Source organism: Protomyctophum bolini (genome assembly GCF_963924005.1).
Source record: "Protomyctophum bolini genome assembly, chromosome: 12".
NCBI classification, from domain to species: Eukaryota; Metazoa; Chordata; class Actinopteri; order Myctophiformes; family Myctophidae; genus Protomyctophum; species Protomyctophum bolini.
In genome coordinates this window covers 8,476,567-8,548,655 of record NC_137873.1, presented here as the reverse complement: position 1 = coordinate 8,548,655, position 72,089 = coordinate 8,476,567, and the positions used below count along the sequence as shown (strand labels likewise).

The 72,089-nt window shown below is 44.4% G+C and overlaps 2 protein-coding genes across 3 annotated transcripts; one reads left to right on the top strand and one right to left on the bottom strand.

The window, feature by feature from the left end:
• Window positions 1–13,957: 13,957 nt before the first annotated feature.
• On the top strand, window positions 13,958–20,892 carry LOC308325798 (uncharacterized protein). Of its 2 annotated transcripts, XM_080778493.1 has the most exons (8): window positions 13,958–14,250; window positions 15,317–15,533; window positions 15,874–16,114; window positions 16,665–16,799; window positions 17,308–17,414; window positions 17,820–17,963; window positions 18,675–18,767; window positions 20,111–20,892. In XM_080778493.1, exons 1-8 carry the CDS (start codon window positions 14,138–14,140, stop codon window positions 20,279–20,281), a joined length of 1,221 nt encoding a protein of 406 aa, XP_080634619.1. In that variant the 5' UTR covers window positions 13,958–14,137; the 3' UTR covers window positions 20,282–20,892. The 2 variants fall into 2 exon arrangements, with proteins under 2 accessions (XP_080634619.1, XP_080634620.1); XM_080778494.1 differs by lacking the exon at window positions 18,675–18,767.
• Window positions 20,893–24,889: 3,997 nt separating this feature from the next.
• cop1 (COP1 E3 ubiquitin ligase) lies at window positions 24,890–58,032 on the bottom strand. Its single transcript, XM_080778549.1, has 21 exons — window positions 57,509–58,032; window positions 55,496–55,876; window positions 54,624–54,683; window positions 52,276–52,373; window positions 50,365–50,429; window positions 48,702–48,818; window positions 46,860–46,928; window positions 45,021–45,080; window positions 43,986–44,065; window positions 42,702–42,774; window positions 41,268–41,385; window positions 40,022–40,157; window positions 36,953–37,096; window positions 35,217–35,325; window positions 34,712–34,793; window positions 28,199–28,315; window positions 27,972–28,089; window positions 27,480–27,604; window positions 26,580–26,740; window positions 25,834–25,878; window positions 24,890–25,506 (listed from the first exon to the last, which is right to left on the bottom strand). The coding sequence occupies exons 1-21, from the start codon at window positions 57,568–57,570 to the stop codon at window positions 25,489–25,491; spliced, it is 2,238 nt and encodes a 745-aa protein (XP_080634675.1). The 5' UTR covers window positions 57,571–58,032; the 3' UTR covers window positions 24,890–25,488.
• Window positions 58,033–72,089: the final 14,057 nt, after the last annotated feature.

The following is a 72,089-nucleotide window of genomic DNA, read 5'->3' as shown; positions in this document are numbered from 1 at the left end:
TGTGTGTGTGTGTGTGTGTGTGTGCGTGTGCGTGCATGTACACGTGTGTCATTTTCTCCATCCCATTATCAGTGGAAACTGGAAAATCAAATAACACTGAATCAATGTTGTGTATGTATATACGTGCGCCGCGTGTGTGCCTATATATATACACACATGCCTGCATACGTGCACGCGTGAATGTATCTGTGTGTGTGTGCGTGCATCGCCAGGACAAGCAACAATAAACAGTAGGATTCCAGACCACTGTACGTATATTGCCGTGACAGCAAAGCACAAAGGGGGAGGGGCCGAGCGAAACCAGAGAGGAGTAACAACATCTGGGCCACATTATATAGTCGACCGGGCCAATGACAGATGAGCTCTGTTCTGTGACCGGCCAATGACAGATGAGCTCTGTTCCGCCCGGCGACGCGATCATAGCGCAAGGCGGAATAATGGCGGAGGAGGATATGACATCACTTGGCTGTGGGAAACTGATGTTTCCTGCATGGGCCTCGGGCGGGCCGGGTGGCGTTCCTCCTCCTTAAGCCATTCTGACCTGAGATCAGATCCATACGAGGTTTCCACTGGACACACACACTGGTCTGATTAACCCATTCTGACCTGAGATCAGATTCTAAAAATGTCAGTCGCTCTTCGATTTTTCAAAAATAGCAGACCTACAAGCTCGTAGCGCGCCACTCGGCGGCGCGCTACGAGCTTGTAGATCTGCTATTTTTCAATAGCTAAAGCATAACATGATGCTAACACCAAAAGGGGTTCCCGTTCAGAATGGGTTAAGGCACACGGGGGGGAAAGGTTTAGTTCACACTATAGGGACCGAATACCGAATATCCGAATATGATTAATATTATACATCTTTTTTCCTATACCATTGCTGTCGTGGCCGTACCTTAAAGCTATTCGGTGCATCACTATAGTTCAAACCTTTTCATGTCAAGGACCCCCAAATTATAGATATGGCCAAACGACCCAAATGGACCGTTTGGGTCCATTTGGTTCCATTTCTACACTCTCAGAGTTACAGACCTATAGCTGGGGACCAGGAGACAGGAGAGGACACAGGAGAGGACACAGGAGAGGACACAGGAGAGGAGCCACGGAGGGAAAGAGTGACAGAACGAGGGTGAAGAAGAAGAGAGAGAGAGGGGCCTTGACCCTTGACCCTGCCCTCTTCAGACACGAGGAAGTAATTAACTAAGAAGCCAGAGAGTATAAACCAATCAATAGCAGGCATGGCTGGCCGGCTGGTTATCAGCCTATCAGCATCCCCCTGCCCTTTCCAATCAGGTTAGAGGAAGAAGCAGATGGGGGGTGACGTCCAGGGGTCAACAGGGTCAAGGTATAGGGATTTGCTGGGTTGTAATGTTTACAGCGATTAACAGATCAAGAGTTAGCCGCGGCTTCACCTGGCTAGCATGTGGCGTGTGGCGGCCACGCGTCTCTGTGTCACTACGGCTTAACATCAGTGGTACCCCGATGGAGATCAGGTATGGGAAGTGGCTGGATTTCTAAGGGCCGATTCATACTCCTATATTTTAGAGCCGAATAAAAGTCGGTTCGGCTCTGTAGAGCCTACAATGTGACGTCATTTGAGGTTCGGGGGGGGGTGGGTACCGTCCTAAAGTCGCCTCTTCGGTGCTACTGAAATTTTCTGACGAGCCGAAATCATTTCGGCACTACAGCGCCGAAACAGCGGTAAAATAGGAGTATGAAGAAGACATTTTTAGAATCTGATCTCATGGTCAAAATGGGTTAATTACTCCTCATGTCGTCTGTGGGCTTTGAGAAGTTGAACTTATACTGAAGTCGCAGCTTCAAACACCGTGTCTGTTAGTACAGTACAGTACAGTACAGTACAGTACAGTACAGTACAGTACAGTACAGTACGTGTCTGTCAGTACAGTACAGTACAGTACAGTACGTGTCAGTACAGTACAGTACAGTACAGTACGTGTCTGTCAGTACAGGCCGACCGGCCGAGCCTCCGAGTCACGATTGTTTTTCTGGGAGACTTTCAACACTCACGTCTGGCTGCGTAGCGCGCAGAGCGCGGCTCAGCGAGCTACCGTGCACTTTATCAAGTCAGAAACAAAACAAACCATTTCTTTTGTCGGTATGTCGGGCGGAAACCTTTGTAAGTCATTCCTTTTTTTTTATTATTGTTTTAAAAAACATTTTAAAATGTTGAAAATAGCCGATTCTATACATGGCTCATCACGACATTCTTTTCACTATACTTTTGTGTGACACTCATAAATTATGATGAAGTCGTGGGGCATTCGTTTAGGAAAAGAAAAAACATACAAATTGAAATATGCGGAGACAAACAAAAGTCGAGCTCGCAATAAGAATAAGTGTCAATGTTTAAGTGTCACTAATTACAGTCTTTCTTTCTTACTTCGTCATGTCTTTCTGCCTCAATCTTCATATCTCCTCTTTTCCTCTCTTCTTGATGTCTCTCTCTCTCTCTCTCTCTCTCTCCCTCCCTATTCTTTCTTTGTTTCAGTCACTTTATGACATGTGGTTCCCAAACTTTTTCGTGTCAAGGACCCCCAAATCAACATTTATTAGGCCACAGCACAGACCCCCCCATTTGAAAACATATGCCAGCAGTGACCCCCGATATAAGGGAGGATTCCCCGAAACATATTCATTTCTGGACCCCCCAGTTTCACATGCATTATGCTACGGACCCCCAGATTTAATGGCATTTCTATCTCTGGTACCCCCATTTATATTTAATTTAACTCAGAGAGTGTACAAATGGAACCATTTCCATTTGTGTACACTCTCTGAGTTACAGACCCAAAAGGGTTCATTCGGTTCCTAACTATCTCTAATTGAGCTATAGGTACCCCCTGGATCGAACTCCCTCAGGTACCCCTAGGGGTCCCCGGACCCCACTTTGGGAACCCATGCTTTATGAAGCATCTCACTTTACCTCTCCCTCTCCCTCTCCCTCTCCGTCTCTCTCTCCCTCTCTGCCTCCTCCTCCTCGCCTGCTCCCATAGTATCTCCTTCCTCCATCTCTGCCTCTCTTTGACGTGTCTCTGCGTTTCCCGTCCTTTGTGAAACAAACCCTTTCTGTCACATCTTGTTTTCCTCATTCTATCCTGTTTTAACCCATTCAGACCTGAGCTTGATTCTATATACAAATGTCTTCTAAATCATGACAGTTTTCTGAAAAACCCTATATGTGTCTGTCAGTGGTGCTCACAACCTTTTTCATGTCAAAGTCAATGAGCGCGCTATGAGCTTGTATAGGTCTGCTATTTTTCAATAGCTAAAGCATAACATAATGCTTATAGTTAAAACACCAAAAGGGGTTCCCCCCCGCCCAGAATGGGTTAAACCCTGCAGCGGCCCGCCTCCTGGTGCCCGTAGTAGTCACGCTATTGGAGGAAACGGCTCAATAGCACGTGCTGAGTGACAGGTTATTCTGGGCTGACTTGTCCAGATAAACAAAGCGAGGTAATGGAGAATAACGTCCGGTGGGTGGTTTGGGGGGGTTGGTGGGTGAGTGGTTTGGGGGGGTTCGTGGGTGGGTGGGGGGGTGGTGGGTGGTTCGGGCGCTACACAAACAATTGGTCAGTGTGGGTTTAGCTGACCGGCAGCAACAGGGTGGGCAGCAGGCCCATGACCATGACACACATTGGTCCGTCCAGATTTGGCCATCCTTATACTTGGGATACATATGCACGCACCCACGCACCCATGCACGCACACAGGGACGTGCACACATCTAGATATCAAAAGGGGGCTTCTTCAGCCCCTGCCCTTTTACCCGTCTGTAAAACAACTGCCCTGTCCAGACAAAGAAAATGGCTTCTAAATCCTAATTGTAATCCAGTCTGGCAGTGTGCCGCGGGTTCGACTCCCGATCCCGACGGCCTTTACTGCATGTCTTCCCCCCATCTCTCTCCCAGCCTACTGTCAGCCTACTGTCTGTCCCCCCATAAAATATATAAAATAAAGGCAAAAAGCCACAAAAAAACATTTAAAAAAGTTCACTCTGAAATATATATTCAATGATTTGGGCCACATTTTAACGATTTTTCAAAAATAGCAGACCTACAAGCTCGTAGCGTGCCACTCGGTGGCACGCTATGAGCTTGTAGATCTGCTATTTTTCAATAGCCACGAAGCCACAAATGCAGAATTATCTAATGGTGAAAGAAATGCACATGCCCTCCTCTTCCTTCCCATATGACATTTTAGATTCAGAGAAATGGAGTATCTCAATTATCTAAATGACGGAGCGGTTGCGCTCATTTTCAGTGTAGCCCGAGGTTACAGTACACAAAATACAGTCAAAACAATACATCAACACAACGTTATAAATCAGGATAAATTACAAAGGAACTTAAATGCAAATGCGAATACATTGTGTTCTCCAAGGTCCCCCCCCCCCCCCCTCCTCTCTGACGAAAGGCACACTGAGATACACAATGTGGGTATACGTTATAAGTGCGTGTGTGAGTGTGTGAGATCTGAGAGTGCATGTGAGGCTACACATGGGCCTCGACACGCACACGGCCCACATGCACGGATGCGTGCTATCATAATGTGCGTATACACATCAGTGGTTCCCAAACTTTTTCACGCCAAGGACCCCCATAATTGACACTAATTAGCCCTGCGGACCCACATTTGAAAAGACATGCCAGGGTCCCCCCTTAAGGGTAAATGGTACATTTATATAGGCAGCGCTTTATATATTATAGATTGTGCATTAATTCTCTCACACACACACACACACACACACACGCCGATGGTAGAGGAAACCAAGGCACCAACCTGCACATCGGGAGCAATTAGAGGTTCAGACATGTGTTGCTCAAGGACACTATAGGACACTAACTCTGGGGTTCGAACTGGCAACCTCAAGGTTCATCCAACTCATGGCCACTCTACCCCTGAGCCACCCCCGTGTTTAAGCCCAACGAATCACATGTGGAGCCCCCTTATTGACTCAATTAAAACAGCCAACTCGAGCCACAAGGGGTTTCCATTCCATTCCAATACGTTTTAAACGCTTATATAGCCCCAGATATATATATATATAGAAAAAACAAAGACAAAATGTCACGGACCGGGTATATATTATACCCACCTAAGAATGAAGCAGACATCAGCATCCTGTCTGGAGGTGTCAGGCCAACGGGGACACACAACTGGCACGCACGCACGCATGCACGCTCGCACACGCACAGTCACACACACACACACACACACACACACACACACACACACACACACACACACACACACACACACACACAGTCACAGAGGAAGTGTGTGAGGCCCTGTCCGTCTGGCCCAGTGGAAGATGATTCCCGGGCAGGAATGAATGGAGCCTCTTGGTAATTTATGCGCAGCTATACAGCCAACACAAACACACGGTTGGTTGTAAAACCTCACCGAGTGACCGAGACCACGACGACTACACACACATTTTATTGATATTATTATTGCACTTTATATACATTTGAAAACAATTAATTAACCTCAAAGTGCTACAGCACAGCTAATACAATTAAATATTTGCAGAAAACTAATCTAAAAACAAACAGACAAAGAAGCAAGGGGGGCAATGTTAAAAAAGCTAACCAAATGCTTTGTTAAAAAAGGAAAGACTTTAGTGGTGTGTGCGTGTGTGTGTGTGTGTGTGTGTGTGTGTGTGTGTGTGTGTGTGTGTGTGTGTGTGTGTGTGTGTGTGTGTGTGTGTGTGTGTGTGTGTGTGAGAATGCGTGAAAAAAGAAACATACACTATAACTCTGTTCCTCACAAAGATTAGAGAGAGAGAGAGAGAGAGAGGGGGGAGAGGAGAGGGGGTAGAGAGGGGGGGAGGGGGGAGAGGAGAGGGGGTAGAGGGGGGGGAGGGGGAGAGGAGAGGGGGGGGGAGGGGGGGACTTCACAGCATCTCATCGACTCATGGAAGAAAAACAAAGACAAAGGAAATGATGCTTGTGGTTTCTGTATGTGACGATGGACAATGAACATGCTTGCGATATTTTTTTTTTTTTTTTTTTTTACAAACAATAACATCCACATGAGTGCAAAAGTCTTATAACAGGGTGGTGTGTGTGTGTGTGTGTGTGTGTGTGTGTGTGTGTGTGTGTGTGTGTGTGTGTGTGTGTGTGTGCGTGTGTGTGTGTGTGTACCCTGTACTGTACATGAATAGAAGTAAATGAAACAAACTTCATGGAACATTAATGATTTTGTCAGGATGAGATAAGATCAGATACAACTTATGTTGTTTTGTCCTGTCCTTTACATGTATGTTGTATCGAAGTAATAATACTATTTTTTTGAGGGGCGCTAGCCCCTCCTATACATTCAGATATTAGTGTACATTTTCGTCTCGCACAAACATTACATTCCAAAATTAATGGAGAATTTACTTTACTGCCTACCTGGGAACTTTGGCTTTTTGGATCAAATGGTAATCTCAGCAAGGAAGAAGGCTTCTTGGTTAGAGTGGGTGACACTATTATCACACGAAAAGATGAAATGACCATCCTGGAGGCAAATCTTTCCGGTGATGAAATGGCCACCAACGTAATCAAAAAAGTCAACCAAAGAACCAAAGATTCCTTTACAGGATCTCCTCAGTGGTCAACAAAAACACCTTGAAAAGGAAAGGAAAGGTACTATGTTTACCCAGGGTAACTGGACTAAGCTCAATAACTTGTTTACAGCCAGGCCCTGCTCATAGAACATTTCATGGTAGGGGTTCAATGCCTTGCTCAAGGGCACTTCATCAGCGGTGGTAATTTTAACGTGCCGATCCGGGGATATGAACTATAGCGACCTTCCGATATCAAGACCGCTCCGCAAACCGTTCGGCCACCGCTGCCCAGACCCACCGCTGAAGACCCTAACAGCAGCCCTCGTACAAGGTTTCTTCGACTATGCATGGACCTCCTGGTACCACAGAACCTCAAAGGCCCTTATAACTAGGCTCCAGACTTCCCTAAACAAACTGGGCCTCACCCCCTGAACCCACCTCACCCCTGCCCACTTTGACAGGCTGGAATGGCTTAGGGGTTGACTAAAGAGTACACTCAGTACAGCATCTTGCAATGGGTCTGGTCCACAAGATTCGATACACCACCAAGATACCCATGTACCAGTCTAGATACTTCCTTAATGTCAATGAAGTCCACACCCACAACACCAGAGGGAGTTCAACAAACCATGTACAACCCAGATTCGGCACAAACAACGGACTAAATAAATTTTGCTCCTATGCCACAAAAATGTGAAACTCCGTACCAACAGTCATTAAGACATGTGAATCCCTTGACTCCTTCAAAACCGCGCCCAAAGGGCACCTACGGACGGCTGCAATTCGAAACTGGCCCCCGTAAAATCTGAATCCCCAGCCCATCCCTTTCCCCCCTCAATATGTTTATTTTCGCTTTTTACCTATGATGATTTCCTATTTTGACTATATAGTTGTGTATATTCTTACGTTTCTAAATGTTTTGATGAATTGAAAATGGTGGGCCCTATTGTAAACAAGTGTAATGCTTGAAAGTTGTACTTGAAATGTAGGCTACTGTAATTCTGCAAACTGTTAATGAATCAATCAATCAATCAATGATACACTTATCCACCCGGCTTCCATTGTCTCTTAAATGCATTCCATCATCATTCATCAAATCTTTGGCTCCAGTTTGCCACCCAGTGCACTGCGGAGGGACCATAGACCATAAAAAATACCAATAAGGACCCAGGCCAAATGCCATTGCGCAGTAGCTATACAGCCCTACACCAACAAGTCTATGCGTGGCAACACTGGCATGTGAAACTATATCGTGCAGCTCGTGCTGTATTTTGCTTTCCATTTCATGGTCAAGCCGTGGATCTACAAGCTCCAAGTGTTGCGTCCACATCATAGATTGTAAAAAATAGGGACAAGCGGACAGAGAGATGCGGATCGGTTGGTGGGGAGGGACCGTTGTCATAGGAACCGTTGCAAGTCGGACTGGATACCATACAACACTTTTTCCTAGCGTATTTTTCCGGAGACGTCACTTTTTCTTATCACGCCCCCAGAGTTATATAGTAAGAGAGTGGCGACACAAGCGTTGACTGACTCTCATTGTAACAATGGAATGCGGAAGAGCTCGTGCTATCTCAATGGGATAGTTCCAGCCATAGGAGCAATGTTTGGAACTATAGAGTCTCTACTCTCCTACTCTACACTCTGCACGCCCCCCGCAGTCGAAAACTTTTTAATTTCTGCCCAAGTTTCCCGGGATACAACTTAAGCACTGTTTTTTCCCCACACTGTAAGTGTAAGTAAAACAATCGCCTATTTGAATGTTTTCTGTTTGCACGGCTGTATTTATTTGCTGGCGATTGTTAATGGGGCGAAGATGCAAAAAAAATATTTTTAATAGGCTTAATCTAGACGCTAGAGTTGCAATTCCCTCCATTGACATCCCATTGATCCAAATGCATTGTATTAAACTTAAACTCACCAACATTGCAGCTCTGTAGGGCAAGCTTCAATTATCCTCTTTCAAACTGCAAAGTGTTTGTTTGTTTGTTTCATAAAAATTCCACCGTAGACATGTTATTATTATGAGTTACTTTCTGTCATACAAATTCCCTGCCGTGATATTTTTGTGTTATAGTGTTGGAGTTTGGAAGCACTCGTCGTAAGTCACTGAACGGCCCTGCGTAGCACCTGTTTCGAATTTTCACATAATGGAGGAGGCAGCGCAGCGCGACCCATTCATAGAAACGAGTGCTTCCAATTTCCAACACTTAGAAATAATTTCTTGACAGAAAGTAATATGTCTACGGTGGACTTTTATGAAACAAACGCTTTTAATACAAAAGCAGATTGGAAATACAATTTGGATCAATGGGCAATGGAGGGTACTGCAACTCTACATTCAACTTGAACGTATTATTATAAAAAAAATCACACCCGTGTGAAGTGAGTTGCCGCTAATATAATAAAGTAGGTGATGTGATGTAAAACAAACGGTGACAAAACAAACATTAAATTATCTTTATTGTTAATGGCATTTAATGTTTGTGTTGGGGACAAGATGACGTACATTTCCCCTTCATGGTCAATGGCATTTTTAAAACAAACATTAAACCTGTATATAGGAGGGGATAGCGCCCCTCAAAAATCTAGTGTTGCAAATTGCGGCCAGGCGATGCCTATGTACTGTATACGTGTGTGTGCGTGTGTGTGTGTATGACATATAATAGTGTGTATAAATGTGTTCTGTGTTGCCATTTTTTCCATACAGGGGATGCCCCGAATTAGAGTGAGGAATACCTCCAGAGGTCTCTACCCACCGGATGCCTTCCCCCTGGCATACCAGGCCGTGAAACACGGCCAGTCTATCCGTGGGGCAGCCTGTGTCCACGGGGTGTCCGAGACGACACTGAGGCGTTACATGAAGAGGAAAGCCAAGGACCCTGACGCCCCGCTGCCCGGCTACAAGCCCCACAACAAGGTGTTCTCCGCAGAGGAGGAAGCCGCCCTCGGAGATTACCTCCTCAAGGCATCTGCTGTTTATTATGGCCTCAGCGGTAGGGAGGTAAGAGATTAAACCCCATTTTGACCTGAGATCAGATTCTAAAAAATGTCTTGAACAGTTTTCTGAAAAAGCTATGTTTCTATGTCAGTCGTTCTTCGATTTTTCTGCCGAATATTCGGTGCATCACTAATAACATATATGACTTTGATATTATGGACAATGAACCTACTTTTAATAATTCACCTGTGATGTCATCAGGCTCGTAGGCTTGCCTTTCAGCTGGCCAGGGAGCGTGGCTGCAAATACCCGCCGTCCTGGGCTTCCCGAGAGATGGCCGGGAAGGGCTGGCTAACGACGTTCCTGGAGAGGAACCCCGTCCTGTCGCTCCGCCCTCCGAAGGCCACCGGGCCTTCAGGAGCGAAGAGCTTCAACCCTGTCAACGTCGGGAAGTTCTTTCAGAACCTGTCCACGGTCCTCACCCTTCACCGCTTCCAAGCAAAGGACATCTGGAACGTGGACGAGACGAGCACCGTCACTGTCCAGGTTCCAGATGAGGTCGTCGTCGCCTGCCAGGGGAGGAAGCAACTTGGCGCCTTGACGTCCGCCAAAAGGGGGACCTTGGTCACCGTGGCGTTGGCCGTTAATGCACAAGGCGACAGCGTTCCACCACAGTTTGTCTTTCCCAGTACGAACTTCAAGGACCACTTTGTGCGGGACGGGCCCCCGGGCTGCATTGGAACAGCAAGTGGTTCTGGATGGATGCAGGAGAAAGACTTTGTAGTTTTCTTGAAGCACTTTGTGCATCACAGCAGAGCTACCGAGGAAGCTAAAGTCCTTCTGCTGCTTGACAACCATGCGTCTCACCTCTCCCTGGAGGGCATCGATTACTGCAGGGAGAATGGAGTGGTGCTGCTGTCCTTCCCTCCCCACTGCTCCCACCAGCTCCAGCCTTTGGACCGCGGTGTGTTCGGCCCGTTGAAGACCTACATCAACTCTGCCATGGACCAGTGGATGATGCGAAACCCTGGGAAAACAATGTGCATCTACGATTTACCAGGTGTAGTGGCACTCCGTCTATAGATCTTCTTAACCCATTTTGACCTGAGATCAGATTGTAAAAATGTCTTCTACATCCCGACAGTTTTCTGAAAAAGCTATGTTTCTATGTCAGTCGTTCTTCGACTTTTCAAAAATAGCAGACCTACAAGCTCGTAGCGCGCCACTCGGTGGCGCGCTATGAGCTTGTAGATCTGCTATTTTTCAATAGCTAAAGCATAACATGATGCTAACACCAAAAGGGGTTAAAACAAAATTCTAATTAGAAAACACAAAAGGTTACATAGTCTAGTGTACGGTCAAACCACTGTGTTGCTTCCATCAACGTCTGACTCCAACTGAACTAAAAGACTGACATCAGCATAATTATACATCAAACTGGATTAAACATGCTCCAATTACACATCAAAAGGTTATCAGGTCAGACTCGGATCAGGTCCGGTCAGCTAGACACCTGGCACTAATGAAAGGCAATCAAATTACCAGCATAACCTTTTAACCATTGTCTTTTTAGCCAAGCTTATTCTTACTCTTAAAAATGACTCAAACATTGACAAATTGGCTCCTACACCAGGTATGATTTGAAATAAAAGTACACTATAGGCTAAATTTCTGCCCTTTTCTTCTGCTTTGTTGTCCCAGGGATCGTCAGAACGGCACTTCCATCAGCCGCGACGTCATCCAACATAACGGCTGGCTTCCGGTGCACTGGCATTTGGCCTTTCAACCGGGACGTTTTTGATGAGAGGGATTTCGCGCCCTCGTCACCACCCGCCCTGGAGGAGTCGGCACCCGCCAGTCCTTCCTACTCCACGCCCGAGGCCACCGCTCCAGCCCACGCTACGGCTCCAGTTTCCACCGCTCCGGTCCACGCCACTCCTCTGGTTGCTCAGGTCCAGGCCGTGCTTCAGGCTGCCATCGCTCAGCTCCAAGCTACTCTGCAGAGCATCACCACTCAACCCCATGACGCCACACAGGAGGAAGCCACGGCACAACTCTGTGAAGTTCGTGCTGCACTGCTGCTGGCCATCACGGCTCTGCATGAAGGCACCCCTCAGGTCCATGCTGCCACCCCTCAGGTCCATGCTGCCACCCCTCAGCTCCATGCTGCCACCCCTCAGCTCCATGCTGCCACCCCTCAGCTCCATGCTGCCACCCCTCAGCTCCATGCTGCCACCCCTCAGCTCCATGCTGCCACCCCTCAGCTCCATGCTGCCACCCCTCAGCTCCATGCTGCCCATCAGATTGCCACCCCTCAGGTTGACGGCGCTGCTCCCCAGGAGCACGCCACTGAAGACGGGGATGAATGCGTCGTGTGCCGGGGGGGGAAGGACTTGAACAGTAGGCCTGGGCCGTGGGTAGAGTGCACGGTCTGTGGCATCTGGGCACACGAGGGGTGCACAGAGACGGAGCAGACGTATGTCTGCCACATCTGTGAGGACTTCGATTAAGCTGTTCTATTTGTTCAATCAATCAATCTATCTGTCTGTCTAAGGGGGCTTGGTGTAGGTTTCTCCTATGTTTCTGTTTAATAGGCTACTTGAAACTTTCGAGTTAGTATTTTTTGCAAGTTTTACATGTTGATGTTTCCAGTTAATGTTTGCATTTGCACTTTAATAACCTATTTATTTTTTATATATGAAAATGTTTATGTTTACAATGTGTAGCCTACTGCGTGTGTAATGTTTCCTAGGCTACTTGAAACGGTGTGGTTGAATGTATAGGCTGAATGTCGGCCAATGCAAAGTCATTCCAGTGTTCGGATATATTTTTAGTAGGCCTATGTTTTTGTTTACGCCTGCAAAAAGCTTCCAGGTTATAAGCTATTCGATAGCACTTTTGTTGGCTCGCCCAGAGTCTGTGTCGAAGTGTCCTTTGATGTGCAGGTTGGTGTCTTGCATGGTTTCCTCCGCCATCGGTGTATGAATGGGTGAATGTAATGTGTAGGCTATGAATGGGTCAATGTAATTCAATCTATGTCAAGCACCTTGAATGTAAGTGCAATATCCATCTACCATTTATTAAATGTTTGCAGTTGTACCATTGAGCCTATTCAGTAGCCTTGTTTAATGATGTTCTAAACAGGTGACCGAAGGGAATAAAATAAGTGAACATGTTCATTCTATTTAATTAATTCAACGCCTATTGTTGGTATAGAGTTATGCGGGAACGCCCACTGAGTGGCAAAAAACTACTTTCTGGCCTTGACAGCCCCATTCATCCAAACAGAAAAGTCCTGTCTGATTGCATTAAAGAATGTTAAACTCACCAACATTGCTAGCTGTACGAAAAGCTTTCCTTAAATCTTCAAAGTTTCATAAAAAATCCACCATAGAAACGTTATGAGCTGTCAGAGTTTGGAAGTGCTTGTTTTCAATAACACAAGATTTTGCTGCCTCCTGCATTATCTGACATTTAGAAACAGGTGGTACGGCAGGACGGTTGAGTGATTTCCAACGAGCGCTTACAAACTCCAACACTCCATCCATGCTGCTCAATGTTTTGCCACTCAGTCTAGATGAGGGGGCCGTGTCCTGATGGGAAAATCATGCATGTGCATACTCTCTTGGGACATGGATGTGAAACCCTACAGCAGGGGTGGGCAATTGGAGGCCTGGGGGCCACATGCGGCCCCCACCTTCACCTAATGCGGCCCGCATGTTAATATCACTGATCAGAATACTGATATAGTATTTATTTCAGCTGTCACAATTCCAAACCCGCTTGAATTACTTCATGACTAGTATTAAATGACTAGTATTAAAATGTTATTGTCTTTTTGTGTGTCCAACATAGTTATGTTAACAGTTCATAAAGTTAACATAACTATAACTAGGCCTATATGCATTTGAAATTCAATAAAAAGGTTATTTTTCAGGATTCCAATTCAAAAATAGCAAAAATTATTCAGGTTTTCAATTCAAATATAGCAAAAATAGCTGATCTACAAGCTCAAAACGTGTCGCATCAGCAATCTTTGCTACGACAGTAATATGCACTGTGGCCCTCTGGAGTGAGTGTGGAAATATATTGGCCCTCTCCATCGTCAAAGTCTCCCACTCCTGCCCTACACAAAGGTGAGAATTAGAATGGACGATAGCACGATTGACAAAAGTTTTGTGAAGCCGGACGGCAGTGGGACGTGTCAGAGGGGAAGGGAGTAGCAGTAATGTTGAGGAAGGCACTGCATGTTTTTGTGTACATAACCAAACCTGAGACAGTTGATAATATAAGGAAACATCAGCACTGGGGAAATTGACATGATGTTGCACACTCTTCTCTTGTACAGTAGATGGCGGTATGCACCTTTAAGGATGGTTGCGATCCGCCAATAAACCGACTTGAGAAGAAGATGCTTCCGTTCCTAAACATATAGCATCATTTTAGACTAGAGTGCTTCTTGAATGAATGTATTATTAGTATTTTTAATATAGTGGTATTGCTGTTAGTGTGAGCGGGTCGTAACCACAGAGTTGCTCGTTAAACCTGTTGTTGTGATTGTAGTTTGTGTGATGTGTTGAGTGTTGATGTATTATTACAGTGTAAATGATAGTTGAGTCATGACGGCGTGCTTCGTTCCTGACTGCAACCACCGTCCTGGTGTCAATAAATGCTCTTTCCACACTTTCCCCAAGACTACATCTGTGAGGAGACGCTGGATTCAGAATATAAGGTTAGATATATAATGATATATAATGAAGTTGCTTGTGTGTAGGTACTGTAGCCTCTGGTCCATAGCCCTAATGATAATTCTGCCCTGCATAGAGCGTACTGTAGTAGCTCTGATCCATAGCTCTAATTTGCATTTCGCATTAGAGCTATGGACCAGAGCTATACTGTAGAGCTAGTACAATATGATTGATTGATTTATTAACAGTTTGCATAATTACAGTACATTTCAAGTAGCCTACAACAACTCAATAAAAACGGTTAACTGTGAGTGGACGACACCATAAATAAAGCATTTACAGTGCTTGTTTACAAGAGGGCCCACCATTTTCAATTCATCATCAAAACATTTAGAGACGCACGAATTCATACATGACATGATATAACGTTGCTTGTGTTGTGGCTCTGCTGCAGGAGAATAGTCTATTTTATGGAGGTTCTCTAACACTTTCCATTACAACGCCTACATCAATCATAACAAGCTTTATTTATAACGCAACAATTCGGATAACAAGTAGGGGGGGGGGGGGTGTCGAGTTGTCCAGCAGACATGCATTAATAAATAGCCCTAGAATGGCTGATATTTACATGCATTAAATGCATGTAAATATCCAGTGATTGGAAAACAAGTACTTGCATGTTGAAATTAACATTCCATGCATGCATAATGTGTAAAAGCAATTCTCTGTTCTCCTGTGTGTGTGTCTGGCCTGATTACTGGTGCCAGCCTGGTGACGTGCACCAGGTTTGAGGGCCACAACCAATGTTTGTGTCTACACAATGTTTGTGCTTACACAAACCCTCAAAGCTGGACATAGGAGGGGCTAACGCTGGTCAACCATACTGTCAAACTAACACATAAATAATATACCAACATCATATTGGCTCCGCCTCCTATACACGACTCATATGGAAAATGTCCCCATTCCACAAGTTTTAAAAATGTATGAAAATCCAGAGGATGACGTTGACAATTAATGAACGAAGGCTACTACTCCGTGTACTGTATATATATACGCAGTACTACTACTTATTGGGGACGTATCGTATGCATTATGAATTCCTTTCAGGCGTGGAGACAGGAGACCCAATCAGAACTCCAGAGTGTGCAGCTGCCACTTCACCAAGGGACTACAGAAGGGTCCAATATGGTTCCCGTCACGCGTGAAGGGCATTCCGCCCGTGGAGGAGGATATGGTGGAGGAGGAGGAGGAGGAGGAGGAGGAGGAGGAGGACCGTCCACGTGTAGCCTCGCAAACCCAGACGTTTTATAGTCCACGTGTGGAGGTGGGTAGTGCTTTAGGTTGGTTTAATCTCCGACATCATCAGCCTTTCCTTATCAAGACCGTGCAGTGGAGCCAGTATGGACATTTCCTACATGTATATTGACGTTGTTGTCAGCCATTGCTAACCCTACTGTATTACTAACCCTAACTCTAACCTCAGTCTTAACCGGCCACGTAACTAATCATAACGCAAAGTTGTTGTATAGACTTTATACTATAGAGGGTATGCATGTGACATCATCATAATACTCTGAAGTTATGCCTACTGAGTGGCAACCAAAACCCTTACTCTCCCCTTCCCCCTGCCCTCCTCTCTCTCTGCCCTCCTCTCTCTGCCCCAGCATCAAGCTGCGTCAGGAGGAGTGGACCGTCCGGCCAGCGCTGCCCAGCAGCAGCAGCAGGACCAGCGCATGGTGATAGTCCACCAGGACCAGGGCCCGGCCACGGGCCAGCTGCAGGTCATCCCCCAGGGGGTGACGGTGATCCCCAGCCCTGGTCAGCAGATCATGGAGGTCACGTTGCCCGACGGCCAGACCCAGAGCTGCCTCTTCAGCCCCACCGCCATACCCGCCTCAAGCACAGGTATGACCGCGGTCATACTGTACGTGTGTGTGTGTGTGTGTGTGTGTGTGTGTGTGTGTGTGTGTGTGTGTTTTAACTGTGTGTGCCTGTGTAGCAACCTGGCCACGCTGAATCACACGCGGTGAACCGTTGGTTCAGTGCGGTCGGGGCACGACTCCTTTTCCATAAACTTCACTTGAAAGTTACGTTTGGCAAACGTATACAATTTACACCTTGTTAAAAAAAAAATCAGGCCCAGGCGGTGGCGTATAACCGTCTGGGCACCCGACTGGTAATCCAGTCGCAGTGTGCCGCGGGTTCGACTCCCGAGCCCCGACACGGCCTTTACTGCATGTCTTCCCCCATCTCTCTCCCGTTTCCTGTCAGCCTACTGTCTGTCCCTTAAAAAAAAACAAAAAACAATAAAAGGCGTAAGCCGCAAAAAAAAAAAAAAGAAAATCTGAGAATCCCATTGGCCTTATTCGCATAAATCTTTTTTTATGTGGATAAAAACATCAAATGCAGTTTCACTATATAGTGTGATGTCCTTCTCTCTCTTCTCCCCTCACAGCTACAACTATCGACGATGCCGGTCGGCCCCACTCCGCCGCCCGGACCCCGCTCCAGGGAGACCCCGATCCCACCGTAGATGATGCCGGTCGGAACTGGACCCTGACCCCGATCGAGAAAGACCCCGATCCCACCGGTACGTACGCCCACCTTTGATCATCTCTCCGTCTCCTCTGAAACCAGTGTTTATTTCGTCGACTAGAAAATGTTCGTCGACTACCATTTTTTTCCACTGACGACGACTACATAAACTAAATGAAAACTAAGCTACGGATGACTAAAACTAAGACTAAATATATTGACAATTTCGTCAACAAATAAAAACTAGACTGAAATGTTAGGAAGGTACTAGTGGACAAGAGATCCAGTATGTAAGTGATTCATTTTTGCACTTGGTTGCACGCTGAATCAGCCATTACGACGGCATCAAGGCCTGCTAAAATAAATTTTAGTCGACTAAATCAACTGTAGATTTAGTCGACTAAAATGGCATGACATTTAGTCGACTAAGACTAGGCTAAAACATTCCAGGTGACTAAAATGTGACTAAAACTAAATTGAGTTTCATTCCAAAGACTATGACTAGAACTAAAATAGAAATTTGCTGCCAAAAAAACAGGTGTTTTTGTTGTGTTTCTCCGCAGACCCCCTGCAGTGCGTTCAATGTTGCATCACGTTCTCTGACGCCAAAGGCAAGATGAGGCACATCAGGAAGAGCCACAGGGAGGAATACATCCAGCAGATTGAACAGGTAAGGAAGACCCACCGGGAGGTCAGGAGTACAACCAGCAGCTTCAACCGGGAGCTCGTTTAAAAAAAAAACGAAATCTGGGAAATGGATTCCGAAATTAATGGGGTTTAAAAATCAAGGTATGTCCATCTTGTTTTGTTGATAGCTAGCTATAGCAACCTGGAGCTAACCAGATGATAATGAAGACGGCGGTCTTTCTTTAATTCAATATGAAATGAAATAAAGATAACTTGTTTTAACTCGTTCTTGGCAGGCAGTAAAAGTCAACAACAGATCCTGTCTTCTTCCCTCAGGCGGACACCATCTTCTCCTGCTACGTGTGATAACAGATCCTGTCTCCTTCCCTCAGGCGGACACCATCTTCTCCTGCTACGTGTGATAACGGATCCTGTCTTCTTCCCTCAGGCGGACACCATCTTCTCCTGCTACGTGTGCGAGCGGAGCTTCCAGTCGTCCTCGGCGCTCTGCGCCCACCAGTACACGCACAGCAGCGAGGACAAGCGCTACAAATGTGACGGCTGCAACGAAGTCTTCTACTTCTTCTCTGAGGTCGGTTGGCCTCGTTGCCGTCAAAGAAATATGTCTCGTTGTGCTGTCGGTGGAAGCCTGGCCCAGCCGGCGTGCTTTCTGGTCTAGAGCAGGGCTTCTCAACCTGGGGGGGGTCGCAATTATTATTATTTTTTGGGCGAAAGCATTTCCAGGGGGTCCCCAGCCAAAAAACGTTGAGAACCTCTGGTCTAGAGGGGCGGGGTAGCGCTTTTTGCTCAAGTGCTGGATAATATTGGTTCACCTGATCTGAGCGCCTTCTGCCCCGCCTCCCTTCTGCCCCTCCCCTCCCTGGTATAGAAAACAGCAGAGAAAACCGACGTCACTATATTTATAGCGACGCTCCTCTCTGCGCCGTAGTTCACTCCCACTCCTCTAGCCCCGCCCCCTAGCCCCGCCCCTCTGCACCCTAGTACACACATACTCGCGTCTCTCATTTAACCCATTCTGACCTGAGATCAGATTCAAAAAATGTTGTCTACATCCTGAAAGTTTTCTGAAAAAGCTATGTTTCTATGTCAGTCGTTCTTTTCGATTTTTCTAAAATAGCAGACCTACAAGCTCGTAGCAGCGCCACTCGGTGGCGCGCTATGAGCTTGTAGATCTGCTATTTTTCAATAACTAAAGCATAACAACATGCTAACACCAAAAGTGGTTCCCGCACAAAATGGGTTAAACTAACTAACCACGTTACGTCTTGACTCTCGTTCTCAGCTGACGACCCACCGGAGACGGGCGTGCCACAGCAGGGAGGAAAAGCTCCACAAATGTGACAGCTGCAACGAAGGCTTCTACTCCCTCGCTGAGGTCGGTCGCTGTCGCAGTATTATCGTAGCTGTCAAAGACATACGTAGTATTATCGTAGCTGTCAAAGACATACGTAGTATTATTATCGTAGCTGTCAAAGACATACGTAGTATTATCGTAGCTGTCAAAGACATACGTAGTAGTATTATCGTAGCTGTCAAAGACATACGTAGTATTATTATCGTAGCTGTCAAAGACATACGTAGTATTATCGTAGCTGTCAAAGACATACGTAGTATTATCGTAGCTGTCAAAGACATACGTAGTATTATCGTAGCTGTCAAAGACATACGTAGTAGTATTATCGTAGCTGTCAAAGACATACGTAGTATTATCGTAGCTGTCAAAGACATACGTAGTATTATCGTAGCTGTCAAAGACATACGTAGTATTATCGTAGCTGTCAAAGACATACGTAGTAGTATTATCGTAGCTGTCAAAGACATACGTAGTATTATCGTAGCTGTCAAAGACATACGTAGTATTATCGTAGCTGTCAAAGACATACGTAGTAGTATTATCGTAGCTGTCAAAGACATACGTAGTATTATCGTAGCTGTCAAAGACATACGTAGTAGTATTATCGTAGCTGTCAAAGACATACGTAGTATTATCGTAGCTGTCAAAGACATACGTAGTAGTATTATCGTAGCTGTCAAAGACATACGTAGTATTATCGTAGCTGTCAAAGACATACGTAGTATTATCGTATCTGTCAAAGACATACGTAGTAGTATTATCGTAGCTGTCAAAGACATACGTAGTAGTATTATCGTAGCTGTCTGTCGGCAGACATTATTATGGCCTTAAAGCATTTCCCGGGGGGGGTGTCCCCACAGCCAATAAACGTTGAGAATCTATATTGCTATATTGAGAGTGACGCCCCCCTCTGCACCGTAGTTCACTCCCACTCCTCTAGCCCCTCCCCCTCTGCGCCGTAGTTCACTCCCACTCCTCTAGCCCCGCCCCCTCTGCGCCGTAGTTCACTCCCACTCCTCTAGCCCCGCCCCCTCTGCACCGTAGTTCACTCCCACTCCTCTAGACCAATAGAAATGTGTCTCGTTCTCCCAGGCTTTCATTTTTGAGCCGAATGCGAAGGAAAATAAACAGCCTGGCAGAAACCTCGTCTCCCGTAAATTCTTACGTTTTGTGTTTATTCCCCCGTGAATGTAACGCCCTGCTGCTCGCGTGTCCCATAAAAATAAACGCACACGTCTCTCATTTAAAATGAATTACTAGGCGGTAAGTAGGCGGCGCGTCGGCGTCAGTCACTTGCCCGTCCGAAAAGGCCACTATGCTGTAATTAAACTATTACGTCTTGACTCTTCTTGTCCTCATCTCAGCTGACGACCCACCGGAGGCAGGTGTGTCCGTCCATCAAACGCCGCCCCAAGAAGACCCCTCCCTCAGCCCTCCCCCAGGGCCAGTCGGAACCCTCTGCCCTCCCCCACGGCCAGGAACCCTCTGCCCTCCCCGAGGGCCAGTCGGCCCCCACAGACTCTGTCCTGACCTGAACGTGGAACCTCTCTGCCCTCCCCGAGGGCCCGTCGCCTCCACAAACTCTGTCCTGAATGTTGGAACGTTGTTTTTCTACAGTAAGAAGACTTCACATAGTGGGCACAAAAAGCCCTACTAATATTGTGTGTGTGTGAGAATAGATATTTTTTCTCAGAACGTTTTAAGCTAAGAGCTCACGACAAGATCCACGAGGAAATGGTATATGTCTGCAAGAAGCACCGCTTCTCCATCTACAGAGCGAGGCCGGACGGAGTCACCCCTCTCCCCGAGAAGCCCTATCAATGTCCTGACTGTCCACGGGTGTTCGCTGAGATGCCAGAGCGCCACATAAGAGGCCCCGCCCCCAACACACACATTTATCTCACACGCAACACAGAGGCCCCTTTTCTACCTGGGTTGAACCGGCCCGGGGCTTTTTTTCCCAGCCTAACATTGAACTGGTTCAGAGGTTCGGTTTCCTAAAATGAACCAAAGAAAATGGCCGCCGGTTCTGTGAAAAGCACCGAAGGTTCCAAGAATCTAGAACGGAAGCAGTTCAAGAACCAAAAGTTGTTGTTGTCACAAAAACAGTACGCTGGAGACAAGAACAACGCAGATTGAAAATGAAATGTGAGGCAGAAGAAGATGAAATGGACCTGCTGTCCCATTTAATCTTCTTCTGCCTCACATTTCATTTTCAACGGTGTTGATGCCGAGGAGAAACCAGAGCAATGCATGGACACCTCTATGTTCGTCCTTCTCTCTAATTACTGTGGCTTTTTTTTTTTTAGTTTTTTGAATTTTTGAATAGTTCAAATAGCCAATCTACAAGCTCACTTGTCGATGTAGAATGGCTATTTTAACCCATTTAGGCCTGACGTCAATGTTTAAAATGTCTTCAAAAAATCTTCTGAAAAACCTTATGTTTCTGTATCAGTGGTGCTCAGTGTTTCATGTCAAGGACCCCAGAAATTATATGTAATAATTATATGCCTCCTCTGAAAATATGTTGTTCTTCCAGGGACCTCCCCCCAGAAGCAAAGATTTGAGTTAAAATGTCCATTCTGTAATAATATATATATATTCAAAAGATTTGAGGCCCATTTTCACGATTTGTCTGTACGATAAACTGTACAGTATGTGTGTGTGTGTCTGTGTGTGGGGCATCACAACTGACCAAGAGAAACACTTCTAATTTTGTTGTTGCATACAATGACAATAAAATCTTTCTGTTTTGTACCACATAATTTCTGCTCCTTGGATTTGAATGTCATTTTGGACCAGTGGTGAATATAATGGTGATAGTACTAGTCAAACAACCACTATAGTTCCACACTCACTCCAGAGGGCCGCTATATTTCCACACTCACTCCAGAGGGCCACTATTATTTCCACACTCACTCCAGAGGGCCACTATACTTCCACACTCACTCCAGAGGGCCACTATACTTCCACACTCACTCCAGAGGGCCACTATAGTTCCACACTCTCTCCAGAGGGCCACTATAGTTCCACGCTCACTCCAGAGGGCCACTATAGTTCCACGCTCTCTCCAGAGGGCCACTATAGTTCCACGCTCACTCCAGAGGGCCACTATAGTTCCACGCTCACTCCAGAGGGCCACTATAGTTCCACACTCACTCCAGAGGGCCACTATAATTTAGACTGAAGTAAAGCGGGTTATGTTTGCAAGCTTCAAATTGTATTAACAGCTAAAATCAATAATATATCAGTATTCCAATATTAACTTGAGGGCCATATTAAGGGAAGGTGGGGGCCACACATGTGGCCCCCGGGCCGCCAGTTGCCCATGTATGGCCTAGCAGCAGCAGCAGCAGCAGCACCAACGTCAGTGACACCCAAAGCCAAGTTGTGTTTTTCCCAAGTAGGCCTACATTAATCTCAGCAGCTGTTTGTTAACTTTGGATGTCCATCATTCTAATACAAAATGCTCAGACATGTTTCCAAATAATTTATTATTAATGTATACAAATACAAAAACACCTCTCTTGGTCTCGGTCTATCATAAAATATGTAGGTCTTGTCTTGGCGGTTTCTATAGCGACTCCTCGTTGACCAGTTTGAAACGCGTGTCATCGTTCCCTTCGCCAGTGGTTCCCACAGTGGGGTCCGGGGACCCCCCCAGGAGTCCCTGATGAAGTTCCAGGGGGTCCCAGGGGTCCCGGGGACCCCCAGGAGCCCCTGAGGCAGTTCCAGGGGGTCCCCCAGCTAAATGTGACCCCAACGGGTCCACTTGTACACTCGGAGTTAAATTGACATTGATTTTACAATATATATGGGGGGTCCGTATGGTATAGACTATAATAATGCATGTCAATTGATAATTAAACAGATTGAGAATCACTGCTAGAGCTGTGAAAATCTTCTCTTATGGGGGTCCCCTGGCATATTATTTTCAAATGGGGGTCCGCAGGCTAATTAGTGTCAATTTGGGGGTGCTTGGGAACCACTGGTCTATATGCACCCAACAGTGGTGGAAAGTAAGTAATGGACAATTCTGAGGTATATACATTTTTTTTTTTTTACTTTGAGTATTTCCAATTTGCAATAATTTTATTTCTACAGTCTACTCCACTACATCTCAGAGGCAAATATTGTACCTTTTAATTGACTTTTTAAAATTATTTGAAAACTTCAGATTTTGATTACAACAAAACACACATTAACCACTTCAGGCCTATAGCTTTACTTTGGCTACAAGCTTTGTCGTCTAATTTATTTATTTATTTTAACTTCTTGTTAAATGGGATATTGTGCATATTGCATAATGAGTGCTTTTTTTACTGTTGGTACTTTTACTCAAGTAAATGATGAATACCAGACTTTTACCTGTAACAGAGTATCTCTACATTGCAGAATCAATAATTTTACGTAAGTAAATAATTCGAGTACTTCTTCCACCACTGCTGAACAGCAAGTCATCGTCCGGTTGAAACCTCATTCCATACTGAACAACTTTTATTTTTTTCCTACTTCATCATATAACAATAATGTCGCGCAAAAGGGCAGATCTACAAGCTCACACGCATCACGGTGCGATGTGTTGGGGAGCTTGTAGAGCGGCTACTTTCACGGTTTCCTTTTTTTCTGTTAAAATAATCGAAAAATGAAGGGTTTTGGACATATGAGGTTTCCAACCAACAATGACAAAGTTCAGTTCTTCGCTGCTGACTGAACAACTGATTCATGAACACGGTTTCAACCGATTCACGAACACGGTTTCAACAGATTCACGAACACGGTTTCAACAGATTCACGAACACGGTTTCAACAGATTCACGAACACGGTTTCAACCGATTCACGAACACGGTTTCAACCGATTCACGAACACGGTTTCAACCGATTAACGAACACGGTTTCAACCGATTCACGAACACGGTTTCAACCGATTCACGAACACGGTTTCAACCGATTCACGAACACGGTTTCAACCGATTCACGAACACGGTTTCAACCGATTCACGAACACGATTCACGAACACGGTTTCAACCGATTCACGAACACGGTTTCAACCGATTCACGAACACGGTTTCAACCGATTCACGGACACGGTTTCAACTGATTCACGAACACGGTTTCAACCGATTCACGAACACGGTTTCAACCGATTCACGAACACGGTTTCAACCGATTCACGAACACGGTTTCAACCGATTCACGGACACGGTTTCAACCGATTCACGGACACGGTTTCAACCGATTCACGAACACGGTTTCAACCGATTCACGAACACGGTTTCAACCGATTCACGGACACGGTTTCAACTGATTCACGAACACTGTTTCAACTGATTCCACATAATTTCCGCTCGTTGAAAAATCACACTCCTCCTCGCATACAGTAAGTGAGAGGAAGAAAAGTCGTCCAATTTGATCTTGCCGGTTCATGTACATCATGTACACAAGATGATGAGACACATTAGAAATAGTTATAACAACAGCACAGAACAAGGTACGGTACGGTACGGGCACACGGATGGAGATGTATCTAGCCGTTTCGACCGAAAATCAACCGATAATTCCCAGTAGGTTTACTTATTACGCCGATCTCATCTAGCCGATCGGCTCACCTGGAGCCTATACTGGCTGCGATTGGCGTTGATGACACGTTAACCGATCTTATCGGGTCTAGTCGGGTTTACTGAGCCTACTGAAAACGACAAGCCTCCTCATAGCCTCCCCCCTGAACATAACCACAAGGCATGTCGCAGCGCGGTCCTAATATTAATGCATGTTCGCCAAAAACCTTAATCGCCAGAGCGAGCCCATACTCGTCGAAAACAAATCGTACTGATCACTGCGGTCTTGTCGATTGATATCAGTCGAAACGGGTGATATGTATCAGTAGGTTTCATGAGTCGTTGCGGGTCTTTCTCTTGCATTGATCTCCTTAATATTAATACAGTACAAATGGTAGGACAACATTATTGGAAAACAAAACTTGTAGAGAGATATTCGAGTCCTTGAAATTGGTTTCTTTAAACACAGGGGAGTAACAACACAAATTAACAAACAGCAGAAGAGGGGGAGGGGGGGGGGGGACTGACTGGGGTCATTGGGGGGGGGGGGGGGTGTGTGGGGGTCAAGAAACTTTAGGTAAAAGACAGTCATTTTGCATTTTATTTTGTCTTGTGCTTTGGCCTTTTTAAGAACAGATAATGCAACAATACAGGAAGTATCTTTTGGCTAGATGTAGCCAGTGATAGCCACAGGTTGATTATTGTCGTCTGATCTGACCTAAAAAAATGATATCATCATTTTTCTCTATTTCAGTCGATAACTTTATTGAAAAACAACAAAAAAGAAAGAAAGAAAATAAAATCAGTCTTTCGAAGGACTGGTTTTGTGCAGACTATACGTTCTGGGTTCTTGTCCTCTGAAGTGGCCCTGAAGTACATACCGACCATCCGACTGTTTAGTGATGTACTGCTCTTAAAAGTCTTGTTTTTTTTAGGACCACAGTTTTAGCACATTTCATTTTGTAGCTCGTTAAAAAATCAAGGAAGGGCTTCCGTTTTCTTCTTAGACATCCCAGAGTGTTCCGAATGCTTCCTTTAAAAGCAGCGTCGTCCGCCCCGCCACCCCGGGGAAACCCTCCTCCTCCTCCTCCCAGCAACGGGCCGACCCGTCAGTCCTCTGAACCAGAACCACAGAGCCTGGAGGACCAGACCTCCTCCACAGACACACACACGCTGGAGTCTTCAGACCAGCTCCAGTACCTGCGGAGGAAAGGATACAAAACATATTCTTGACCCATTCTGACCTGAGATCAGATTCTATAAAAATGTCTTCTACATCCTGACAGTTTTCTGAGAAAGCTATGTTTCCATGTCAGTCGTTCTTAGATTTTTCAAATTTTTTTTAAGGTCACATCCAGACTGCATCCATGTTGTCAAATCCAACAATACCAAACTGTACATCCTCAATATACTGTACATATGTGTGTGAACAGGTACATTTGGAAGTGTCAAGTCCAAAGTGTTCAAAAAGAAGGCTACAATAAGAACGAAAATGCAGAGCCTAAAAGAAAAACAATAAACACATACCTTGATTGTTCCTTGGCTGTTTGCTGCAATGAGCACATTTGACTCCTAAAAGATATGGCGACACAAAAATATCAGAACATTTCATTTACAGGCTGTTATGACTCCTGGAAAATCTATCGACTTATGTAGGTGTGCAGTAAAAAATAATGCTTTGATTGTGATATAACAATCGTGCCTTGCACTTGAGATTTGAAACCTTAGCTTCCACTAAGAACCTGAGCATTGCACTGCATGTAAAGAAATGCATTTGACCAATTAGAAGGAAAAAAACACAGACGCATTTGACCAGTGATTCTCAAACAATATTTGAAGATTCTGAATCAGTTTATTGAATTATTTTTAACAGATTTCTGATCTCTCCTGAAAATGGGTGGCTCCTCCATAGTATATCAGTTATTGTACTGGGGTCACATTTGCCTTTGTAATCATATAACACTAAAGCATTTAATAATAATAATAATAATAATAATAAAAAATTATGATTCTGATAATTTGATTTTGAGTATCTGCCGAAACCGATTTCTATAAACACTTATAGAGCCATATCACACTGGTACAATATCCAAAAATCACAGACAATTCTAATATCATGATATGGATATCATATTGAAACTAGGGATGTTGTCCTGATCAATTTCTTTTGCTCCCGATCCGATTCTGATCGTTTGAAAATGACGTGATCGGCCCCCGATTTCCTAGGGCCCCTCCAGCCACTACAGTAAGAATAATAGTAATACTAATCTCACCCCGTCAGGCAGGGCCCTCCAACACACAGCGCTGACGAACTCATTGGTGTCGTCCTCCTTCTTGTCCTTGTCCAGGACGCTCTTCACCGTGTCGAACTTAAAGGTCAGCAACGTCTTGGACAGACCCTTGTAGTAGAGATACAGGGAGTTGTTCTCACTGCCTGTTAGACCACACACACACACACACACACACACACACACACACACACACACACACACACAGAGACACACACAAACACACCACACACACCCACACTTAGATAATTGATTTAATTGCAAAATGTAATAATTATATACAAAAAAAATTAAGATATCACCGGTTCCCTTTTCGAACCGGGTCCAGTTTTATGAACCCCTGGCTATCCTCCACTTCATTCATAGTATACACCCAATATGAAAACAGAAGAATACTACACATAGTCTCTGTTGGAGGCCAGGCCCACACAGTGTATTTATATTTACCACAGGCCACATAGTCTCTGTTGGAGGCCAGGCCCAAAAAATGTATTGATATTTACCACAGGCCACATAGTCTCTGTTGGAGGCCAGGCCCACACAGTGTATTGATATTTACCACAGGCCACATAGTCTCTGTTGGAGGCCAGGCCCACACAGTGTATTGATATTTACCACAGGCCACATAGTCTCTGTTGGAGGCCAGGCCCACACAGTGTATTTATATTTACCACAGGCCACATAGTCTCTGTTGGAGGCCAGGCCCACACAGTGTATTTATATTTACCACAGGCCACATAGTCTCTGTTGGAGGCCAGGCCCACACAGTGTATTGATATTTACCACATAGTCTCCCTGTTGGAGGCCAGGCCCACACAGTGTATTGATATTTACCACATAGTCTCCCTGTTGGAGGCCAGGCCCACACAGTGTATTGATATTTACCACAGGCCACATAGTCTCCGTTGGAGGCCAGGCCCACAAAGTTCTTCTCGTTGATGTGACCCTTGAAGGAGCGGAGACAGTGAGGCTTGTTGACGTTCCACAGCTTCAGCTGGCTGTCCGTGGAGCTGGAGGGACAATACACACCGTTATTTATGCAAACATTTACAGTATACAGTTTACAGCATGATACAGGAGTCAAATAAGTAAAAACTGACATGAGAGTGCAAAACAGCATAAGCATCTCTTGTTATATTCTTTTTTTACAATTGTATAAAACATTGAGAAAAGAGCTAAGACTGCATTACATATATTTAGCCCTCTCTAATATTGGCTAGAATGGGTTCCAGCCCGATTGGCTGCAGCTGGCTGCTTCAGTGAATCAAACTAGCAGCCTGATTGGCTGCAGCTGGCTGCTGCAGTGAAAACACACCAAACCGTAACATAACGGAACGGAATCCCTAAACGCAGGATTAGGAGGAAGAGCCGACTTACGCGGAGACGATTTCCTCTCCGTTGACAAACTTGGCGTAGGAGACGGCCTTCCTGTGGCCTTTGAACACCATGATTGGCTGCTTAGTGTGGCGGAGGTCGTAATAGTGCACACAGTGGTCTGTGGAGACAATAAACACGGTCGTAATACAGTGTAAAGTGATGGAGGAGGACATGAGAAGCTCTGGGTTTACAGTGTACAGTGAAGGAGGAGGAGTGTTGTATATTACCTGCACAGCCAAAGGCCAGGTGGTACCTCGATGTGGGGCTGAACTTCACACAGCACACGTTGGCTTTGGCCTCGATGCTGGCCACGGAGTTGTCCAGGTTAGTGGACCACAGCTTCACTGGAAGACAAAGCACAACGAGCAGTCAGACACAGGTTAGTGGACCACAGCTTCACTGGAAAACAAAGCACAACGAGCAGTCAGACACAGGTTAGTGGACCACAGCTTCACTGGAAGACAAAGCACAACAAGCAGTCAGACATAGGTTAGTGGACCACAGCTTCACTGGAAGACAAAGCACAACAAGCAGTCAGACACAGGTTAGTGGACCACAGCTTCACTGGAAGACAAAGCACAACGAGCAGTCAGACACAGGTTAGTGGACCACAGCTTCACTGGAAGACAAAGCACAACGAGCAGTCAGACACAGGTTAGTGGACCACAGCTTCACTGGAAGACAAAGCACAACGAGCAGTCAGACACAGGTTAGTGGACCACAGCTTCAATGGAAAAACAAGCAGTCAGACACAGGTTAGTGGACCACAGCTTCACTGGTAAAACAAAGCAAAACAAGCAGTTAAGACACAGGTTAGTGGACCACAGCTTCACTGGAAAACAAAGCAAAACAAGCAGTCAGACACAGGTTAGTGGACCACAGGTTAGTGGACCACAAAGCACAACAAGCAGTCAGACATAGGTTAGTGGACCACAGCTTCACTGGAAGACAAAGCACAACGAGCAGTCAGACACAGGTTAGTGGACCACAGCTTCACTGGAAGACAAAGCACAACGAGCAGTCAGACACAGGTTAGTGGACCACAGCTTCACTGGAGAAACAAAGCACAACGAGCAGTCAGACATGTTCGTCAGGGTAAATGGTGCATTCAAAAAGTCAAAAGTCAAAGTCGTAGCGATTTGTGAAATCTGTTCTCCCCATTTGACCCATCTCTTGGAGCGGTGAGCCGCAGCATTGGGTCCAATTTTTACAGTCTTTGGAATATATGACCCGGCCGGGGATCGAACACCGACCTCCCAGTTTCAGGGCGGACACTCTAACCACAAGGCACTTTACATATATTGTGCATTACATTCACCCATTCACACACATTCATACACCGATGGCGGCGGAAACCATGCAAGGCACCATCCAGCACATCAGGAGCAATTAGGGGTTCAGAGTCTTGCTCAAGGACACTTGGACACTGACTCCGGGGGAGCCCACAGGGTTCGAACCAAACGATGGGAGGGCTGTCCACCTGATGGAAGGAATGTGTACTGAAATGTTGTCTAATAAAACCTTTGTTTGTCTATGCAAGTGAGACATACATTTCTATGTCTAGGAGGTTATTTAACAAGGTCCCTATACTATATCCAGCCCAGGTCTTATTGACTGGCAGAGTAAAGGCAAACAGTGGTTTATTAACTCTGTTCCTGAGGACAGCTGGTCTGTATGCTGTGCTGTCTGTATGTTGTCTGTATGTCTGTATTAGGGCTGTGAATCTGTGGCTGTCCCACCATTTGATTTGATTCCGATTCTTGGGGGGTCACGATTCGATTCAACTCTATTCTCAATCCAAAAACGACTCTGCTGAATCTATACTCTATATTCTACTGAATCTACTCGGCCAACTGAAGTGACTATACTAAATAATTATACAAGACATGTTTACTGTGATTAGGGTAAGCTTACATTTCATATCACAAACACCATGTAGTGAAAACTCCTGTAAATGTAACCAGAACAAAAAAAATGAAATTATGAATAGATTTTGAATCGTTCATAATGGGTTAGGGTTTTTTTTGACACCCCTAGTCTGTAATGCTGTCTGTAATGCTGTGCCGTGCTCCGTTTAAGACAGTTTAATATTTTGCCTTATTTCATGAATGCTGAAGTGATGGACAACAACTACAGAGAATAAATATTAGTTTGGACTTTGGTTTTATTGGGCTCCTACACTTGATGTCTTAACCCATTCCGACCTGAAATCAGATTCTAAAAAAGTCTTCTACATCCTGACAGTTTTCATTCTGACCTGAGATCAGATTCTAAAAATGTCTGTTTGAAAATGACAGTTTTCTGAAAAAGCTGTGTTTCTAAGTCAGTCGTTCTTCGATTAAAAAAATAAAAAGCAGACGAGTGGCGCGCTATGAGCTTGTAGATCTGCTATTTTTCAATAGCTAAAGCACGACATGATGCCAACACCAAAAGGGGTTCCCGCCCCGAAATGGGTTAACATCAAGTGTAGGACTTTGGGCACTACGATATGGTCGCGGTGGTACGGTGAGACGAGTGGAGGCTGTGAAGGGTTAACAGCATACTGCACAAGGAGCACGTTCCTCCATAAGTCTAAAGGTGAAGTACAGTAAAAGGAGAAGTACAGTTCCAGCTCTCGTTCTCTCTCTACAACACCTCCAACAGAAGAGAAATACTGACTATACTTAAAGACAGGTGAATACAAGATAATGATTTACTATTCACTAAGTAAGGGATCATATCTGGCTAGGTGGTCGTTGTCACCATAATTCACCGACAGGGAGTTTAACCCATTCTGAACGGGAACCCATTTTGGTGGTGGCATTATGTTATGCTTTAGCTATTGAAAAATAGCAGATCTACAAGCTCATAGCGCGCCACCGAGTGGCGCGCTATGAGCTTGTAGATCTGCTATTTTTGAAAGAATCGAAGAACGACTGACATTTTTAGAATCTGATCTCAGGTCAGAATGGGTTAATCAGACCAGTGTGTGTCCAGTGGAAACCTCGTATGAATCTGATCTCAGGTCAGAAGGGGTTAACCACCGAGCTGAAGCCGAGGTGGTTAAAATTCCCTGAAGGTGAATTATCTCCCAACAACGACCACCTAGCCAGATATGATCCCGCTTATTACATGGCTACCTAACTTATAAAAATTGTATTAATGTAAAAATGTATAAATTAATACATTGACCCAAAACACAATAAACAAAGTATTCCATAAGTTGGCGCTGGCTGCGTCTGGCCAGCTGCAGGCACTGTCGGAAAACAAGGAAGTGAGTTGATCAAAATAGAATCAATTTTCGGGTTTCACTGCTTCGTCTATTTCTCGCTCAAATGTTTTCAAAAACATTCTTGAGAGCAACGTTTAGCTGTAAATGACATTGTGTGTCACTAGTGTGTGTGTGTGTGTGTGTGTGTGTGTGTGTGTGTGTGTGTGCGTGTTTACATGGCTGTCATGTTGGAAACAGCAGTAAATCAGCTGGTGCTCAGAGGGTTTGATTAGGCAGAGGTCTGTTATACAGCGGAGCGGTCTGTTATCAACACATAACTCACCGCTGAATTCAGCGATTGACCAATCAGAATCAAGCCTTCAACCAAGCCATGTAATAAAAACACAATAATATGGAGGTATAATGAAACCGTATCAGAGTCGTGCTTGAACTTCCCTCAGTCCGATCTTTCAGTTGGTAAAACATGTCGTAATGTTTCCATGTCCAGTACAGGACAACATTACGGTGCTCTATTCGTTTAGACCTACCATCGATTCTACAAATATCTTCTAAATCCTTTTTATGTCAGTGGTTCTCAACTTTTCTCATGTTAAGGACGCCCAGATTTATATATATTTGGCCACCGACCCCCCCATCTGAAAATATGTTATTCCAGGAACCCCTCAGAAGCAAAGATTTGAGTTAAAAAATGTTCGCTCTGAAATAATATATTTTCACGATTTAAAATAAATAGCAGATCTACAAGCTCAGTGGCGCGCTATGAGCTTGTAGATCTGCTATTTTTCAATAGCTAAATTATAATATATAATATCTAAAAACACCAAAAAGGTGTTCCCAGCCCAGAATGTGTTCATAACTATCAAGCTGTGGGATGTAGTATTCAAGAACTAACGCTGATACTTCAACTTTGTATCCTCCATGTGTAGAAAATGGCGTCCTCCAGCGTCCTCCTGTCTGAAGAGCAGTTCCTGTGTTCCATCTGTCTGGACGTGTTCACCGATCCGGTCAGCACGCCGTGTGGACACAACTACTGCAAAGCCTGCATCACACGACACTGGGGCGCCGCCGGCGCCGAGAAAGCGTGCAAGTGTCCACTCTGTAACAAAACCTTCCCGCGGGGGAGACCGGAAGTCTTCGTCAACACTTTGATCTCCGAGATGGTCGATCGGCTGAGGAACCACAAGTTGAAGGAAGAGCATGAAAAGACGGTGGACGAGGTTCAGCAGATGATCCGGGAGAGACAAGAGAAGATCCAGGAGGTCAAACGCTCGGTGGATCTCAGCCGGGAGGACGCGGACAAGGTGATAGCCGTCAGCGCGCGGGTCTTCACCGCTCTGAGCAGCTGCATCGAGAGAAGCCAGGCTGAGCTCATCGACGTGATCGAAGGGAAGCAGAAGACGACGGAGAAACGGGCCGAGGGCTTCGTCAAAGACCTGCAGCGGGAAGTCGCTCAGCTGGAGAAGAGAAGCTCGGAGCTGAAGAAGCTCTCGCACGCCGAAGACCACCCGCTCGTCCAGAAAGTCCCTTCCGGAAGCGGGTGGAGGAGACCCACCGAGGACTGGACGAAGGTCGACGTCCGCCAGTCTTCACTCGTGGGGGCATTGAGGACGGCCGTGGCTCAGCTGGAGGAGACGTTCGGTCAGGAGATGAAGAAGCAGATGTGTGACGTCGAGCTGAGGAGCATCCAGCAGTGTGAGGTGGACGTGACTCTGGACCCCGAGACGGCGAACCCATACCTCGCCCTGTCCGAGGACGGGAAACAAGTGAGTTGTGGAGGCGTGTGGAAGAAAGTCATAAACAACCCGGAGCGATTCTCCATCTACGCCCACGTCTTGGGAAGACAAAGCTTCTCCTCGGGAAGGTTCTACTACGAGGTTCAGGTCACGGGCAAGACCAAGTGGAGTTTAGGCGTGGCCAGAGAGTCCATCAACAGGAAGGATTTAAACCCACTGAGTCCCAACAACGGTTACTGGACTATATGGTTGATGAACGGGGAGGAGTACCAGGCTCTGGCTGACCCTCGTGTCCTCCTCCCCGTGAGAGAGAAGGTCCAGAAAGTGGGAGTGTTCGTGGACTATGAGGAGGGTCTGGTCTCCTTCTACGACGTGGAGGCCAGAGTTCACCTCTACTCCTTCACCGGCTGCATCTTCACTGAGCGACTGTATCCGTTCTTCGGTCCGTGTTCCAATGACGGTGGCACAAACTCTGCTCCCCTGATCATCTCTCCTGTCAACCACATGGATTAGACTCGCGTTTCTTAGCAAGAGCCTTCCAGGAGGCTCCAGTACATTCTAAAGAGCGCTGCTAGGATCCCGATGAGAGTGCGACGAACGAAGGTACGGGCATATTACACCCGTCCTCTGTTCTCTCCACTGGCTCCCCATCAGGACCGGATACAAGATTTCCCTTGTCACACATCAGGCCCCCCCCCTTTAACCCATTTAGGCCTGATATCAGATTCTAAAAATGTCTGTTTGAAAATGACAGTTTTCTGAAAAAGCTATGTTTCTATGTCAGTCGTTCTTCGATTGTGGCGCGCTATGAGCTTGTAGATCTGCAATTTTTCACCAAAAGGGGTTCACGCCCAAAATGGGTTTTTAAAGAACTCATCGCCCCTAAACCCGCCACTCGAAGCTTCCACTCTTCCAAAACCGTCCCCAACACCAATCCGCACCATGGGCGACCGAGCCTTGACTTCTGTTTCGAGAGTTCACTGAAGCTTTTTTTAAAAAAGGGACCTAAAAACAACATACCTTTTTAGTTTTTTACCAAAGCATTCTCTTGTTTATGTTCTCCTCCTGCCTAGTTTCAAACTTCAAGTGTCCTTGAGCAACACTCTGAACCCCCAGAATTGCTCCCGATGTGCAGCTTGGTGCCTCGCATGGTTTCCACCGCCATCGGCGTGTGAATGTGTGAACAATAATGACAATAATTGTGTAATTAATGCACAATCTATGTAAAGCGCCTTGGATAAAAGGTGTTATATAAATGCACCATTTACCATTTTAACCGGGTCCCATGAAATTGTAAATGCTGTTTTTATTTTGTATTCTTATTTTTCTGCCATGCTTTTAACCCTGTAGCAGTGCTTTATAAATAAAATGCATCCTTATTATTATTATTATTATATCTGAAAACCGAAAAGGGTGCCAAAAAAAACAACAACCATGAGAATCGTTTTCCATTAATTAAAAATTGCACCCGTACTAACCGAGCGGTGCAACTATATTGTTATAGTTGTGGTGTGTGTGTCAAGCCCTCTGTCTGTGTGTGTGTGTGTGTGTGTGTGTGCAGAGGTCAATAGGTCGTAACGGGTCAATAGGTCCTACTCTAAAAAGACACACATACAGACAGACAGACACAGTGGGCACTGCTCAAAAAACAACTACCACCCGATACAATCAAAGCCAGGCAGAGTTATACCTCAGTTTTCTGGCAGAAAAAACATCCTTATCTGCCCTGAATCCACTGACTGCACAAGGTTGAAACCTCTGGGGATTTAAGACAAAGCTCCATTGTCCAAGTTTACCTTTAGCGTCGTCAGAACCAGAAGCTAAGAGTTTGGGATCCATCAGATTGAAGTCGACGCTCCAACATCTCTTTTCGTGCTCCTGGAAAAAAAAGGAACACAGCGAGCGCTTTTAGTTAGAGGTTTAGTTTTACAATTCCATGACGCTGCTTTCCTTTCCTTTTAATTTTATATATATATATTCTTTTAAATCCATATTTGGAAAATTCCTCTAATCTGGTGTGCAGGTGATGACATGCACAGGACATGCACAATATAATTTAAATGTCTTTATTTTATTTATAATGGGCTTAATTATTAATTATGCAAGTTAGCATCCGGCAGTTTCTACATGCTGGGGACCCATACTTAACATTTCTAACATAAAACCTTGGTGTACTCAACATGCCTGGGTTCACATTCTGGCAAGTGGACTATTAACTATTAACGTCACTGATTGCGATCGGGGTGATGATGTGCTAATGGTGGTCTTACCTGGTACACTCTATAGTAATGGTGGTCTTACCTGGTACACCTTGGAGCGCTGGCCGGTGAACCCGTCCCACAGGATGACCGTGCCCTCGTAGTCACTGCTGGCCAACAGGTTCTTGTGGTAACTGCTCCAGCTGATACAGCTGCTCAACGGTAAACAGAAAAAAAAGGTTCTTGTGGCAACTGCAACCCAGTTCTGCAACAACAAGCTCATAGCGCGGCACCGAGTGGTAACTGCAACTACAAGCTCGTAGCGCGGCACCAAGTGGTAACTGCAACTACAAGCTCGTAGCGCGGCACCGAGTGGTAACTGCAACTACAAGCTCGTAGCGCGGCACCGAGTGGTAACTGCAACTACAAGCTCATAGCGCGGCACCGAGTGGTAACTGCAACAACAAGCTCGTAGCGCGGCACCGAGTGGTAACTGCAACTACAAGCTCGTAGCGCGGCACCGAGTGGTAACTGCAACTACAAGCTCGTAGCGCGGCACCGAGTGGTAACTGCAACTACAAGCTCGTAGCGCGGCACCGAGTGGTAACTGCAACTACAAGCTCGTAGCGCGGCACCGAGTGGTAACTGCAACAACAAGCTCGTAGCGCGGCACCGAGTGGTAACTGCAACTACAAGCTCGTAGCGCGGCACCGAGTGGTAACTGCAACTACAAGCTCGTAGCGCGGCACCGAGTGGTAACTGCAACTACAAGCTCGTAGCGCGGCACCGAGTGGTAACTGCAACTACAAGCTCGTAGCGCGGCACCGAGTGGTAACTGCAACTACAAGCTCATAGCGCGGCACCGAGTGGTAACTGCAACTACAAGCTCGTAGCGCGGCACCGAGTGGTAACTGCAACTACAAGCTCGTAGCGCGGCACCGAGTGCCGCGCTACGAGCTCGTAGGTCTGCTGTTTTTGAAAAATAGTGAAAATGGGATGCTGCGTTTGGTCGTGTAAATAATGTAAACTATTTTCAAATTTTAATTAGATTTTTCTTTTTCTTTTCTATTTGTTTATCTTATCTATCTTATTCTTGTCTGTCCATGAATACGTACTCTGCTGTTGTAGTTTGTGTTTGCATTTTAAGTTCTCTGTTTTATGTGTTCTAACTTTAATCTAAAATAAAGTACTGATCATAAAAAAGAAAAATAGTGAAAATGCGGCGCAAATCTTTGAATATATATTCTTTCAGAGCGAACATTTTTAACTCAAATCTTTGCTTCTGGCGGGGGGTCCCTGGAACAACAGATTCCAATCTATTCCTTAATCCATTTAGAACTGACGTCGGGAAATTTTTTCTGATTTTTTTTTTTTTTCTGATTTTTTTTCTGAAAAACCTCATGTTTCTATATCAGTGGTTCTCAATATTTCATGTCAAGGACCCCAGAAATGATGTAATATGCCGCCGACCCCCATCTGAAAATATGTTGTTCCAGGGAACCCGGAAGTAAAGATTTGAGTTAAAAATTGAAACTCTGAAAAGAATATATATTCAAAGATTTGAGGCACATTTTCACGATAAAAAAATAAATAGCAGTCCTACAAGTTCGTAGCTTGTAGATCTGCTATTTTTCAATAGCTAAAGCATAACATAATGCTTTAAAAACACCAAAAGGGGTTCCCGGACCCCAAAATGGGTTAAGGTAGGGGGTCATTTAACGTTTTTCCAGCCCAAGGACCCCCTAGCTGAGAGACAGACGAAGCAGGAGGTCTTGTTGTTGGTGTGGACTGGCCTGTAAAGAGCCAGTATGAGCGGAGCCTTTCACGACGTTCACGTACCTGATTTTGGAGTTGCAGGTCATCTCGTTGACCGGGTAGTGGATGTCCACGGCGTCCTGGATCACCGTGCCGTACTCAAACACTTTGATCTTCTTGGTTACGCCAGCAATGGCGAAGTAGTCACAGTCGCGGTCGAACTCAATACTGGAACACAAAGAAAAAAAAAAGTCAAATCATTAATACTATATTTTTATTTTGAACCATTTGATTGATGATTGAAATTCTTTATTTGGAATAGAGGGTCCGAGAGGGTCCACAAGCATACAGTCATTTATTTGATGTCTGGGTGTTCCCCTCTCATCACAGGTTTCCCCTCTGCTACGTTGGGAGGAAAACAAGGCCAAGTGCCCCCTCTAGTGGTCACAACTGATAAGTGCTTGCGGTTGGTTCTTCTGGCATCTAATGCAGTGGTTTTCAATCTTTTTAATATCAAGGCCCATAATTAATTCAGCATTTGATCCAGGGACCACCATTTGATGACATTTAGCCTCTCAGACCCAAAAAGGAAAGAATATTTTGTCGTAGTTGGATGAGATTTTGTCCACGATTCATGGGGCTAAATGTATTTTGTTTTACCAAATTTGATGGCGATTTTTTATTTATTTATTATTTACTATAGTCCAACTAGACCCCAAGAAATTACATCTGGCCACAAAAGATCACAGGATCTAACTGAATGTGACAAACTGACATATTGAGCCTATGCAAGCCTTCAACTAAAGAAAGCAGCAAATGAAAAAACTTTGTCTAATAACAACCTAAAACATGAACGTTGGTTGCAAAAATATAAAGTTGTCCTTTAAAAGATCTATGCGGGTCCATTTGATTACAAACTCTCAATTTAGCTGCAGGGACCACCTAGGACCAGCCTCAAGGACCACCGGTGGTCCCCGGACCAGTTCAGAACCAGTTCAGAACCACTGATCTAATGACAGCCATGCTACTGCAATCAAGACAACGGCATGTTGTTGTGAAATGAAGACTGAAGCTTGGCTCCGTTGTGGCGCACGATGCCGTCCAAACAGTTCCCAGACTGCATATTGTTGCGTTTTATTATTATTATTATTTTTATATATTTTTTATCCCACGATTTTGTAACCCATTTTTCACCCCTGTGCCAATCATCTACTGTGATCCTGGGCTCTACACACCCTCCGCCAACCTGGGGAGAGCAACAGACTTAACTCATGCTCCCTTCATGCCTGAGTGTCCAAGTTGCTCCTTTACACCTGACAGGGGGAGTTTCCCTGGGTGGACGTAGCGCGTGGAAGGAACACGTTATTCCAACCAGTTCCTTTCCCCTCCTTCAGGCATTACTGCATGTTTTTGTGAGGGTACCTACCCTAGGGGACACGGGGAGAACATGCAAACTCCACACAGAAAGACCCTTTTGCCAACCCTGCCTTCGGGTATGGGCACTGATGACGCGGAGGAGGAAACACGCCGTTGCACGCCGTTGCGTTTTATTTTAATCCATTCATGACGGGAACCCCTTTTGGTGTTTTAAAGCATTATGTTATACTTTAGCTATTGAAAAATAGCAGATCTACAAGCTCATAGCGCGGCTCCGAGTGCCGCGCTACGAACTTGTAGGTCTGCTATTTTTGGAAAAATCGCGAAAATGTGGCGCAAATCTGTGAATATATATTCTTTCAGAGGGAGCGTTTTTAACTCAAATCTTTGCTTCTGGGGGGGGGGGGGGGGGTACAACATATTTTCAGATGGGGAGTCCGCGGCCAAATAGAGATAATTCTGGGGGTCCTTGACATGAAAACGGTTGAGCACCACTGACATGGAAACAGAGGGCTTTTCAGAAAAACTGTCAGGATTTTAGACGACATTTGTAGAATCGTCCTCAGGTCTAAATGGGTTAATCCTCATTAATCCTGGACATGACATAAGGCCGACATCAGTCTGGCGCGGACCGATTTGCAGTGGTGGAAGTACTTTATTTTTTTTAAGAAAGTAAAATACCAATACCACTAAAGTCTGATATGACCCTCCCTGACAGAGAGAGGAGAACTGCATCGGCACCTGTTCTTGTATAAAGCCATGCTTGGAAGATTGTCCTAAAATACATGATCTCATCTTTCCTGAAATGGGACTGAAGTAATTTTCCCCAAAATTCAAGTTTACCAAAAGTTAACTCTGAACTAGGTAGATCTGCCTTTAGCTTCTGTGGCCCGAATACATGGAACGACCTACGACCCCTAGGACATTAAAATGCACCACATTGGTACCCTTGCATCGTTTTTAACCCATTCTGTACAGAAACCCCTTTTGGTGTTTTAACTAAGCATTATGTTATACTTTAGCTATTGAAAAATAGTAGATCTACAAGCTCATAGCGCGCCACCGAGTGAGCGTGTAGGTCTGCTATAGGTCTGGCTTTGAATATATATTCTTTCAGAATAAAAAAATTCAAGCCTAAATGGGTTAAAACCTTGGTGGGCATACTGACAGAACCCCACAATATGTCAATATGTAACCGTTTTTAGATCATTTTGAAATTTGCTTTAGCTTTTTATTTGTAAATCTATGTAATTCACATGAATTCCTTTTGTTTTTATTTTCCTGGTGTATTGTGACGTATTTCTATGCGATTGTATTACTCGGCAACACTGAAAACGAGCTTGTAGGTCTGCTATTTTTGAAAAATCGTAAAAATGCGACACAAATCTTTGAATGTATATTCTTTCAGAGCGAGGTCGTTTTCAGACTACGGCGGAATATTGATTGGGAGAGAGGCTGCAAAGGATCCTCCGGGGCGGGTTGGTTGTCTCATCGATATGAAGAATCAACAAAATGGTGAAATGAGATGAGGTGATTCTAGGGGAAGGCTTTCATGAGCAGATGTGTTTTCAGAACAGCGTTTTTTTTTAAAGATGAACATGTGTTGAGCAAATACCAGGAGACGATACTGGAGCCATTGTGTAGAGGTCACTGGCATAGGAGAGGGTGGTCAGCGGTTATGCACGCACGCACACACACACACACACACACACACACACACACACACACACACACACACACACACACACACACACACACACACACACACACACACACCTGGAGACGATACTGGAGCCGTTGTACAGGTCACTGGCGTAGGAGAGGGTGGCCAGCGGTCGGACTGAGTTGTAGCGCGTGAACTTGGACAGACACTCCATGAAGTCATCCAGCTGGTTGAGGTTCCGGCCTTCGTCTGAATGAAGACACACACGAACAACACAGGCAGCCGGTTAGAACACATCACACCAGATTTGACTGAGAGCCTGCCATCGCGCAAATTCCAGCTTTTCACCAGAGGAGAAAAACTTCTTTTTTTATTTTGCCAAAACAACATACTAGAGCATGTCTGAAATAAGTGTCAGAGCTGAAATGGACATGTGAATTATGAAATAAATGCTTAAACATGTAGCTAGGTGTGATGTTAGAGTCCACAGAGGTGAAACTCTGCAAGACATTATACTCTATAAGCCATATCTCCAAAACTGGTGGGTCAAACTGAACAACCAATGTCAATTTGAAGCTACGATTCCCTGTTTTCATATGACATGGAAAAAAAATCCAATGGCAGTCCCTCAGTCAAATGTAGTCACACATGATGATGCACTAGAGAGCAGGGGTTCTCAAACTTTTCAGGCTGGGACCCCCAACATTTTTAGAAATCACATTTGAAGGTAGGAGTTCAGTTGAGGTTATTACATTTAGGTTTGTTTTGTTCTTATAAATGTAAATGCTTCCGTCATACAGTCTGGAGCAACGGAAGCTCTGATCATGAGTAAAATATAAATGCTTCCGTCATACAGTCTGGAGCAACGGAAGCTCTGATCATGAGTAAAATATAAATGCTTCCGTCATACAGTCTGGAGCAACGGAAGCTCTGATCATGAGTAAAATATAAATGCTTCCGTCATACAGTCTGGAGCAACGGAAGCTCTGATCATGAGTAAAATATAAATGCTTCCGTCATACAGTCTGGAGCAACGGAAGCTCTGATCATGAGTAAAATGTAAATATAAAATAAAGCAATTAAGGGGTTCAGTGTCTTGCTCAAGGACACTTCGACACCAACTCTGGAGGAGCCCACAGGGTTCGAACTGGCAACTTTGCGGTTACTTTTCGGGCCACTCTACCCCCTGAGCCACCGCCGTGCCATGACATGAAATGCAGCTCAAAGTGCTTCACAGAGAAAGAGGTATTTAGCTCGACTCGGTCCCACAGATAAAGTATTGTGAAAATAGCAGATCTACAAAGAAAGCCCCAGCGCCACCGCAAGCTTGTGTGTTTTTGGGGGAGAGCGTTTCCGTACCCGTGATGCGAGACATTCTGTTGGAGAAGTAGCACTGCTCCAGGTCCTCGAAGTGGGCCGTCAGCCGCTTCCGCCTCGACGCCAGAGTGCTGTTGTACCACGTCTGTCTTTTACCCTGCTGGGAAACGTATAAAATACACATTAATGTTGTACTACGTCTGTCTTTTACCCTGCTGGGAAACGGACAAAATACACATTAATGTTGTACTATGTCTGTCGTTTACCCTGCTGGGAAACGTATAAAATACACATTAATGTTGTACCACGTCTGTCTTTTACCCTGCTGGGAAACGTATAAAATACACATTAATGTTGTACCACGTCTGTCTTTTACCCTGCTGGGAAACGGACAAAATACACATTAATGTTGTACCACGTCTGTCTTTTACCCTGCTGGGAAACGGACAAAATACACATTAATGTTGTACCACGTCTGTCGTTTACCCTGCTGGGAAACGGACAAAATACACATTAATGTTGTACCACGTCTGTCTTTTACCCTGCTGGGAAACGGACAAAATACACATTAATGTTGTACCACGTCTGTCTTTTACCCTGCTGGGAAAGGCACAAAATACATTCATGTTGTCGTTACGTAGACAGCACTAGAATTGCATTTTATGTAGTCATAGCACTTAATAGTACACATATATATATATATATATATATATATATATATATATATATATACATACATACGTATATTGTATAATATATAATATAGTATAGTTAGCATGTATAGTTGACATAGATACTCCACTGTTCACGATTCATGATAACTACTTTTTATATATGTGATGTATGCCATGCTTTTGTTTTTGCTTAAATGTGAGTCGCTCTCTGGATCAAGAGCGTCTGCTAATTGCCCCTGGAACAACATATTTTGAGATGGGGGTCGGCGACCAATTAGATAGATAGATAGTTTATTTGTCTCGGTCATGGTTTATCCAACATTATTACATACATAGGAAAAGGGGTCGACAGCATGATACAATTGACCGAAAAGGAAAGGGCTGAAGCCGAAGCTTATTATGCCCGTGCACCTTTTTGAGATTTCAGTAAATCTCATATTAAGGAAACAAATACTAAATAAAGAAAATCCGTTTTCAACATTGCTGCATTTCTAATGGAAAGGATTAAACAAAAATCATGCAATTACATATAATTGTTAGAGTCCTTGGCATGAAATATTGAGTGATATAGGCCTAGAAACATGAGGTATTTCAGAAAACTTGTCAGGACTTTTATTTCGACATCAGGCCTAAATGGGTTAATGTTGTACCACGTCCGTCAAGTGGGGCATTCATTTACAACTACATAAAATGTAAAACGTCAGAATAAATCTGGCGATAGGAGGATTCTGCCAGACAGCAACGTTATGATAGATATATACGTAATATATAAATGGCGATATAAGAGAGCGTGTTTCTTTACCTGGCTGGCCTGGGACGTCCCTCCGAAGCCTGGAGGCTGGCTGTAGTCGCTCACGTCCAAAATACTGCTGCTGCTGCTCGTCAAAGAGAAAAAGGAAAAAAAATGAAACGGAAACCGGAAGGGACGCTGTGACAGTATGTGGTGTGTGTTGTAATATTAATGTCCCACGCGGTGTCACGCTCCCGTTGAGAAAAAGGTCTGAGGAAGAGCTTCCTGGCTCCAAACCTCACCCAACAAACCCTCAGTAACTTCTCTAAAGTAATTCACCCCATCATATTTCCAGGACTATAGCAGTTTGCCTGCATGGGCACCATTCCATTTCGGATGGACATGAACCGGTCGGGAGCGGATGATATCGCTATACATCATGTTGTAGTATTGTTTTGTAGTCATCATCAATCTTCCGGAAACATCCTTTTCCCTCAAAACGATTTTTCTCAATAAAAGCCACAGGCTACGAGAGCTTTTATTGTTATTCTTCCCGTTTGAGGGAAAAGGATTGGAAGATGATTGTTTCCTGCCTGATGACTACAAAACAATACTACAACATGACGTAACGATATCATCCTGATGACTACAAAACAATACTACAACATGACGTAACGATATCATCCTGATGACTACAAAACGATACTACAACATGACGTAACGATATCATCCTGATGACTACAAAACAATACCACAACATGACGTAACGATATCATCCTGATGACTACAAAACAATACTACAACATGACGTAACGATATCATCCTGATGACTACAAAACAATACTACAACATGACGTAACGATATCATCCTGATGACTACAAAACAATACCACAACATGACGTAACGATATCATCCTGATGACTACAAAACAATACTACAACATGACGTAACGATATCATCCTGATGACTACAAAACAATACCACAACATGACGTAACGATATCATCCTGATGACTACAAAACGTAACGATATCATCCAGCTCCCGACCGGATCATACGGCACTTTTGGAGACCAGGCTTTTCCCTCCGAGGTGGAAAGCCTGGTGAGGCGAGGTTATAGCAGTCATTGGGTGCAATAATGAGGCTCTTACACCAGCGTTACACCGACATCTGCTGGTGTGGCGTTACTGGTGTGCATCATTATATTTTGTAGCATCACCTACTCTTTGTTTAGCCCTCGTGGAGCACATAAAGGCTACATAATGACACCGCCAGGCAGATGAACCCGGTTTATAATTCAGTTGTGCAGTGAGTGTGTACCTGGGCCAGGTGTATAGGTGTGTAGTGAGTGTGTACCTGGGTGCAGGTGAGGGAGCCTCGACATTAGGCACCGTACACTCCGCCTCCATCAGTGGCGAGTACAGCCCACTCATCTCCTGGGGAACACACACACACACACACACACACACACATTTTAGGTCTTTATTTAGAATCCACAAATACATGTTAGTTTACAGGTAAACAAATATAACGGGGGTTAGGCTTCGTACACACATAAAGAACAACTGTGCTGTGCTCTGCCTGTGTTTCATGGCAGCGCCCAATGCTTTTCCAATGGAAGTCACGTGGCAATCAAACACAAGACACAACACATGTCGGACCAACGCATGTCGTGGAGCAACGGGCGATTTCCACATGTCGGACCTTTGGCGTGTCGGATTAGCCGAAACAGAGCAATATTTAGCAAGTTGTTTGGCTTTACTCTTTGTCATGCCGGCGATGTTCAGGCCACTCGTGGTCATTTGACTAAAAGAGTGCTTGGCATTAATCAGATGATCCACCCATGGAGCGATACCTGAGTAACAGCAGCAGGGGGCGCACTACATTTTATTACTAATAACCCATTTAGGCCCGTCGAAATAAAAAAGACGTTCGCTCTGAAAGAAATTTGTGGCATTTTCACGATTTTTCAAAAATATCAGACCTACAAGCTCGTATTGCGGCACTCGGTGGCACGCTATGAGCTTGTAGATCTGCTATTTTTCAATAGCTAAATAATGCTTAGTTAAAACACCAAAATGGGTTCCCGTCCAGAATGGGCTAATAAACAGGCAAACATCCTGTGAAGGACCTTTTACTAGTGGGTGCACAACATGGGCGAGCTATAGATATGATACACAAAGTAAACCGATTGGAATTTCAACTCAAATTGAGGATAACAGAAAAGAAAGATGTGTTAGTACGGTAAGTAAGAATGCAGGTGCAGTACATGTGATGCATTTATATTGTTTCATTCATACAACGTCCTCAATTTGCATAATTAGTGCCTCCGTGTGTGTGTGTGTGTGTGTGTGTGCGTGACCGTGTGTGTGTGTGTGTGTGTGTGTGTACCTCGACACGTTTGATGTCCTCTTCGAGGAAGTTGAGCTCCTTCTGCAGCTGTTCCAGTTGCTGACGATGAAATCGCACAGAGAGACAGACATTTAAATAAACAGGCCTGCCCGCTCATAAACACACAGTAGCAGAGGTTAGCACACGCGCTGTTCTTATTTTTTTAAATATATATATATTATTATTTTTATCCCACAATTTTGTAACCCATTTTTCACCCCCGTGTCAATCATCTAATGTGATCCTGGGCTCTACACACCCTCCACCAAACTAGTATCTTATTATAGTACAATAGCAGAGATTGTAGCAGAGATTGTTTTGTAAAGTACGGTTGTCATCACACAATATGTACAATTATGATGTTTTAGAAATATTGTTCCTGCTGTTCTACATTACTGCAAACCAGGTGAGGAAATCACCTTTGTTTTTATATGAAAACATCCGAGACCAAACCGCAAGGTAGCCAGTTCGAACCCTGTGGTGCTCCCCCAGAGTTAAGGTCATTACACACTGGCGAATTGGCGACGCGATGCGAATAAGCGATCTGAAAATGCGAAATATTTGCCCGGCGAATTTATTCGCGTTTGCCTATACACCGTACACATCTATGCGACGCGTATTGTGCGATTATAGCTCCTCTCCTCTCCCTCCTCCTCTCCTCACCTCCCCCTCCCGCTTTGCTTTGGTATCCTTTCTTTAATAACCCCGTATCCAGTACTTCACAGATGGAGGGGTCCAATTAATTCGTACCGGCCCACATATGTATACAATTGGTACCGGCCGCGCCCGTGCATGTGGGCATATATTCCGGTTATAAAGTCTTTATTTTCAGGTCAAAAACGGGTCTGCACAGCAGAAATAGCCTAGTGCAAATCTTAGCTTTTTGATGAGCCTGTTCACTGGTCATTTTAACTTTTTTCAATATTGGCATATTGCCTATGGTAAATACCATAATAACATCAACACGTCAATTTGACTTGAACAACCAATGTCAATTTGAAGCTATGATTCCCTGCTGAGAGAGAGAGAGAGAGAGAGAGAGAGAGAGAGAGAGAGAGACGCGTCTCTCTCGCTCTCTCTCTCTCTCTCTCTCGCACGTTAAAGAGAGAGGGGGGGGGTCGCGTTTGCATCAAGGTAAGCGTACGTTCGTTCAATATAAATGACTAGCCCTGGACGGGCTAGTTGTTGCAGTTCGCCTGCGAATATCTGCAAAATTCGACACCAGCGCGAACAAATAAAGAGCGAAAACTGTCGCTTTTTCGCACATTCGCCACTGATGTGGAGGCTTGCATTGACTTCAATTGGTTTAAAAAAAAATGCGAATTATTCGCACTAATAATTCGCGTCGCCAATTCGCCAGTGTGTAATGACCTTTAGTGTGGAAGTGTCCTTGAGCAAGACTCTGAACCCGCAATTGCTCCTGATGTGCTGGTTAGTGCCTTGCATGATTTCCACCGCCATCAGTGTATGAATGTGTGTGTGAATGGGTGAATGGCATTGGATAAAGGCGCTATATATAAATGCACCATTTACCCTGACGAACATGTCTTGTCTGACTGCTCGTTGTGCTTTGTTTTCCAGTGACGCTGTGGTCCACTAACCTGGACAACTCCGTGGCCAAACAAAGCCAACGTGTGCCTTGGATGAAGGCGCTATATAAATGCACCATTTTATTTACCAATGTGCATCATGTGACAATGAAACATCTTGAGATGGGATACGACAGGACAGCTACAACTCAGTGTTGCGGACATCCCTTCCTTTTTTCAATGAAACATCTTGAAACCTTTTGATACAAATCAAACCCAGAGTCAAAACAATCAAAAGGCCTGTCCGTACTTCTCTCTTGTTCCTCCTGGCTTCTTTGAGGAACTCCATGAGGATCTGTCTCTGGGCGGCCTGGGATTCCTTTAGAGACACAAAATACAATCCATCACTTTTTAAGAATTATCCCGTTTGGATCCGAGGACGATTCTACTAAATGCACTTCTAAAAAAAATTCTTGAAAAGAAAAGCCTATGTTTCTTGTCAGTGGTTCTCAAACATTTTCATGTCAAGGACGCCCCAAAGACATATGTAACTGGCCGCCAACACCCATCTGAAAATATGTTGTTCCAGGGACCCCCCGCCCTCCAGAAGCAAAGATACGAGTTAAAAACGTTCGCTCTGAAAGAATATATTCAAAGATTTGCGCCACATTTTCACGATTTTTCGAAAATAGCAGACCTACAAGCTCGTATAGCGTGGCATCTAGATCTAGATCTGCTATTTTTTCAATAGCTAAAGTATAACATAATGCTTTAAAAAAACACCAAAAAGGAGTTCCCGGCCAGAATGGGTTAGAACACAATGAAAACCACGTAGGAGCGTAAGAGAAACCATACCTCTGGCAAGGGCTTTCCCTGGCTTTGGTTCAGGCTTGGGTGGTAAGATTTGCCAGAGGGTGTTTTGTTTTAGTTAGGAGTCTGAAAAAAAGGCCTGTGATCACATAAAAAAAGGTTTTTAACGTGCACAAATATGGCTATTGGAACCAGGGTTTCCTCTTAGATTTTATGTTTTTATTTATTTTATGCTCGGGGTGGGGGTAATGGTAAGTGTTTGGTAGACTAGAACATCTGTCCCCGCTTAGGTTCGAATTATACTTCTCATGCAGAGGGGAAGTGCTCAACGTGTTGGACAGACATGCTTACCATAATAAAAAAACAATTGTATACATTATTATCTAGAAGGATTCCTTGTGTTTTGGCTGTGTTTGGGTCGTAAACTAAATTGTATCATTATTTTGAATGTCACACTGCATCTGGCAGAGGTGGTAATGGTCCTGCTGTGTTGTCTTGAGGCTCAGAGTAAAGCAAAGCACAACAAGCCCAATGAACCAGATTGAATCGGCGTGTAATAATATAAGAAAACAAAGCGATGAATCCATTTCCTTCGCCGTTTTAAGCTCCTTCGGTGCCAGTAGTAGACGGATGCTTCTTCCGTTTTTTAACTTCTGTTATTACGAGAGTTCTCCAGTACTGTAACTGTACCACCTGGTATGGATGTTACTGTACTGTATACTACTGTTATTGCGGGTGTTCTTCAGTACTGTAGTACCACCTGGTATGGATGCTATAGTATGTATAGTATAGGATAGTATAGTCTTAACCCATTTTGGGTGGGAAAACCTTTCGGTGTTTTAAACATTATGTTATAATTTAGCCATTGAAAAATAGCAGATCTACAAGCTCATAGCGCGCGCCACCGAGTGGCGCGCGCTATGAGCTTGTAGGTCCCAGTAGCTACCCTCGATCAGACACCACTAGGGAAAGACAGGGCCGCACAATCCGTTGGAAGTTTGGAACCACTCCGGAACTACTATTCCGGGACTGAGAGGTACGGTTCTGGCACGTGGAGGGACTATAGGCTCTGTGGGTTGACTCCTGTCCGGGGCCCAGGAGTACCGCGAGGACCTGTGCGTTGCACCAGACTCCCAGCACCAGAGTGGTGGATTCTTGAGCCGCAATGGTTCTGCTATATCTTTCACATCATATATATCACATTATCAATGAAAGACTGAAGAGACTCTAATCTGAAACCCCAGACCTTATACAGACAGTATATGCACAGGCTAAACTGATGTAATATAGATTTATTATTTAGCATTTTTATTATATTGACGTGGTTGTCTCCTTTGCTCACCGCCTCCAGCTGCTTCTTCTTCTGCACCAGGAGCTCCAGCATCAGGTTGACGTTGGCGAGGTCCAGGTTCTCCTGGTCCGGGCTCAGCACGTCCTGGAACAGCCATCTGGACCCGTTCTGCAAGACAATAGGACCATTTTAACAGAGATAACAGCCATCTGGACCCGTTCTGCAAGACAATAGGACAATTTTAACAGAGATAACAGCCATCAGGAGCCGTTCTACAAGACACAGGACCGTTTTAACAGAGATAACAGCCATCTGGACCCGTTCTGCAAGACAAGAAGACCATTTTAACAAAGATAACATCCATCTGGACCCGTTCTGCAAGACAATAGGACCATTTTAACAGAGATAACAGCCATCTGGAGCCGTTCTACAAGACACAGGACCGTTTTAACAGAGATAACAGCCATCTGGACCCGTTCTGCAAGACAAGAAGACCATTTTAACAAAGATAACATCCATCTGGACCCGTTCTGCAAGACAATAGGACCATTTTAACAGAGATAACAGCCATCTGGACCCGTTCTACAAGACAAGAAGACCATTTTAACAGAGATAACAGCCATCTGGACCCGTTCTGCAAGACACAGGACCATTTTAACAGAGATAACATCCATCTGGACCCGTTCTACAAGACAATAAGACCATTTTAACAGAGATAACATCCATCTGGACCCGTTCTACAAGACACAGGACCATTTTAACAGAGATAACATCCATCTGGACCCGTTCTGCAAGACAATAGGACCATTTTAACAGAGATAACAGCCATCTGGACCCGTTCTGCAAGACACAGGACCATTTTAACAGAGATAACAACCATCTGGACCCGTTCTACAAGACAAGAAGACCATTTTAACAGAGATAACATCCATCTGGACCCGTTCTGCAAGACAATAGGACCATTTCAACAGAGATAACAGCCATCTGGACCCGTTCTACAAGACACAGGACCATTTCAACAGAGATAACAGCCATCTGGACCCGTTCTACAAGACACAGGACCATTTTAACAGAGATAACAGCCATCTGGACCCGTTCTACAAGACACAGGACCGTTTTAACAGAGATAACATCCATCTGGACCCGTTCTACAAGACAGAGGACCGTTTTAACAGAGATAACAGCCACCTGGACCCGTTCTACAAGACAATAGGACCATTTTAACAGAGATAACAGCCACCTTGGGCCGTTCTGGGGTCAAGACAAGACACAGGACCATTTTAACAGAGATAACAGGGTGTCTGTTCACAGAGGACCATTTTAACAGAGATAACAGGGTGTCTGTTCACAGAGGACCATTTTAGGAGAGATAACAGGGTGTCTGTTCACAGACAGACAGAGTATTATACCGTCTCTGTCGGGTGGAAACCTCAATATGTCCAAAACTGTTACTTTTTCCAGATTCCAACGGCATCAAAGGGTAGCAGATCTGCAAGCTGGAAACGCAGCGTGAAGCGACACGTTGAGAGCTTGTAGATCTGCTACGTGTTGGATACCTTTGTGTGACGTGCCGTGGCATGATCAAATAATAATAGGGCATAATTTATGAAAAAAAAAACACACAAGCAGTTAGAATATGGAGATTAGAGATTTCTGTGTGTGTGTGTGTGTGTGTGTGTGTGTGTGTGTGTGTGTGTGTGTGTGAGGATCTTACAGGATGGTCCAACTTTAGCCTCTTCTCCTCATGTCTCTGTTTCTGTTTGAGGATCAGTTCATTCACTGGAACACAGACGGAAAGGAAGAGGATCAGTCAGTTTAAGATCAGTTCTCAGATCAGTTCATTCCACTGGAACACAGACGGAAGGAAGAGGATCAGTCAGTTTAAGATCAGTTCTCAGATCAGTTCATTCACTGGAACACAGACGGAAGGAAGAGGATCAGAGGTCAGTTTAACCGTGGCAGTAACAACACCGGCAGGACTGGAGATCCCAGCTTAGTAAATGCAACGCGCCACAGCGTAACATTTAACACATTCTGACCTGAGATCAGATTCTAAAAATGTTCTTCTACATCCTGACAGTTTTCTGAAAAAGCTATGTTTCTATGTCAGTCGTTCTTTGATTTTTCAAAAATAGCAGACCTACAAGGTCGTAGCGCGCCACTCGGTGGCGCGCTACGAGCTTGTAGATCTGCTGTTTTTCAATAGCTAAAGCATGACATAATGCTTTAGCCCCAAAATGGGTTAATAAATACAACGCACCACAGCGTAACATTTAACACATTTTGACGATTAAAAAAAAGGCTTCTAAAAGCTAACATTCTTCTGAAAAACCTATGTTTCTATGTCAGGGGAAGCTCAACCTTTTTCATGTCAAGGACTTGCTAGTAAAAAAATTGCAAATACGTGCAAGATATAGCACATGATGACATACATGATTGTATGGGCACATTTCCTAATAACGATGACTCAATCAGGGCAAGCTGGTACACTTCACACTTCTTGAGATTCTGCCTTTTCTGTGGAATTTATTAACCTCAGACTTCCCAGTCATTCTGATAACACTTCCAAGGAACAGCGCGACAGACGTTTAGTGCACTGTTCTGTTTCCTGGAAGAAAATACAAATCTTCACTTTGCTACCAGTGTTGTTTTTGGCAGCAAATTTCTATTTTAGTTTAGTCATAGTCTTTGGACTGAAACTTCATTTAGTTTTAGTCACATTTTAGCCACCTGGAATGTCTTAGTGTTAGTCTAGTTTTTAGTCGAATAAATGTCATAAGATTTTAGTCGACTAAATCTACAGTTGATTTAGTCGACTAAAAAGGTATTTTGGCGGGTCTTGATGCCGTCGTAATGAGTGTTTTCACACTTGCTGAAAATAGCTGATCTAGATTTTCAGCATGCAACCAAGTGTTAAATGACTTATACTGGATCTCTTGTCCACTAGTCCCTTCCTAACATTTTAGCCTAGTTTTTATTTGTCGACGAAATTGTCAGTATATTTAGTCTTAGTTTTAGTCATCGTAGCTTAGTTTTCATTTAGTTTCCATTTGTTTCTGTCAATGAAAATAGGTAGTCGGCGAACATTTTTCGTCTTACTGTTTGCTACATCGCTAAATGCACGGTCAGGGACCACATGCAATACCTCCACGGACCACCAGTGGTCCACGGACCACCAGTTGAAAATGCATCTGTCCATAAACACTAGTGAACATTTCCGTGGTCCGTTTCCGAATAGGCCGAAAATGCTTTTTTTTTAGCCATTTTCTGCACCCGAATATTCGGTGCATCACTTATTTATATGTACCGTAATTTCCGGACTATAAGCCGCACCTTTTTACCCATGATTTGAACCCTGCGGCTTATACAACGGTGCGGCTTATCTATGGATTTTTACAGCTAACGCAGAGCCATCTAAGGCTCTGAGCTAACGAAACGGCCACTAGGGGGCCACCTGTGGCTTATAGTCCGGTGCGGCCTGTATACGTACATATTTGGGATTTTCCCTAAATTTGGCTGGTGCGGCTTATATTCAGGTGCGGCTTATAGTCCGGAAATTACGGTAATTTTTTTGCTCTGGATTGAGAGCGTCTGCTAAATGCCTAAATTGTAAAATTGTGCCTACCCAGAAAGTTGGGGTAGAGCTGGTCCACGTTGTCCACGATGTAGTTGCATTTGGGACATCTGTTGGAGTCCTCCAGACTCTGACGGATGCACTTGAAGCTGCAGAGAGGGAACACCCGAGGCATGGGATGGTATTATCACACACAGACACACACACACACAGTCACACACACACAGCAGCATTTCCTTAAGAGGTTAAGGAGACTCCAACGGGTGGTACGCCCGTTTCTATAAACTTCACATGATGTAGGAGGCAGCAGGACGTTGCGTTATCTAAAACGAGCGCTTCCAATCACAGACACTTTTTTTATTTATTTTTTTATCATTTTTATCCCACGATTTTGTAACCCATTTTTCACCCCTGTGTCAATCACCTAATGTGATCCTGGGCTCTACACACCCTCCACCAACCTAGTCCCCATATATGGGGGACAAGGGGAGAGCAACGGACTTGAACTCATGCTTCCTTCATGCCCGAGTATCCAAGTTGCTCCTTTACAACCTGACAGGGGGGAGTTTCCCTGGGTGGACGTAGCGCGTGGAAGGAACACGTTATTCCAACCAGTTCCTTTCCGCTCCATCAGGCGCCCCGGCTGACCAGGGGGAGGCAGTATATAGACGAGGATTACTACACCAATTACCAATCACTGACACTTAAAAAAAAAGTGTCAGTGCATGGAATTTATTGACATGGAAGTAGCTCACAACATGCTTTTTGTACAGCTACAACATTGGTGAGTTTAACGTTGTTTAATACAATCCTACAGGACTTTTCTGTCTGGATCTATGGGTTGTCTTAAAGGCCAGACAGTAGTTTTTTTGCCACTCAGCATAACGTCCGTGTTCGATGATGCCACGCGCATAGAGAAGCGTGTCGGTTGGTAGAAGGCGCCAACAGAAATATACAACTCTTATATTGTATACGACCCGTTTATGCACTTCAATACAATACGTTTCATTCCATCATCACGGCATGTTACTGTGACAGAGACAGGTTGCCCCAGCCTGCGTATATAGCCAACACATGCTCTCCTCCAACAGAGCCACGTCATTCAGCCAAGCCAGATTTTCCAAATCTGCTATTCTTTTCAATATCTAAAGTATAACATATTGCTTTAACCCATTTTGGGCGGGATCCCCTTTTGGTGGTAGCATTATGTTATGCTTTAGCTATTGAAAAATAGCAGATCTACAAGCTCATAGCGCGCCACCGAGCTTGTAGGTCTGCTATTTATGTATTTTTTTAATCGAGAAAATATTTATTTCAGAAAACTGGAGGATTTAGAAGATTTTTTTTATTTATTTCGAGGTCAGGCCAAAATGGGTTAAAACGCCAAAAGGGGTTCCTGCCCAAAATGGGCTAGTTATGCGCTGCTGTGAACATGTTGGGACTGTACATGACCGATGAATCATGATGTGCTGAACCGTACATTGAGATGGATTGTGACTGGCTGTCAGCATCCGTATCAAGAATGAAACAGATGCACGCTCCCAGAAATATCTTTCCACGTAAGGATATTTCTGGGAGTATAAATGTGCGTGCGCAGACTCATTTTTTATTCCTGAATATTGAACAAATCACTATTTTTGATCCGGCACCCAGCCTATTCGATTATAGATGTGCACGTCTTTTTGGCAGTTCAGTTTTCAGCCTCCTCTGCCACTGGCTTGTCAGCATCGCTCAATCGCTCCGACTGAAGGTGATAACATCCCAACAGAATTGTTTGCCAATGTTGTCGTCATTATGCGGGTGTTGCACCCCTCACCAAGCTTAATCCGGTCGTTTTAACAGACCCCTCACCAACCTTAATCCGGTCGTTTTAACGGACGACTCACCAACATTAATCCGGTCGTTTTAACGGACCCCTCACCAACCTTAATCCGGTCGTTTTAACGGACCCCTCACCAACCTTAATCCGGTCGTTTTAACGGACCCCTCACCAACCTTAATCCGGTCGTTTTAACGGACCCCTCACCAACCTTAATCCGGTCGATTTTAACGGACCCCTCACCAACCTTAATCCGGTCGTTTTAACGGACCCCTCACCAACCTTAATCCGGTCGATTTTAACGGACCCCTCACCAACCTTAATCCGGTCGTTTTAACGGACCCCTCACCAACCTTAATCCGGTCGGTTTAACGGACCCCTCGCCAACCTTAATCCGGTCGTTTTAACGGACGTAAAAGGTCATCCCGTATTGTAGTCTATATAACGGTCTGTGTTGAACAAAATTAAAATTAAATTAAATGTGAAGAACAGCCAGTCCACCACTACTGGTTTTTAAATCAAGGCCTCTTAAAAAAAACAGTAAAGCAAAAGACACGCTAGCAAGTCAAGTGGCACTTACCAGAAACTGTGTCCGCACTTGGTCATATGAGCCTCTTCTATCATCTCGAAACAAATGGGACTAGAAAACAGGATAGAAAACCACGTTATAGCAATGATCTGTATCCATGTACATGTGTAACTCTGCGAGGGTAGACTTGGATCAAGACTATCGTAGATGCATTTTATTGATTTTGACAGATAATGAAAGATTAAGTCAATTAAGACTCGATGAAATACATCTATGATAGTCTTGACCTTGACGGGATTCCAGGTGGTCCCCAGCTAAATGATTAGGAGTTGATAAGCAAAATAGACCTTTAACTCTTGAGTGTAAAATGAAAATGCTCTCAAGAGTCACATTATAAACATCTTTACTAAGTCTTACACAATTAGAGAAAGCAGAAGAATTGTTATTTTGATCAACTTTTGGCCTGTCATCTCATCTTATGGTACCAACATCAATACAGCATGGTATGTGGACAAAACCTTATCCGAAGACAATAAAATATTCTAGCTCTGATATAGGCTAAATCTCATCAAACTGGTGATCCGCGGCTCAAATGCCGAATAGTCTACGGACCCCTATTTAATAGCATTTCTATCTATCTCTGGGACAACCCCAAATTTATATTGTAAAATCAATGCTAATTTAACTCTGAGAGCGTACAAATGGAACCAAATGGGACCCTAACTAACGGGTACCATTTGTACACTCTCAAGAGTTACAGACCCATAAGGGTCCATTTGGTTCCAAATTATCATTTCACACTGGGGACGCCCTGGAACTCCCTCAAGGACCCCTGGGGGGTCCCCGCCGGGACCCCACTTTGGGTCCCCACAGCGTGTACCCCCCTCTCCTCAGATCAGACACACATCTCCATATATCCTCACCAGACGAAGTCGTTGCTCTTGTCCTCGTAGGAGTTGAGCAGGCCGTTGTACAGCGGGGCCTGATGGAGGGGTCTCTTCCTGCTCAGGACCCCCGACGAGGAGGACGCCGACGAGGAGGAGGACGCGGCGGAGGGTCTGCTGAGCGACGCCAGGCCGCCACCGCCGCCAGAGGAGGAGCCTCTGGAGCTCTGCACGGCGGCCAGGGAGGCGGTGGGCACCGACGACACGCTGCCACCGCCGCTGCCCTGCTCGCCCGCTGACGACGACGTCGTCCGAGAGGAGGGCACCACGTTGGCACTGCCGTTGTTGTTGGCGGTGCCGCCGCCGGTGCCGTTGCTGCCGGTCGTCCCAGCGGCAGCAGCGGCGCTGCTACCGTTGGAGCTGAGTTAGTGAGGGATGGAAAACTTTAGGTCCTGACATCGACATTTAAAAAAATTAATAGTCTTCTAAATCATGACAGTTTTCTGAAATAGTACCTCATGTTTTCTATGTCAGTCACGGTGCTCAATATTTCATGTCAAAGAAGACCCCCAAAAATCTATGTAATTGTACGAGCTTGTAGGTCTGCTATTTTTTTCCCGCTAAAGACCCGCCGCCCCCGCCTGCCTCTGCAGATTGGCCTACCGAGGTGGATATAGTCTGGTGCTGGCATTACATTGAAACAGTAGCGGCAGCGGGATACGACCCGGGGCAGCGGGATTTGTAGTCTAGTGATTAGACCACTATACTAGGCGAGTTGGCTGGGACCTGGGACCGCGCGCACCTAATACTTTTCGCCCCTTCCTTACAGAGGCAGGCGGTGGCGGCGGGGCGGGTCTCTACCGGACCGACATCTAGTCTTAGGCGGAGGAGAGAGTACAGTTCAATACAATACAAGGTCCACCAAGAAGATTTAAGAATAACCCAAGGAAGCACTAATGTTGCGTTCACACGGGCAGAGGCAACGAATGACACAGTCTACCATTCACTGTCAATGGAAGCCAGCGACATCTGGCGATGCAAAGATACAGTCTACCATTCATCGTCAATGGAAGGCAGCGACGTGACGATGCAAAGATACAGTCTACCATTCATTGTCAATGGAAGGCAGCGACGTGACGATGCAAAGATACAGTCTACCATTCATTGTCAATGGAAGCCAGCGACGTGACGATGCAAAGATACAGTCTACCATTCATCGTCAATGGAAGGCAGCGACGTGACGATGCAAAGATACAGTCTACCATTCATCGTCAATGGAAGGCAGCGACGTGGCGATGCAAAGATACAGTCTACCATTCATCGTCAATGGAAGGCAGCGACGTGGCGATGCAAAGATACAGTCTACCATTCATCGTCAATGGAAGGCAGCGACGTGGCGATGCAAAGATACAGTCTACCATTCATCGTCAATGGAAGGCAGCGACGTGGCGATGCAAAGATGCATGTAGCTGCTCCACACTTTGTGTCTGCCCGTGTGAAGGCTTGTTTCCATTGGGGTCCTTCTTACTCAATTCATCAGAACATTAATGACATAAATATGCAGTATGCGAAAACAATACAACAAAAATAACCGTCATATAAACCAGTGGGTTTTCAACCCTTTCAATATCAAGGTCCGTTATGTATTCTGCATTTGAGCCACGGACCACCATCTGATGAGATTCAGCCTCTCGGACCCAAAATTTAGAATATGTATTTTATTGTTGGACAAGACGTGTCCACAATTCCATGCTGTATTGATGTTGATACCGTTTAGGAGAGACAACAGGCAAAACGTTGATCAAAATAGCAATTCTTCAACATTCTCGAATTGTGTAAACTTCTTGTAATTTAAGTAATGCAGATGTTTAACAATAATTTAACTCTCAGGAGGGGTCCATTTGGTTTCATGTTAAGAGTTAAAGATCTACATAAGGGGTCCATTTGGTTACCAACTCTCCCATCAGTTAGCTGGGGACCACCTGGAAGGACCACCGGTATGAGAACCACTGCTTTATAAACGAAAGAATTTAAGAAAATCAAAACATGTACCTGCCAGTGTTGTTGCTGGTGCTGGGCACCGAGCTAGCACCCTGCGAGGGCGGCCGGGACATGATCCAACACCAACAATAATAACAACACTAAATAACACTTTGTGATGTCGTTTATGTTCTTAATCAAAGCATCCGGGCGACCTCGGGGGCTCTGTAGTAGCCTACTGGAACGATGTTAGCTTAGCTAGCAGCAGGCTAAATGATGCGAGCTAGCTAGCTGGGTAGCTAGCTGACCGTGCTAACACATCCTCCTCCAGACAGGACAGACCAGGACAGACCAGTGTTGTCTTTTTAATCCGTCGCCTCGCGTCCCTCCTCGGCTGTGAGCGTGTCTGTCTGTGGCGCGGCGGTGTGTTACAACATGGCAGCAGGAGAGAAGCCGAGGCACGACATGATAAGTGCGCTGTGTTGTTGTTGTGGTGGTGGTGGTTGAGGGATTAGCTGCTCACCGACGGAGCTAGCTTAGGTTAGCTACACAGCTAGCTACTACTGGGCTGCCTGGCTGCCTGCTAGTGCCTTGTGTTGCCAGACACCGTGAGAGAAATATACTAAACAGTATGAAAAACTAACCTCGAGCGTCACCACCAGGCTTTCAATGAAAACATAATGGAAAAACAAGCCCAGGAGAATCACGCTTTTTAGACGACCCAATAAACATTACACTTGTTTACAAGCTGGTCCCGACTCCCAACCTTGTTGGCTTGTTCAATTCATCAAAAAAACAATGTAACAGTAACAGGTGAGTGACAGCTGAAGCTATTTTTTTGGTATACTATTTAAATAGTTTTTACGGGGGAAAAAATGCTGCTATTTTTGTCCCAAAATTACTACAATTAACATTAAAAACCGTGTAAGCCTAACGACGCTATACCCTACCCAATGCTTTAAATATATCACAATTCAAGCGTATTACCCTGTCTCTGCTATCTTGGGCTGCAGGTGGTTAGAAAACGTAGAGCTGTTTCCACCACACAATATATCCACCAGGGGTCGCAATGTCATAAGAAACATGACTACAGGCCTGTCCTATTATTATTTTTTTTACAGTCTATGGTCCTACTGTACAGCAGCCCCAACCACCGTACAGTACAGTACAGTACAGTACAGTGTAGAACTGTACACTGTACGGTTGTAATAACTCGAGAACCGTTTGCCCCACCGACTTCACACGCGTTCCACACCCCCACAGGGAGTACAGTGCCCTGTATCGAGTCGGTAGGACCCATGGTTCTCCAGAAGGTTCTTGTCAGGCTCTGCCAGTGGGCCTAATCAGCCTAAATCCCCATCACCTGTGCAATTCCCAGCCTCTTCACACACAGGCAGGCTGCCAGGCAGACAGACAAATTCAGAGATCTCCAAGTAGGCTACCTTTACGAAAAACAAGCTCGGTTAAAAGAGGATAATTCAAGCTTGGACTGTCTACAGCTGTGATGTTGGTGAGTTTAACGTCGTTTAAGACATGCAGATCGCAAACCAAATTGGATGAGTGGGGAGTCAATGGAGGGTATTGCAACTAGATTCATCACATTATTAAAACAATCTAGAGTTGCAAATTGCGGCTAGTTTCACTATTCCCCGCTCTCCTCACACTCTCCAAAGTGGACAAAGTCTTCATTCCAGTCCACATCAGGTGAAAGGTTTAAATAAATTGTCAAGCTTGCTTAAGTCACAGTCCAAAAACATATGCATCCATAGAAGCCATAGCGTGTCTTCTGTGAAAGCATGCTGCCCACCAAAAATAACCCATCTACAAGCAAAATTAGTTATTTTAAGATGAAATTGTTTTTTTTAAGTGATCAAACTAGCAATGTAATGTTTAGAAGCATCTTCCAGAAACATGAATGGTCTCAGAAATGTCATGATTTAATTCTTCAGCTTCGTGGACAAAAAAACAATTTAGCCTAGGCCTACTTTTATTTTGCTTTATTCCAGTAGCCCTGAAACATGACTGTCATGAAGTACGAGCGTCGAACCATGGCTACTTTATTCCATGCATATGTAATGATAACTTAGTTAAAAACGGCAGAGAATGTGGATTTTCAGGCTGTGTCCCAAGTAAGTTTGTCTGGAACAGCCACTAATGAAATGTCAAGAGAGCTACCATTGTGAACCGATTTGGGTTACTTGAATGATCTTGATGATGGAATTCATTGTTCCACTGCTGATCTGACCCCTGCATGGATGTGTAGTTAGCAGAGATACAGTATGAGTTGATTCTAATTTTTATTAAATAGCTTGACATACAGGTATCAAGTCGGGCTAAACGGGCTGATACCAGTTTAGAATAAGCTATTGGTGTTTGATAATGACACTCAATTCTATTACGAAACCAAAAAAAAGAACTTTTACGAAAATTCTAATTAATTGAGATGGACCTGTATATGATGAATTTATACTTTTATCAAGTTTGAGGAATGTCCTATAAAGACAGGCTCTTTTATTTCTCCTTTCCCACAGACGCGCAAGATGTCTTCAGCCGCCTCTTCCTCCTCCTCCTCCTCCAACAGCACCGTCCAGCAGGGAGCCCGGCCACTCCCTGCTTGGCTGGAACCCCTGCTGGAGTGTGCCGTGTGCCTGGAGCAGAACGACAGGACGGCCAAGGCATGTATTAAAGTTATCATCATCATCATCATTTTTCATCATCATTTATTTAACTCACGAACATGATCACATGGTTTGGAGCACAGATTCATGAAAGTATACAATCGAAAGTATACAATACATTACAGATTACACGATAGACATATCGGAAGGCTTCCCCCATTTGTACAGTGGATGAACATTTTTCAGAAAAGCACCCAATTTATAGATTACTTTTTGTTTTTCAGATTTTAGTAATTAATTTAAACATAGAAGGGTGGGTAAAAAAATAAAGTGGCAGGTATTTTTGCCTGAAATTCATAATGCCAGTATTCTTACATTCCAACAAAACATGATACTCATCTCCAATTCTGTCTTCATTACATAGGTTACAAATCCTCTGACTTCTTTCCAATCCTTTATATCTACCGATGACCTTTGGGATTCTTGTTGTTTAGCCTAAGGTTGCAAATAGCCTGTCTATACTTACGGTTTTCACATAGGTCAGTCCTCACGACTAATTTCAGTCATTTGGGGATTCCATAGAAGCCAGTAGTCGCGTCCCTGAAAATGGCAGATCTACAAGCTCACAGCACGACACGCTGCGAGGTGTTGTGAGCTTGTAGACCTGCTGTTTTTCAGTTATTAGTTATTTTAATAAGATGATTTGAAGTTGTCAAACTAGCAATAGGATTCGTGTTCAGAAGCTACTTCCATGAAACATGAATGGCCTCTAGGACAGTGGTTCCCAAAGTGGGGTCTGGGGACCCCCAGGGGTCCTTGAGGGAGTTCCAGGGGGTCCCCAGACAAATCATAGTTTGGAACCAAATGGACCCTTATGGGGTCCACATTGATTTTACACTATAACTTGGGGGTCTCGGAAATTGAAATGCCATTAAATGGGAGTCCGTAGACTAATTCATGTCAAACTGGGGGTCCTTGCAATTAAACGGGTTGAGCATCACTGCTAGAGCCGTAAAAATCTTCTCTCATGGGAGAATGGCATTTCAAAAGGGGCGGTCCGTGGGCTACTTGGTGTCAATTTGGGGGTCCTAACATGAAAAAGTTTGGGTACCACTGCCGTAGGTAGCCGCAATTTGCAACTCTAGATTTTTTTTATAATGGGATGAATCTAGAGTTGCAATACCCTCCATTGACTCCCCACTCATCTTTTTTGGTTTGCTATCTGCTTGTCTCAAACAACGTTAAACTCACCAACATTGCAGCTGTAGTCAAAGCTTGAATTATCCTCTTTCAATCTGCCGAGCTTGTTTTTCATAAAAATCCACCATAGAGATGTTATGAGCTACTTTCTGTCAAGACATCCTCTGCAAGTGATTATTTTTCTAAGTGCTGGAGTTTGGAAGCACTCGTCGTACGTCACTGAACGACCCTGCGTTCCACCCGTTTCGAATTTGCACATAATGCAGGAGGCAGCAGCGCGACCCGTTAACAAAAACGAGTGCTTCCAAACTGCAAACTTTCGCTGTGCTGTACTACACAGGTTTTAGAATGACATAATCTTACAGACTGTGTTCATTGTGTATTTAGTAATGACAATACCTAAACATCCACATCTTACATACTCTGTTCAATATTCATCACTATTGGGTGGAGGAGGAGGAGGAGGGTCTGCTTTGCTTTCACACTGTTTCACTAATCGTTCCGTTGTTGAGAGTCATGAGGTTTTCTGTTGCTTCTGTTCCATGTGAAGATGCTCTCCTGTCAGCACACCTTCCACCGGCGGTGCCTCCAGGAGAAGGTGCTGAGCTGCAGCCAGCCAGCCTGCCCTGTGTGCCGCACGCCGGTGGAAGGTGTGCTGGACGCCCTCCCGCAGAACCTGTTGTTGGGGCAGGTGCTGGACTCAGGTCTGTACTGCTTTTATATATTATATATATATATATATTTTTTAATTATATTTTAAGTTTTAGTTACATTTAGCCTACTAGACTATATATATATTTTTTAAACAAAACCTTTTAGATTGGCTTTTTTGTACTACTTAGCTAAAGCGCTAAAACGTTTTGGGAGCCCCTCTTGATGCTTGATGCTTCCTGATCCCAGGAAGGATGATCTAGGGCCATGAGTGTCTATTTCAAACTGAGTGTTTTTTGACTGGGGGGGGGATTGCCTGTCATAATTAGACCCCCCTGTATTAGGATGTTGATATTCATTCATCAGACAACACTCTCCTCTCCCACTGACAGGTAGTCAGAGAGGACTAGGGTCATCGGTTGGCTGCCAGACGGAGGGGCTTCGTAAGTACTGTTTTATTTACTGCTGGCGTAAACCTGTAGTCAAGTTGTACAGGGTAGCAATAGTGTTTTTATTAATACAAGAATGCTCTGGTAAAAACTGTGTCACGGCGCAGCCCATGCCCTATACACACACACACACACACACACACACACACACACACACACACACACACACACACACACACACACACACACACACACACACACACACACACACACACACACACTCTGATTAAGGACATTGCACACACGCACACACCACACAGACTGTGGGTAGTGGGGCAGACAGGTCCTAGCATCGCTGACTGTTTTTCGAGACTTGGCCCTCGGGCAACTTTACACACTGATCTGTCCTTCACTGGCTGTAAACCTGTCCATCTGTATATTGCACTTAACCATTTATTTATGTCCACACAAAGGAGATGCATACAAGGACATAAATAATACAGTTACACTTATCATGGCATGTGTTTTCATGTTACAATAGGCACATGCCACTCAGCATCTATATACACCGAGTGGAATAGTAAGAGTGGCGACATGCCCCAAAGCGGGTGCCTTTGGGCTATAGTTCCAAACATTGGAACTATCCCATTGAGATAGAATGAGCACTTCCGCATTCCATAATTGTTACAATGGGAGTCAAGGTTCAAGGTGTTTATTGTTGCACAGATGTACAGGTACAGCATTGTGAAAAACTTAAGTTGGTTGATGCTCCACAATACACATAAGTAAAAAAAAAGTAAATAATTAAATAACGATACTAAGTATAAATTTAAAGAACTCAGATCAGTATATCTGCCTGTGTTGGCTTTGATACTCTGGTACCTCTTCCCCGAGGGCAGCAGCCTGAAACAAACTGTATGGGTGTGTGCAACTCCCCTCTCTCTCTCTCTCTCTGTTTTAATAAAGTCTTTATTCCTGTCACATCAAAGTCGTTATTATTAAAGTCCTTATTGTATTCTTTCATTGCAGACCAGCGTGGAGCAGAGCCTGTGGCCTGTGGCCAGTCATCACTGTCTGTTGTATCAGACTCTGATACAACAGACAGTGATGAGTCTGACTGGGAGGAGGCCAGGGAGAGTCGGTCAGGTAGTCTGAAGAGACACCAGCGTGTCCACACTGGAGAAGAACCTTTCCCCTGCCAACATTGTGACAAGAGTTTCAGTCGGGCAAGTCATCTGAAGAGACACCAGCGTGTCCACACTGGAGAAAAACCTTTCCCCTGCCAACATTGTGACAAGAGTTTCAGTCAGTACAGTAGTCTGAAGACACACCAGCGTGTCCACACTGGAGAAGAACCTTTCCCCTGCCAACATTGTGACAAGAGTTTCAGTCGGGCAAGTCATCTGAAGAGACACCAGCGTGTCCACACTGGAGAAAAACCTTTCCCCTGCCAACATTGTGACAAGAGTTTCAGTCAGTACAGTAGTCTGAAGACACACCAGCGTGTCCACACTGGAGAAGAACCTTTCCCCTGCCAACATTGTGACAAGAGTTTCAGTCGGGCAAGTCATCTGAAGAGACACCAGCGTGTCCACACTGGAGAAAAACCTTTCCCCTGCCAACATTGTGACAAGAGTTTCAGTCAGTACGGTAGTCTGAAGAGACACCAGCGTGTCCACACTGGAGAAAAAACGTTCGCCTGCCAACATTGTGACAAGAGTTTCAGTCTGGCAAGTCATCTGAAGAGACACCAGCATGTCCACACTGGATAACCATTTAACGATGGAGTGCTGTGATTTTTTTTTGTTGAGGGATGACTTTTCTGTTTGGATGTATGGGCTGTCAATCAGATAGGACTTTCCTGTTTGGATGTAGTTCTTAGTGTCCCTGGTGCACAAGTCGGATAGGACTTTTTGGTTTGTCTGATTGATGATATAGCCTATTTTTCTTAATACTATGCAGATAGCTCCAAGACCTTCATGTATTGCTTTACTATAAAGAATATCTGTTTGCACGGCGACAAATTTCTGAAATCGAAAGCCATCATTTTGACATATCTGTTGTATTTTATCAGACAAACATCCTCCTGAGCCTTGATCGGCCCAAAACATTGTGTTCATTGTCATAATTTGTTACGATCCGAGTTGGCTTTGTCCGCGGCGTAACCGTCTTTAAATAAATTATATTAGAAGTGCCGATGGGAGAATGCATTGCGTTTTCATTTCCTGGGCCACTCGTTTTTCTGAAAGGGGGAGGGACTGCGGCGCTCTATAATGTAATGGATTGAATAACCCCTGGCGTTCTAGGTGTCACATGTGTTCGCGTTAATTGTGATATTAACAAATGTACATTCTCCCAAAATGAAATGCATGAAACCCCCACCCCCGCAATACAAATTGAGGGTCCCAGAGATAGAAATACAATGAAATGGGGGTCCGTAGACTAATGCATGTCAAACTGGGGTGTCCTTGAAATAAAACAGGTTGAGAATCACTGCTAGAACCGTACAAATCTTCTCTTATGGGGGTCCCTGGCATATCTTTTCAAATGGAGGTCTGCAGGCTATAATTGGTGTGAATTTGGGGGTCCTTGACATGAGAGAGTTTTGCTTTCTGAATAATGATCAAATTAATTATGTAGCCTATACTTCAATTTTCTTCTTAATCCTATTATTACTGAAGCCAAACAATACATTTTGCCAGTAAAGACACAGTCAAGAGACAATATCAACAATATACTGAGATGGGCCTACATCCAAATTGGTACCATGGCATAGAGCAGTGGCTTAGTTTCAACCAGTGGTCCCGGGGGACCACCAGTGGTCCTTGAGGAGGTTCCAGGTGGTCCCCATTTAAATGATGGAGAGTTTGTAACCAAATGGACCCTTGTAGATCTTTAACTTGATCTTGAGAGTGCAAAGTAAAATGATACGCTCTCAAGAGTTACATTATTGTTAAACATCTGTTTACAAGCAGTCTACACAATTATATTAGAGAATGTAGTCATTTTGACCTTAATGTTTGCCTCTTAATGGTACCAATTAACATCAATACAGCATGGAATTGTGAATTTTGTTGAAAATCTTTTCCAATGACAACCAAAATGTTTAGTTTTCTTTGGGAGGGGTTCTGAGAGGCTAAATGTCATCAAATGGTGGTCCGTGGCTCAAATGGGTCTGAGAGGCTAAATGTCATCAAATGGGTCTGAGAGGCTAAATGTCATCAAATGGGTCTGAGAGGCTAAATGTCATCAAATGGGTCTGAGAGGCTAAATGTCATCAAATGGTGGTCTGTGGCTCAAATGGGTCTGAGAGGCTAAATGTCATCAAATGGGTCTGAGAGGCTAAATGTCATCAAATGGGTCTGAGAGGCTAAATGTCATCAAATGGGTCTGAGAGGCTAAATGTCATCAAATGGTGGTCCGTGGCTCAAATGGGTCCGAGAGGCTAAATGTCATCAAATGGTGGTCCGTGGCTCAAATGGGTCTGAGAGGCTAAATGTCATCAAATGGTGGTCCGTGGCTCTAATGGGTCTGAGAGGCTAAATGTCATCAAATGGTGGTCCGTGGCTCTAATGGGTCTGAGAGGCTAAATGTCATCAAATGGTGGTCCGTGGCTCTAATGGGTCTGAGTCTGAGAGGCTAAATGTCATCAAATGGTGGTCCGTGGCTCTAATGGGTCTGAGAGGCTAAATGTCATCAAATGGTGGTCCGTGGCTCTAATGCTGACCCACGGGCATTTATCAGACTCTGCCAGATCATGGAATACACAACTTCCTTCACAATCACATGAATCAATGGCACCCCCATCAGGCGGAGTCAGGTATTAGAGTTATCTTCAAACTGCACAGTCCAATTAATTTGACCTTTCCAGTTTCCACTCCCCCGACGGTACCAACTTAAAAACACGGGGCGGTTTAGCTCGGAACAGAGCTACTCTGCTACAATGACAGTTGGAGGGGTATGTTACGTATCTGTAATATTATATTATAGCCTACTCTCCCCGTTTTCAACTGTTTTGTTATATTGTGCTTTGGCAATGTAAATGTAGGACTATGGGTAATTTGTAACTACACATGTTTTCATGGGAGTTTGCAGATTTTTTTTTTTTAACTTTAACTTCATTTGAGCGGTCCTGGATTTCAACATGTTTGAGAACCATATTGGTTATACATTGGTATATACATTGGTTAACATATAAGCCAGCACAAATAAGCTACAGTACTACACTTTAGAAACAAGCACATAAAACCCTCCAAAACACAACTATTAATATTTACAAGCAACCTTGGAGAAAAACAAGCCCAAAGTCGCTTGTATTAAGCAGACATGGCAACGCTGCTGACTACTACTGCTGCTGAGACGAATGTACTAAGGTTTCGACCCTCATGTCATCACCGGATTATTGATTGATTATTATATGCTGATGCCAATACTTCTGTATTTTACTCAAATACATTTTGAATGCAGGATTTCTACTTGTACTTGAGTACTTTGATTGATTGATTGATTGAAAAATGTAATAACTTTTTTTGTAGAATAGGTAGGCTACAGTTCCAACAAAAGTAGACATACAGGTCAATACAAAATCTGCTATTTAACTAGAATAAAACCAGAAAAAGCACTAAGACTTGTTTACATCAGGGTCCTCTCTTTTCAATTCATCAGAACATTTAAAGACGTACAAATATACACTTCTATATGCAACAAACAAAAAAAGAGAAAAATCATATAGGCTATAGGCCTAGAGTTAAAAAAACAAACAGGAATGACATGCGTCATTAACAGCCAGGTAGAACAGGGTTGGGCAACTTTGACGATGGAGAGGGCCATATATTGCTGTCGTAGCAAAAATAGCTGATCTACAAGCTCATTTTGAGCTTGTAGATCGGCTAATTTTGCTATGTTCGAATTGAAATGTTGAATTTTTGCTATTTTTCAATTGGAATCCTGGAAATTAACATTTTTCATGTCATTTCAAATGCCTTTAATTATACTGCGGGCACACCTGAACTTCCATGCGCGGACAAAAGAAGCTGTCTGCGTCTGCCGGCTTCTCTTCCGGGTTTTCTAGACAGCTTGGTGGATGGAAATGAAGCTCCGCCCACGCGGCAGAATGCCGCTGCGGGGAAAGCTTTTTCCCGTGAATCTGGCCGACGCAGTGGAGCTTCTTTTCCATCCACCAGCTGTCTAAAAAAAAAACCCGGGAGAGACACCGGCAGACAGCTTCTCTTGTCCGTGCATGGAATCCTTATCCACACTTTTCCTGGGCTGTGTGTGCTCCAGTTCCTGTTGATTTCATTGGATATCATTGGTCATCTGACCAGTTTCATTGGCTTTCATTGGATCAAATCGACAGGAACTGGAGCACACACAGCCCAGGAAAAGTGTGGATAGGTCTGCTTAGCCCGACTGGGGGGGGGGCAGAGGAGGGGGTCAACGTTATTTCGGCTCCGGTGGTCACCTCACCACCGGAGCGGTGGTCACCTCACCACAGAGAAAATCCAGACTATGAGCTTTAGGGTTCCATTTATACACTCTGAGTAATACAGACCCATAAGGGTGACAAGGGTCCATTAGGTTCCTATAACCATCATTTAGCTGGGGACCCCCTGGGGGTTCCCGGACCCCACTTTGGGATCCGTGGTAAAAAAAAATAAAACAGGTAAAAAGTAGTAGGCTATTGATACTAAACTGTGTGAGTTAGTCTTCCATCACTGCACATAAACTACTGTTCAAATGGAATTATTGTCCCTGAAACCTCAATGTAATATTGTGTAATTTATTGAATTTTCACTTCATATTATTATTTTTTTTTGGTGTTGTTTTGTGATGTCACTGGCCTAACCTAGTCTTTTTTTCCCCCTTCCTATGTCTACTCTTGGTTGCTTTACTCAGGTGTCCCAAATTCCAGCAGAAATGCTGCCCTCTAGCGGCATGGGGTTTAACCTGCAGGGTGAGTGCGTGGAGGAAAAAAAAGTTGGCTACTTTGAAGGATGTGACCGTTGCTTGTTTTCATTTTCAACACTTATTTATCACCTTTTTTCCCCCCACCTTTTACTTTCTCATTCTTCTGGGGTATTTTATGTATTACGGTATTATTCCACATCAAAGGCATTGGATACATTCTTACACAGCAGCATGCCACAGAAACAGAACACAATGTGACTGTAAAAGTGTAAAGGTGTTGTACTTTTACTGTATGCGCCTACCGTGGTATGCCAAACTAGATTTGTGTCTCTCCATCGATCATCACTCATGTTTAGTGTGGTTTCTTTGATGATGATTGATGACATCGGGTTGGCATCAAAGTTCCCCCCCCCCACCCAAAAACAATATAAAAATATATATTGCCACGGACATACAATAATATTACCAGAAAGACAGAAAGAGCTAGCCCTTAATGACTATAACAGGTCTGTAACTCTAGGAATGTTCAAATGGAACCACATTTCTATACACTCAAGCAACACTATATGGCGTAATAATGCCATATAGTGTCGCAGTAAATAAGCGTCGATGCATATTCTGAAGAAAACCTGGTCTTATATGATCAAAATAAGAACATTATCAGAGATTAAAATAGGGTGCATTTTGCATCCCCAAAACGCAGTTTATAGTTAAGGGACGCAATAAAAACAACGACCTCTGCAATCTGCATCCACGGGATGCACTACTGTACCCAGCATGTATACAGTAAAAATATTACACGTAAAAAAAAAATCTTCTTCTGTTTTCTACATGAATATAACCACATTATAACCATATAAAATGAAATGGGAGTTAAATGCTGCAATTGGTAAAAAAATGACAAAATATGACTCCTATAACGTCGCTGAAGTGCAGGGACTCGTCACATGTCCCTGGGACTCGTCTAAAAGACCACCCCTGCATCCCAGGACTCATTACATTGAAAAGCTATTTACATCACTGCATTCATTATATAATACAGAAAATCTAAATTTTGCCACCAAGGACATCTAAAGAAAAGCACTCAAAACGTTAAAAATAAGGAGAGGATAAAAAATAAATGTACTTTTATTTAGAAAAGTTAAAATAAGCCAACACGTTTCGACTCAAGTTGTTCCGACTCAAAGTTGACTTTGACTTTGATGAAGACTCTGTTTGAGTCGATAACATGTTGGCAAGTTATTTTAACTTTTCTGAATAAAGTACATTTATTTGTCCTCATTTTTAACCTTTTGAGTGCCCCTGATCCTTGAAGCACCAGCCCTATACTTTAGTTTACATAATATGTCTTTGCATCTCCCGGTTGATTTTCTTTTTTGTCTCTAAGTACATCGCGGACATGTCGGTGACCCCCGGACTCCTCCTCGTCCGTGTTTGTTATGTTTTTTTCCCCTTCGATGACATCGGGTTTGCATCAAACGTGAGCATAGCAGCAGGAGACATATAGGGTAAACGGGCCAAGCCAAGAATAAGAGCGTCTTGTCACTCAAACCATCCACCTGCAGCTCTGCAAATAACATCTAATAACCTTTAACGTATTCACAGGCACAGTCTATCCCAGAGGCCCCTACTCGCTTTTCCATTTTTACTGTCACTTGGACAAATAGTGCAGGCCCTCCGTGTATACAGCCGCTGCGCACAACACGGATTTTCCCATGTTTGTGTTTGCGGAAGAAGTTTTATATGTATCCTCTTATGTGGCCCCAAGTTTTTAGGATATACAATACAGCCTTTAGAAAGAGGAAAATTACTGGATACATCCAAGAGTAAATTAATTTGCCTTGAAAAAAGGACCCGCCACATGAAATGTTTTCGTGTGTAGCAGCAGCCAACAGTGAGCCTATAGATAACAATTTACAATTTAGGCATTTAGCAGACGCTCTTAATCCAGAGCGACTTACATTAAAGGATAATTCCATGCTAGAATGCTTTCTTATCTTTCTTACCTTTCTTTGTAGTTGTTACGTCCCCACCAAAGAGGTCCAGGTGTTTTTTTTGTGCAAAAACTCCTTATTGGCTATTTTCCCTACCATAAGCCCTCAAGGAATTGCATTGCATTGAATGGGAATTGAATGGGGCTATGGGGTGTTATGCTAGTTCGCTTATTTCCATCGAAAGAAGTAGTAAAGTGTGCCGCTTGGGATATTATTTACATTATGAAGAGAGGAGAAATTATAATTTTTGAGTGATGGAAATAAGCAAATTAGCACAACACCCCATAGCCCCATTCAATTCCCATTCAATTCAATGCAATTCATTTAGGGCTTATGGTAGGGGAAATAGCCAATAAGGAGCTTTTGCACAAAATAACACCTGGACCTCTTTGATGGGGACGTAACAACTACAAAGAAAGGTATAAGAAAGCCTTTTAATATGGAATTCTCCTTTAAGCAAGAACAAAAAAGCATGGGAATATACATCACATAAAATGCATTTATCATGAGACATGCGTAAAGAAGACGGGTCCCCATGATGGGGTAAAATCCAAGCTGATGCGTTGGACCAATGAGGAGGGAAAGACGAAGAAAAAGGCATAAAGGAACACCCCACCCCCCCCACCCCCACACCCTTTCAACAGGGGTCGGAAGGGGTGGCGCTAAACACAATATGTTATATACCGGTACGTATATAGTTCAGTCAATGGGTTCTATTCACTGGCTGGAGTAAAATGAGGGGCGCTTCTTGTCATCGTACGACTGTGGCTCAAGAGGTATAGAGCAGGTCGTCCAATGATCCATGGGTCGGCGGTTCGAATCCCGGCTCCTCCTCCTCCTGTCTACATGTCGAAGTGTCCTTGCGGGCAAGACACTGACTGAACCCCAAATTAAATTGCTCTCGATGTGCTGGTTGGTGCCTTGCATGCATGGCTTCCACCGCAATCGGCGTGTGAATGTGTGTGAATGTATAATGCACAATCTATACAGCAGTGGTTCCCAAAGGGGGGTCTGAGGACCCCCCAGGGGTACCTGAGGGAGTTCCAGGGGGGACCCAGCTAAATGATGGTTTGTGAGACCCATAAGGGTCCATTTGGTTCCATTTGTATACATACTCTCAGAGTTCCAGACCCATAAGGGTCCATTTGGTTCCATTTGTACACTCTCAGAGTTCCAGACCCATAAGGATCCATTTGGTTCCATTTGTACACTCTCAGAGTTCCAGACCCATAAGGGTCCATTTGGTTCCATTTGTATACACTCTCAGAGTTCCAGACCCATAAGGGTCCATTTGGTTCCATTTGTATACACTCTCAGAGTTCCAGACCCATAAGGGTCCATTTGGTTCCATTTGTACACTCTCAGAGTTCCAGACCCATAAGGGTCCATTTGGTTCCATTTGTATACACTCTCAGAGTTCCAGACACCATAAGGGTCCATTTGGTTCCATTTGTATACAGGAGGTGCCGGGATTCGAACCGCCGACCCACGGATCATTGGACGACCTGCTCTATATACCTCTTGAGCCACATGTCGCCCCGATGTCGTACGATGACAAGAAGCGCCCCTCATTTCACACGGGTGTGATTTATTTCCCCTATAGAGGCAATTAAGTGACTCCAGCCAGTGAATAGAACCCATTGACTGAACTATATACGGTATATAACATATTGTGTTTAGCCCTGTTTTATACCCCTGCCGCTGAAAGGGGGGGGGGGGGGTGTTCCTTTATGCCTTTTTCTCCTTCTTTCCCTTCTCATTGGTCCAACGCATCAGCTTGGATTTACCCCATTGGGACCCGTCTTCTTTTTTTGTATGGAGAGAGAGAGAGAGGGGTTGGGGTGTGTAGGGGGGGGGGTGTTTAGGGTCAGTTTGTGTTGTTGATAGTGTTGAG

Excerpts from the sequence above, each read along its gene's own strand:
- cop1 (XM_080778549.1), bottom strand. The coding sequence starts at position 57,570 with ATGTCCCGGCCGCCCTCGCAGGGTGCTAGCTCGGTGCCCAGCACCAGC. Across the intron at positions 34,794-35,216 it reads AGCGCTCCAAGGTGTACCAG|GAGCACGAAAAGAGATGTTG; the intron begins GTAAGACCACCA and ends TTTTTTTTCCAG. Across the intron at positions 26,741-27,479 it reads CGGAGACTATGTGGCCTGTG|GCAGTGAGAACAACTCCCTG; the intron begins GTAAATATCAAT and ends GTGGTCTAACAG.
- LOC308325798 (XM_080778493.1), top strand. The coding sequence starts at position 14,138 with ATGACGGCGTGCTTCGTTCCTGACTGCAACCACCGTCCTGGTGTCAAT. Across the intron at positions 14,251-15,316 it reads CGCTGGATTCAGAATATAAG|GCGTGGAGACAGGAGACCCA; the intron begins GTTAGATATATA and ends AATTCCTTTCAG. Across the intron at positions 17,964-18,674 it reads TCTTCTACTTCTTCTCTGAG|CTGACGACCCACCGGAGACG; the intron begins GTCGGTTGGCCT and ends TCTCGTTCTCAG.